General features: G+C 34.7%; 2 non-coding genes across 2 annotated transcripts; one reads left to right on the top strand and one right to left on the bottom strand.

Annotated features, from left to right (window-relative positions):
- Positions 1–50,246: 50,246 nt before the first annotated feature.
- LOC128294578 (small nucleolar RNA R71) lies at positions 50,247–50,353 on the top strand. Its single transcript, XR_008284886.1, has one exon. It is a non-coding gene; the product is annotated as a small nucleolar RNA R71 (small nucleolar RNA).
- Positions 50,354–60,559: 10,206 nt separating this feature from the next.
- Positions 60,560–60,665, bottom strand: LOC128294253 (small nucleolar RNA R71). Its single transcript, XR_008284567.1, has one exon. It is a non-coding gene; the product is annotated as a small nucleolar RNA R71 (small nucleolar RNA).
- Positions 60,666–72,089: the final 11,424 nt, after the last annotated feature.

Below are 72,089 nucleotides of genomic sequence, written 5' to 3'. Positions count from 1 at the left end.
AATGTAGCTAGGTCGCATGCGTGATTCCAAGTGAAGGACACCATGTAGACAAGAGAGCTACAAGACAAATCGGTTGGGTCGCATGAGTGGTACTAAGTGTTCACCATGTGTACAAGAGAGCCGAACTAAGCGAAGTATGATGGTGGAGCTGTGTTCTGAAACCATTAAATATCGAGGATTGATCCGAATTGTTCAACGGGATGGTTTTGTGGTGATATTGTGGTTTGGACATACACTTATGGTGAATGAAATGTGGTGAAAATGATTTGTGGTATATACATATATAAGATAAAATGAGGTTAGCATAAAGAATGTGTGAAAGAGTGAAATTAGCATTAAAACTGTTTTTAGATGGTAGCAGTGACGTGATTTTGAAAAATCACCAAAAATAGGAGGAATATAATTAGAGGTTGAATGAGATGTGAAATTAAAGTTTAATGAGTCTACTTTCATATAAAAGAAACAGAGCAAGCAAAGGAGTTCTATATTTTGAGATATTTACAATTGTATGTGACTTGCTCAGGATGAATACGTGATCCCCTGTTCCAACTTTGAAAAATCATTAAAAATTGTACAAGGAAAATTAAGAAATATAGTTTACATGCCTAAATTCCTTATTGAGACTAGTTTTAAATGAAACAGACCTCAGGGTTGTTTGAATTGTGTACTGAGAGATATTCAATTCGTAGTGAACAGAGGTCAGATCAGTCGAGCTGTGTAACAGGGGAAACTTTAACTAATAAACTGTACTAATCGGCTGAACCAAAATTATAGAAAAAATTAGCAAAAAGCTTTATGAGTCTAGATTCAGGTAAATTTTACGGATTTTAATTTCGAGTTTTGTAACCCGAGTTATGATTTATTTAGTGAATATGATGCAGTAGAGACAGCTAAATCAAAGTGGAATGAATAGTGAAGTTAAAGTAGATAAACTTGAATTGTTGTGTAAACATGTTAGATTCTTTAATTAGTATTTACATACTTACTTACTAAGCTATAAGCTTACTTTGTTTCTCTCTTTTGTCTTATAGTGTTCTTCGGCTTACTCAGGAGTTAAGGATCGTGAAGATCTATCCGCACTATCATACTTTAGGGTATTTGAACTAAACGTTTTGAATTATGGCATGTATAGTAGGCTTAATTATTTTGTTACGTGTCATATTTGTCTAGGTTAAAATATTAGTTACAAGATTTCGACCAGATACTTTGTACAAGCCATTAAAGTGGGCTAATATTGTTCAAGACATATGTTATACGATGCACTATCAAATTGGATGACATATTTACATCTCGATTATGTTTAATGGTATGTGTTATGTTCTGGTAATACCTTATATCCTGTTCCGGCGACGGTAACGGGTAAGGGGTGTTACAGCAGATCTGACCTTTAGATGTTTACACTGAAGCAGATCCAAGGTGATTTAGCATCTCTGTATTATCAGAGAACAAATCGAAGAAACAAATTTGGCATCTCCATATTCGACGGAGAGTAGATCAAAGACATGGCAGATCTAACCTTTGGATGTTTTCACATCAAAGCGGATCCAAGATGATTTGGCATCTTTGTGTTTATAAGGAACAAATCAAAGCCATAACAGATCTGACCTTCAGATGTTTACACTGAAGCAAATTCAAGATGATTTGGCATCTCTGTATTGTCAGAGAACAAATTGAAGAAACAGATTTGGCATCTCCATATTCGACGAAGAGTAGATTGAAGACATAGCAGATCTAACCTTTGGATGTTTTCACATCAAAGTGGATCCAAGATGATTTGGCCTCTTTGTGTTTACAAGGAACAAATTGAAGGCATAGCAGATCTGACCTTTAGATGTTTACACTGAAGTAGATCCAAGATGATTTAACATCTCTGTATTGCCAGAGAACAAATCGAAGAAACAAAATTGGCATCTCCATATTCGACGGAGAGCAGATCAAAGACATGGCAGATCTAACCTTTGGATGTTTTCACATCAAAGCGGATCCAAGATGATTTGGCATCTTTGTGTTTACAAGGAACAAATCAAAGGCATAGCAGATCTGACCTTCAGATGTTTACACTGAAGCAGATCCAAGATGATTTGGCATCTCTGTATTTTCAGAGAACAAATCAAAGAAATAGATTTGGCATCCTCGTGTTTACAAGGAGCAAATCGAAGGCATAGCAGATCTAACCTTCAGATGTTTACGTTGAAGTAGATCCAAGATGATTTGGCATTTCTATATTTGTCAGGGAACAAATTGAAGAAGCAGATTTGTCATCTCTGTGTTCGACGGAGAGCAGATCGAAGATATCAACATGACAGTCTTAAGTCTGCAAAGGGCAGATTAAGGACCATGATTCAAAAAGTCTGGGCAAATTTGGTCTGTGTATAAGTCTTTGCTCGATTCTCGTTACACAACAATGAGCAAAGAGGGGTAGCTGTAATAGCCCAAACCTGCCCGGGCCTTAAAACCAAAAATAATAAATGAATAAATAAATATTTATTTTAAAAGTCCATTAAAAAGTTCTGTATAAAGCCCAAAAAACACTTAAACCCATAACCCATTACAGAGCCCAAATAGTTGCGGCCCAAACATTTAAGCTTCAGACCCGGCAACCCATTACACCCAAGCCTAGATTTAAACACTCAGACCTATCTACACTGGATGATCCAAAATCCTTGACCCAAGGATACACGGGGCACAAAAGACCCAAAGCAGTAAACAAATCAGGAAACCCTAGGGTTTCCTGAGAAGTTAGGCGCCGCGAAGGGGGATTCTAGATGCTTCGAGGTTCCAAATGTCACGACTTTTCAGGTCCAATGGCCCAATCGTCGCCTTCATCAGTGCGCCGTGACTCCTCGACTTTGCCACCATGCATCGCGCCACCATCGGCCCGCGAATCACGCCAGAATTTTCATGCGCTACAATCCAGCACTGGCCCTATCAGCGCGCAGTCATTGGTGCTCGAATGAAATCCTCGCGATTCGTCTGCAAAAAAAGGAAAGAAAATCACAGCAGACATGCGAAGTGAATATGGAAAGAAATTAGAGATTTCTGTCCAAAACTTGTAGTGGTTTATCGAGGCTATAAAGCTTTCTTTTCAATCTGTAGAGGGGGGACACAAGAAAAAACTTACACATGCATAGAGAAAAAAACACCAGAGAGATATACCAAAAATACTGTACACAGAATATTTTTGCAATAATACACCAGAGATTTTTACAGGAAACAGAGGTGATATATCTTTGCTTTTATTTTTTCTCTTCTAAATAACATGCAAACATTATTAAAATAGATCGGGATAGAGTTTACCGTTGAAATCTCTTCGTGAAGTCGAAACATTTTGAATTCTGGCCGCCGTACATGACGACGTTGACGGTGGCGCTTGGGCGCGTGAGCGCGTGGAAACCCCTGGACGAAGGTCCGGTGACACTCCGAGAGCCCCTCCCCAACTCTCTGTCAGAGAGTTTCTTTCCTTTTTTTTTTAAAACAAACTTCAGAAATGATTTTTAAACTTAAAATTTGGCTTATATAGCCTAAACGGAACGGTGTCGTTTTGGTTTAATTCAATAAGCACAAAACGACATCGTTTTTAGACCAGGATCCGCGTGTTGACCCGATTACCCGGGAAGGATCCGCTGTTTTTAAAGATTGGGTTAATTACTCAATTGGTCCTCCCACATTTTTAATATTTATAATTTCATTTTATTTATTTTTTAATCTAGCTCTAATGTTTTAATTTTGTTTCAATTTAGTCCTCACAGTGATTTTAAAACAGTATTTGGGAAACTGTGTCGTTTTGGGATTAGGGCTAAATTGCCCAGTGAGTCCTCTGAATTTAACGCCCATTTCAATCAGGCCCGAAATTTTTGTTATTTTGCAAATTAACCCCCAAATTTCTTAATTAAATTCAATTTTAATCATTTTTATTTTATATTATTTTTAAAAATATTAGTTATATAAAATAGTATATATTATTCATTAGATTATTATTATACATTTTTAAAATTTTTTATTATATATTTTGTTATATATATATTTATTCTATTTTTTATATGTTATATATTATATACTATTTATGTTACTATATTTTTATATGTAGAATACTTACTACATTATTATTATTTTTATATATTATCACATTTGTTTTGTATATATTTATATGTCTAATTGTATATCATGCATCGTTTTATTAATTAGTACTTTGTATGTTCGTATATTTTGCTTATTCATCTTCAATATATGCTATGTTTATCTTAATATGTATGTTGTTATGTAACTAAGATTTGCTATATTTATGTATGTATCTAGTATAGGACTTTTATATTATTGCTATCATATTATTTAAATGCATGTTTTAGTCACCTATTATTGTAATATGCTATCTTACATGTTATAATGTATATATATGGTTCTTCATGCGTTAATTAAAAACGAGATTCAAAAGTTTTCAAAAATAAAAAGGCAATGCTTGGTATTTAGAAACTTCGAGAAAAGTAGTGCCCTAACTTACTAGGTTGCGACTTTTCGCGTTGAGTTCGAATAGTCAAGCACCCTTCTAAGTTTTTAAGGTTTTCAAAATACGAGCAACTGTCTTGGAATTTCAAAGCGTTGTGTCCTAACTTACTAGATATGGCGTTTTGTCGTTTTGAGATAGGAATTTTCAAAAAGGGCTAGCTTAGCTTTGAATGTCTTAAAAATATTGCTTCCTAACTTATTGGATGTAATATTTTGATTCATTTGATACAGGTGAACCCTAATTTTCAAAATTAAAATATTTTAAAGAGGATTGCATCTTAAAAATTTTTAAACTTCCAACATTAAAGACATTTGATAGTCAATTAGGTACCAATTTTTGGGCGTTACGAGGTTGCTAACCCGTCCTCATTCGTAACCGATTCCCGAACCCGTTTTCTTGATTTCATAGTCCAAAACTAATGATTTTAAAACAAAATGTTTTAGAGGTAATCCAATCACACCTAAAAAGATTGGTGGCGACTCTCATTTTCGTTTTTCTTAAAGTCGATTTCCATTTTCCAAAACCCGATTTAAAAATGGCCTCGACAATGACGATTAGGCTCGATTATCATCATTTTGTACCGAGGTAAGTACATATGCAAATAGTGTGGTGTTGTAATATGTTTTTAATGCTTTGATATATTGTGATAAATGTTTTATTGTTATTATGAGCAATGCTATGTTTATTTCATGAATATGAGAATGGTGAATTTGTAAGCATGAATGATGTTATGGTTGTTATCTACGACGTTATGAGCAAGTATGATGGAAATACTATATGCGAGGAAAAACCCCGTTTGAGCTTGAGGAATAGTTTAGGATACAAGTGACATGTCACTAGGAATTAAAAAGGCCGAACTCGTTGTGTAGTCCAGGTTCGTGATATATATGGTATCCGAGCTCGTTGAGATGTCTGAGTTTATTATGGATGCAAGCATCCGAGCTCGTTGAGTGGTTCGATTGCATAATGGATGTGATACATGTAACATCCAAGCTCATTGAGAGGTCCGAGTTCATTATGGATGTGTTGCATGCTATAAGGTAGCTTTGGCTATGTATGTATATGTGGCACTTACGTGCAAGTTTTCGGCGTATCCAATAGTATTTCGAATGTTCAACGGGTAGTGCAATGGATGTGATGAAAGTCTCGAGGAGGGCATGTTAAGGAGGTATGGTTATATGATATATTATAGGTATATATGCTAAACCTATGAATAATGCCTTGGTAAAGAATGATTTGTGATGCGAAAACATATGTATGCATATGATGTGTATGTCAAAAGGTTTAAGTGATGAATAATCTTTATGTATAAGTTACTATGTTCCTGCATGTTGATTTCTTACTACCATTGCATATTATTTGCATGTGGACTTACTAAGCTATAATGCTTACTCCCTTCTCTTTTCCATCTTTTGTAGTTTCACCAAGCTAGCTCGGGGATCGAAAGTTGTTTGAGTATCCGATCACACTACTAAAAGACCATTGGGTATAGTGAAATTATTATTTTGAATATGGCATGTATAGGGGACTTGGTTATTTTGTGATATTTGTCATGCTATTTGGCCAAATTGTGAAGGCCTATGATGATGATGATTCATTTTGTAATGGCCATGAGATATGGCTCATAATTGATCACTTGGGTTGTAATCTAATTACCCATGCATGCATGTTCTAGTGTTTAGATGGTGTGATATGTTATTGCTTGGTGAATGCAAGATAAAGTATGGATTGGATGCTAAAGGATAAGGGATGACTTAATGACTTAAAATGACTATAGACATGAATGCATAATTTGGAGTTATGGTAATAAGTTTAATAATGCATGAAATTGGTGTGGAATGCCTCTAAATGGGGTAACAAAATGAATGTGCAATATGATGACATTATGAAGATGTGAGAGTTCCATGGTGTGGAATATTTGAGTGCCTAAATATGTCATGTTGTATGTTATAAAGTGTGTTTGTTATGTGTGATTGAGGGTGACTATTGGCTTCGAAAATAGCCCTTAAATGGTCTACATGGGTAGACACATGGGCATGTGTCTAGATCATGTGTGACACATGGTCTACCCCATGGGGGTGTCGAATAACTGTGTGTCCCCTGTACCCTAATTTTTGCAAGTCAGTATGCTTAGTAGTAAACACACGGGTTAAGACATAGGCGTTTTTCTTGGTCGTGTGAGAGACACGGCCTACCTACATGGGCGTGTACTTAGGCCGTGTGAAGTCTGCACTATTTTTATGAAAAATCATTTAATTTTAATTGACCACACGGTCTGGCCATACGGCCGTGTGATGCGACTGTGTGGCCCTAAATTGATGCTGATGTCATAGTCAGAGAGCTACACGGTTGGAGGACACGGGCGTGTCCCATGTACCACACGGGTGTGTGGCACTATGTTAGGGGAAAATTTCCCAGACTTTTCTAAAGTCTTCGATTCAGTCCTGAATTTCTTCCGATAGTTTCTTTGGGTTTTGTAGGCCTATGTAAGGGATGATATGCATGTGTTTGAAAAGTTTTAATTTGGATGAAATTTTATAACTCGGTTTTTTTATAGATGATTGTGTATGTATTCGGTAATGCCTCCTATCTTATCCTGGTCTTGGGTACGGGTTAGGGGTGTTACATTTAGTGGTATCAGAGCTATGGTTTTGTTGATTCTCGAACTAACCTAGCGTATTTGAGTTTAGCTATACATGACATACGTATATATATATGTAATGATAGTGTGACGACTACTAACAATATTAAAATGTGTTTTCATATAGCAAATGGATCCCGATAGAGCAGTGGTGGATGACGTAGAAACTTAAGCGTCTGCTCCAGCGAAAGAAGCTGTGCCATCTGAGAGTAAACCTGAAACTGTTAGTAGAGGAGAAGAAGGTAGAAAGGCCTTTCTCCAAATGATGGATGCATGGTATACAGAGTTCGTTCGAACAAACCTGAATGCTCAACCTCCTCTACCTCCCTCAAATCCTCAACCCACACATGTGATGCCTCAACATATGGATTTCATGAGATTTGCTAGAACACCTATTGATAAAATTCGGAAACAAGATGCCGAGGAATTTAAGGCAAATGCCAATGATGATCCTGAAAGAGCAAAGTTCTGGTTAGAGAATTCGATGCGGGTATTTGATGAATTATCATGTACACCCGAGGAGTGCTTGAAATGTGCCATATCCCTATTGGGAGATGCGACGTATCACTAATGGAGAACGCTGATATCTGTAATACCACCAGAGAGAGTTACTTGGGAATTCTTTCAAAAGGAATTTTGAAAGAAATACATTAGTGAAAGATTCATCGACCAGAAGTGCAAGGAATTCCTGAAATTGAAACAGGGTCGTATGACAGTTAGTGAAAATGAGAGAGAAACCGTCAGAATCAGCAAATATGCTCAAGAGTGCGTACCCTTCGAAGCTAAGATATGAAGCTAAGATGTGCAGAAGATTTGAAGATAGACTCAATGAGGATATTAAGAAATTAATGGGTATACTTGAGTTGAAAGAATTTGTGGTACTTGTTGGGCAGGCTTGTAAAGCAGAAGAATTGGTTAAAGAAAAGAAGAAGGCCGAGTCTGAAGCAAGAGATTCAAGAAAGAGGTACATGAGTAAGTCATTGCCATCCCAGTCTAACAAATTTAGAGAGATGTATTCTCGTTACCATGTGTCAGCTGAACATTCATATGGGAATCAGAGAAAGTAGAATTTAGGTTTTAGATCTCAGACTACGTCTGTGGCAAGTGTGGGTAACGCTAAACATTTCAAGACTGAATGTCAGCAATGTGGTAGACATCATTCTGGCAACTGTAGGGTGAGTGAAGGATCTTATTTTAAATGTGGTTCTCTAGACCACTTTATTAAGGGCTGTCCCGAGATGATGGAAAAAGAGAGATTTCAGAGTCCAAGATCGAGTGGCGCAGCTTCTAGGGGAATACCCTCGAGAAATGTCAGGAATGGGTCTGGTAGTAAGAATGTGACACAAGATACAACAGTGAGGTCTGTAGCTGAGGCTTCGGCTAGAGCCTATGCCGTATGTTCATGCGAAGACGGAACTTCTCCTAATGTGATCACTGGTACTAATGTTATTGCTTTAATAGACCTTGGCTCCACTCATTCATATGTGTGTATGAAATTGGCATATAATATGAATATACCTGTCAAGTCTACAGAATTTATAATTAAGGTGTCTAACCCGTTAGGAAAGCATGTGATAGTTGATAAAGTATGTAAGAAATGTCCTTTGAATGTTAAAGATCATTGTTTTTCGACTTACTTGGTGTTATTGCCGTTTGACAAATTTGATGTCATACTGGGTATGGATTGGTTGACACTACATGAGGCTATAGTGAACTGTAGATAGAAAGTTATGGAATTGAAATGTGAAAACAGTAAAATTCTTTAGGTTGAATCAGATGATGCAGATAAGTCACCAATGATGATTTCTTCAATGACTGCTCAGAGATACATGAGAAAAGGGTATGAAGCTTATTTGGCATATATATTGAATACAAAGGAATCCAAATTGAAAATAAAATCAGTGCCGGTTGTATGAGACTATGCAGAGGTATTTCTGGAAGAATTGCCAGGTTTACCTCCAGTTAGAGAAGTTGAATTCAGTATTGAGCTAATGCTAGGGACGGCACCTATGTCTATTGCCCCATATAGGATGGCCATGACTGAACTGAAAGAATTGAAGTCACAGTTGCAAGAGCTGACCGAAAAAGGTTTTGTAAGACCAAACTTTTCGCTGTGGGGTGCTCCCGTGCTATTCGTGAAAAAGAAGGACAGTTCTATAATATTATGCATTGATTACTGGCAGCTCAATAAAGTGACAATAAAAAATAAGTATCTTCTTCCAAGGATTGATGACTTGTTTGATCAACTGAAAGGAGCGACATGGTTCTCTAAGATAGACTTAAGGTCTGGATATTACCAGTTACGAGTTAAAGAGTCTGATGTGCCTAAGACTGCATTTAGAATGAGGTATGGCCACTACGAGTTTCTTGTTATGCCATTTGGATTAACAAATGCTCCTGCCGTGTTAACGGATTTAATTAACTGAATTATTTGGCCATATTTGGATAAGTTTGTTGTGGTGTTTATCGATGATATTCTAATTTATTTTAGAGATGAAGCAGAATATACCGAACATTTGAGAACTTTCTTGCAGACTCTGAAGGATAAACAGTTATATGCCAAGTTTAGTAAAAGTGAGTTTTGGCTTCGAGAGGTTGGGTTCTTAGGCCACATTATTTCAAGAGATGGTATACGAGTTGATCCTAGTAAGATTTCTGCTATTGTCGAGTAGAGGCCACCAAAGAATGCAACTGAAGTTAGGAGCTTTCTGGGTTTAGTCAGTTATTACATATGATTTGTAAAAGGGTTCTCTATGATAATCACTCCAATGACGAGGTTGTTACAAAAAGATGTTAAGTTTGAATGGACAGAGAAGTGCCAACAGACTTTTAAGAAACTGGAAGCATTGTTAATCGAGGCACCAGTGTTAGTACAATCAGAATTAGGGAAAGAATTTTTGATTTACAGTGATGCATCCTTGAGTGGACTAGGTTGTGTGCTTATACAAGAAGGTAAGGTAGTAGCTTATGCTTCGAGGCAACTGAAGCCTCATAAGAAAAACTATCCTACGCATGACCTAGAATTAGCCACCATTGTATTTGTTTTGAAGATTTGGTGACATTACCTATTCGGGGAGAAATGCTATGTCTATTTCGTCCATAAAAGTCTTAAAATATCTGATAACTCAAAAGGACTTCAATTTGAAGAAACGAAGATGGCTTGAATTGTTAAAAGATTATAAGCTTATGATTGATTATCACCCCGATATGGCAAATGTGGTTGCCAATGCCTTAAGCAGAAAGTCTTTATTTGCTTTGAGAGTTATGAACGCACGGCTAACCCTATCCCATGATGGTGCAATTCTAGCAGAGTTAAAAGTTAGACTGACTTTCCTTCAACATATTTGTGATGCTCAGGAAGCTGATAGAGAGTTACAAGCTAAGAAAGCTCCGTGTGAGTCGAGTAGTGAATTAAATTTCCAGAGAGATCCTAATGGTTGTCTGAGGTTCCACGAAAGGATTTTTCCAGAAGAATGCTGAGTTGATTTGAAATATTCTACATGAGGCCCATAACAGAGGTATGTCAGTTCACCCGGGTAGCACGAAAATGTACAATGATCTAAAGAAAATGTATTGGTGGAATGGCATGAAAAGAGATATATCCAAATTTGTATCGAGATGCTTGATTTGCCAACAAGTAAAAGTCGAACACCAAGTACCTTCAGGTCTACTTCAGCCTATTTTAGTTCCCGAACGGAAATGAGACCGAATTACTATGGATTTTGTGACGGGATTACTGTTGACACCAAAAAAGAAAGACGCCGTATGGGTTGTGGTTGGCAGATTGACTAAATTAGCTCATTTTATACCGGTACGTGTTGATTGTTCACTTGATAAATTAGCCGAATTGTATATTTCTGATATTGTGAGACTTCATGGAGTACCTTTATCGATTATTTTGGCTAGAGATCTGAGGTTCACTTTGCAGTTTTGGAAGAAGTTACAAGAAGCTTTTGGTACAAAGCTAAATTTTAGTATCGCTTTTCATCCATAGACTGATGGACAATCCGAGAGAGTAATTCAGACACTCAAAGATATGCTTAGATGTTGTGTTCTTGAATTCCAAGGTAGTTGGGAAAGGTACTTACCTTTGGTTGAATTTGCCCATAACAATAGTTATCAGTTGAGCTTGAAAATGGCACCTTACAAAGCATTGTATGGACGTAAATGTCATACACCATTGTATTGGACTGAGCTCAAGGAGAATAAGATTCATGGAATCAATATAGTTAAGGAATTTGAGGAAAAGGTGAAAGTAATTCGTAATTGTTTGAAAGCGGCATTGGATAGACAAAATTCGTATGTGGATTTAAAGAGGAAATAAATTGAGTATCAAGTCGGTGATAAGGTATTCTTGAAAGTATCTCCATGGAAGAAGATTTTGAGATTCAGTAGAAAAAGCAAGTTGAGTCCTCATTTTATAGGACCATATGAGATCACCGAAAGGATAGGGCCTGTTGCTTATTGATTGGATTTATTGACTAAGCTAGAAAAGATTTACGATGTGTTTCATGTGTCCATGTTGCGCCGATACAGATTGGATCCTTCACAAGTGATTGTACCGATAGAGGTTGAATCAGACCGGATATGACTTATGGTGAGGAACCTGTTAAGGTTTTGGCTCGGGAAGTCAAGTAATTGAGAAACAAAAGGTGTTGCTCTTGTGAAAGTTTTATGGCAAAGACATAGGCTTGAAGAGGCTACATAGGAGCCCGAGGAGGCTATGAGGAAACAATATCCAAACCTTTTGACCGGTAAAATTTTTAGGGACGAAAATCCCTAAAGGGGGGAGAGTTGTAACATCCCAAATTAGAGCCTAGTCAGAACAGTGGTTTTGAGACCACAAATTCGAGATAGAAATAATTATTATATGATTCTTATGAGTTTTATGTTATGAATGTATGCTTATGTGAAAATTTCAAGAAGAAATTCCATGTATAAAATGTCTAATTGCATTTTAAAGACTAAATTGAATAAAGTGCAAAACTTGCATTCTAGAAGCATTAAGCATTAAATTGCTTTAGATTATGAATTAGAGGGTCCTAATTAGCAATTTGACCAATTTCTATAATTTTGGACAAAAATGGACATGCATATGAAAAATGTGAAAGAAAAACCCTAAGGGCATTTTGGTCATTTAGTAATTAAAAGAATAAAAAGAGAAAAATAAGTCAAAACTGGTGTTCATCTTCTTCTCTCATTGCCGAAAATTTCAAGGCCCCACAGCTAAGGTTTGGTCCACATTTCTAAGCTTGATTGTAAGTGATTCTAAGCCCCGTTTTTAACGTTCTTTGCATTTTTAAAATCCTTGTAACATGATCTACTCATTTCTACCCATATTTTAAGCTAGGGTTCATGTTTAAAAATTGACCCATGCATGACATGTTGGTATTTTGAAGATTTATGGAGGAATATGAATGTTTGATGCATGATAAACATCTTTTACTAGGTGATTTTTCATGAATACACTTAAAAAGGAGTAAAATGTAAAATTTGTAAAATGGGTAGTAATTATGTGAATAAAGGAGAAATGTGGGCTGCTATAAGAGCCATAAAGGTTCGGCTAGGCTTAAAGTACAAGAAAACTGAGCACACTTCATCTTACGAGCCTAGAGACCAAAGTGTAAATATGTGAAAGTTTAGGGATTAGAATGTAAATTTGCAAAAGTATGATTTATGGACCCATTTGAATAATGTGAATAATAAATAAGTTAAATTTGACATTATAGATCAAGAAAAACGTGAACCGAGACTTGATCGAGAAAATAATAAAGTATATAACTATTAGGCTTGATTATCATCATTTTGTACCGAGGTAAGTACATACACAAATAGTGTGGTGTTGTAATATGTTTTTAATGCTTTGATATATTGTGATAAATGTTTTATTATTATTATAAGCAATGCTATGTTTATTTCATGAATATGAGAATGGTGAATTTGTAAGCATGAATGATATTATGGTCGTTATCCATGACGTTATGAGCAAGTACGATGGAAATACTATATACAAGTGAGGAAAAACCCTATTTGAACCTTAGGAATAGTTTAGGATACAAGTGACATATCCCTAGGAATTAAGAAGTCCGAGCTCGTTGAGTGGTCTAGGTTCGTGATAAATGTGGCATCCGAGCTCGTTGAGTGGTCCGAGTTCATAATGGATGCGATACATGTAACATCCAAACTCGTTGAGAGGTTCGAGTTCATTATGGATGTGCTGCATGCTATGAGGCAGCTTTGGCTATGTATGTATATGTGGCACTTAGGTGCAAGTTTTCAACATATCCAATAGTATTCCGAGTGTTCAACGGGTAATGCAATGGATATGATGAAAGTCTCGAGGAGGGCATGTTAAGGAGGTATGGTTATATGATATATTATAGGTATATATGCTAAACCTATGAATAATGCCTTGGTAAAGAATGATTTGTGATGCGAAAGCATATGTATGCATATGATGTGTATGTCAAAAGGTTTAAGTGATGAATAATCTTTATGTATAAGTTACTATGTTCCTGCATGTTGATTTCTTACTACCATTGCATATTTTTTGCATGTGGACTTACTATGTTATAATGCTTACTCCCCTCACTTTTCCACCCTTTGCAATTTCGCCAAGCTAGCTCGGGGATCAAAAGCTGTCGGTGTATTCGATCACACTACCAAAGGACCATTAGGTATAGTGAAATTATTATTTTGAGTATGACATGTATAGGGGACTTGGTTATTTTGTGATATGTGTCATGCTATTTGGCCAAATTATGAAGGCCTACGATGATAATGATTCATTTTGTAATGGCCATGAGATATCGCTCATAATTGATCACTTGGGTTGTTATCTAATTACCCATGCATGCATGTCCTAGTGTTTAGATGGTGTGATATGTTATTGCTTTGTGAATGCAAGTTAAATTATGGATTAGATGCTAAAGGATAAGGGATGACTTAATGACTTAAAATGACTATAGACATCAATGCATAATTTGGAGTTATGGTAATAAGTTTAATAATGCATGAAATTGGTGTGGAATGCCTCTAAATGGGGTAACAAAATGAATGTGCAATATGATGACATTATGAAGATGTGAGAGTGCCATGGTGTGGAATATTTGAGTGCCTAAATATGTCATGTTGTATGATATAAAGTGTGTTTGTTATGTGTGATTGAGGGTGACTATTGGCTTGGAAAATAGCCCTTAAATGGTCCACATGGGTAGACACACGAGCATGTGTCTAGATCGTGTGTGACACATGGTCTACCCCATGGGGGTGTCGAATAACCGTGTATCCCTTGTACCCTAATTTTTGCAAGTCAGTATGCTCAGTAGTAAACACATGGGCTAAGACACAAGCGTTTGTCTTGGTCGCGTGAGAGACACGGCCTACCCACATGGGCGTGTACTTAGACCATGTGAAGTCTGCATAATTTTTATGAAAAATCATTTAATTTTAATTGACCACACGGTCTGACCACACGGCCGTGTGATGCGACTGTGTGGCCCTAAATTGATGCTGATGTCATAGTCAGAGAGCTACACGGCTGGAGGACACGGGCGTGTCCTATGTACCACACGGGCGTGTGGCACTGTGTTAGGGGAAAATTTCCCAGACTTTTCTAAAGTCTTTGATTCAGTCCTGAATTTCTTCTGATAATTGCTTTGGGTTTCGTAGGCCTATATTAGGGACGATATGCATGTGTTTGAAAAGTTTTAATTTGGATGATATTTTATAACCCAATTTTTGCATAGATGATTATGTATGTATTCGGTAATGCCTCCTATCCTATCCCGGTCTCAAGTACAGGAAAGGGGTGTTACAGTGGCTCCACTCTTGTTGGCTTGACTGGTGTTTTCAAACGGTTAAGCTTGTCAAGAATTCATTTGAATCTTTTATCATTTTTTTCGCTTGTCGTGTTCATCATTGGAGGCTTAGTTTTGTACATGACCCTTTCATTCAGCCAAATGTACAAATTCGTAACCATGTCTTCTATGATTTTATAAGCCCTTTTGTAAGTATAAAAAATGAAAGATCCACCAGATGCTCCGTCTTAGCTTGATTTGATGTGTCTATCAACATTGTTGTAAAATATTTGGATATGGAGCCATGCTTGTAGTCCATGTTGTAGGCACTTCCTTAGCATTATCTTGAAACACTCCCACGCCTCTTACATGGATTGACCTTTAAATTGTTTAAAATTAGTAATCTTCCGACCAGGGTGAATAGTCCGATGGATTGGGAAAATTTTGTGGAGAAAGTTTTTTGCTAGATCGTTCCATGTGGTGATAGAACCTGGTTCTAAAGAGTCCCGTCGTGTTATCACATAATGAAAATTGGAATAACCAAAGATTTACAACATTGTCGGATACCCTGTTATATTTGAAGGTGTATAGTTGATGGAACTGCTTCAAATGCTAATTCAGATATTTAGTTATGTTCTTTTTAAACTTTAATGTGTTATGGATCATCTGGATAGTGGTTGTCTTTATCTCGAAATTATTTGTCTTAATCGTCGGCCATTCTATGCTTCCTCATACCGCATCCAGTGTAGGTAAGACGTAGTCGTGCAACGTCCTTTAAGCCATTAGGACTTCTTCCCAGGTATTACCTTGTTGTTCTCATGGATCCTCAAATAATAACTGCAGGTGGATCGCTATTCATGGTTGAACGGTTACGTTTGAGTAGTTGCTCTAGATCTGGATGTGGTTCAATCAGAGTGCTTGAGCTTTGGGTCATAAACAACTTGACAGAAAATAAAAATAAAAAATTAAAATAATTAGACAAAGATTAAAATCATATCTATAGGTCTTAATGTTCCCATTTATCTTATTTTTTGTAAATTGTTTTTCAAAATTGACCGCCTTTTAGGGTTGTTGTATTACACCAAAAATATAGGAGTTAAGAATCGTGGTGTTCTCAAGTGCACAACTCAAATTGTAATATAGTTTTGTACAACAAAATACTTTGGAAGTATTCCAAGGATCATACCTAATGGAGGATAGAATAAATAATGAAAATATTTTTACAATAATAAGTCTAAGTAGTACTAAATAGTTCCTATATTATGATGAACCGTAAAATAAGTTAAAGGAATGAAAATAAATAAATAATGAAAAGAAAAAATAAAGAAAAAAATAAACAAATGAAATAAATCGATAAACCAATCAAGAAGATTAACTTGGTTCGACTTATTTCCTGACCTCGTCTTGCCTATGATAACTGCTTACAGTTGTCAATCCTAGTGGTTTAATCACATGTAATTCATACCAACTAATCCGTCTTAGGAAACACTAAATCCTCTGTTAATCACATTCTTATCCACTCGTTAATCTTCTCTGAGGGATTTAACCACTCATGTTATTCATAATCTAAACTCCGATTGAATAAATCATGTAAGGAACATAATCAATTTGGAAGAGAAAAAAGAATTGAATAATTGTGGATATAATATCGAATAGGGAACGGAGTAGTAATTCTCTTAATTGGAATAAATAAATAAAATTAATTCAAAAGAACATAAACTAAAATACTTGAATAGAATAAATAAACTCTTGAACCAAAATTTATTTCAAGAGGAAAACAAGAAAGTATCAAAAAGCTAAACAGAAAATAAAACTAAATCTACTACTAAACTACTAAGGTTTTTGAAGGCATCGAAGCCAACTTGGTTACTTCAACTTCTAATACCCTATTTATAGAAGTTTTGATAGCCTAAATTAGGTCTTCGTCATCTTCTAGGTCTTTGTATAAGTTTGATTGTGTGAATGAAAATCTATGTGTGACGCGCCTCACCCCTTTCGTGGCTCGACATGACACCCAAACTCTGCCTTGTATTGTTCCTTTGATGCTTTGACATACCAAGAAGCTTGTGCATCACTCGACCCTTTCTTCTACATTAATTAAACCGTTATGTCTTTATCTTACATACTCAATTGAACACATTAGCACAACCTTGTCCCGTGTCGATCTATTAGGTCACGACACTTACAAAATGTGTTAAAAACACTTATAACTTTTAATCCTGAGCCAAATTATCAAAAACATAATATAAAATCCTTAAGTTCAACATTGATCCAAATTGACTGCTATATGTGATGACAGGTCAATTAACATATTGGGAAAGCTAATTTCGTAGCGACAAGTTGAGTAGGAAAGTTATGGTTGAATTGCAAGCAATGTTTGCGTAGCTTAGCATTAACAGAGATGGTAGCCTACTAGTTGAGTTGAGAATCAAATAGGTGTTGTGTGATTAGATTAAAGAGGCACAACTTGTAGATACCAAGTTGACTAAGAAAAAGGAAATTGTTCAACAATGCATGGTTGAGAGTTTCAATATAGATGATCATGGTTGTCTAAGATTTCGTACCCAAATCTGTGTTCCAAATGTTTTTGATTTAAAGGAATTAATACTTTACGAAGCCCACAATAGTCTCTTTGCTATGCATCCTAGCAGAATGAAAATGTATCGTGACTTGCGAGAAATGTATTGATGGCCAGGTATGAAAAGAGAGATAGTTGAATTTTTTGCCAAAAGTATGACTTGTCAATGAGTAAAGGGAGAACATCATGTTGCCACTAGATTGCTTCAGCCTATCTCAATTTCTAAATGGAAATAGGAGTGTATTACGATGGATTTTTTAATTGGTTTATCGTTGTCTTCAAGCAAAAGAAAAGTCATTTGGGTGATAATTGATTTATTAACGAAGTTAGCCCATTTTCTAGCAATTAAAATAGATTGGTCACTTCCAAAATTGGTTGAAGTCTACATTCGAGAGATAGTCAAATTGCATAGTGTACCTACGTCTATTATCTCTGAACGAGATCCACACTTTACCTCGAGACTCTGGAAGCATCTACATCAATATTCAAGTATGAGATTAAATTTCAACAAAACTTTTCATTCTCAGACAGATGGCCAATCGGAATGGGTATTCAGATATTAGAATATATGTTGTGATCCTGTGTAATTGATTTTGAATCAGGCTGGGAACGTTATTTACCTCTAGTTGAATAATAACAATTTTTAGTCGAGTATTCCGGTGGCTCTATATGAAGCATTATACGGTTGAAGGTGTAACACCCCTTACCCGTTACCGTCGCCGGAACAGGATACAAGGCATTACCAGAACATAACACATACCATTAAACATAACCGAAATATAAATATGTCATCCAATTTGATAGTGCATCGTATAATATATGTCTTGAACAATATTAGCCAACTTTAATGGCTTGTACAAATTAGCTGGTCGAGTACTGTAACTAATATTTTAAACCTAGACAAATATGACACGTAACAAAATAATTAAGCCTACTATACATGCCATAATTCAAAACGTTTAGTTCAAATACCCTAAAGTACGATAGTGCGGGTAGATCTTCACGATCCTTAACTCCTGAGCAAGCCAAAGAACACTATAAGACAAAAGAGAGAAACAAAGTAAGCTTATAGCTTAGTAAGTAAGTATGTAAATACTAATTAAAAAAATCTAACATGTTTACACAACAATTCAAGTATATCTACTTTAACTTCACTATTCATTCCACTTTGTTTAAACTGTCTCTGCTGCGTCATATTCACTAAATAAATCATAACTCGAGTTACAAAACTTGAAATTAAAATCCGTAAAATTTCCCTGAATCTAGACTCATAAAGCTTTTTTCTAATTTTTTTCTATAATTTTTGGTTCAGCCGATTAGTACAGTTTATTAGTTAAAGTTTCCCCTGTTACACAGCTCGACTGATCTGACCTCTGTTCACTACAAATTGAATTTCTCTCAGTACACAATTCAAACAACCCTGAAGTCTGTTTCATTTAAAACTAGTCTCAATAAGGAATTTAGGCATGTAAACTATATTTCTTAATTTTCTTTGTACAATTTTTAATGATTTTTCAAAGTTGGAACAGGGGATCACGTATTCATCCTGAGCAAGTCACATACAATTGTAAATATCTCAAAATATAAAATTCCTTTGCTTGCTCTGTTTCTTTTATATGAAAGTAGACTCATTAAACTTTAATTTCACATCTCATTCAACCTCTAATTATATTCCTCCTATTTTTGGTGATTTTTCAAAATCACGTCACTGCTACCATCTAAAAACAGTTTTAATGCTAATTTCACTCTTTCACACATTCTTTATGCTAACCTCATTTTATCTTATATATGTATATACCACAAATCATTTTCACCACATTTCATTCACCATAAGTGTAGGTCCAAACCACAATATCACCACAAAACCATCCCATTGAACAATTCGGATCAATCCTCGATATTTAATGGTTTCAGCACACAGCCCCACCATCATACTTCGTTTAGATCTGCAATATAGTTCTCAAGTGTTCGGCATGTTCAGACTCATCTCGAGAATAAATTAAAATGTCATCTATAAACACTACTACAAACTTATCCAAATATGGTCGGAAGATCCGATTCATTAAGTCCATAAATATAGCTGGAGCATTTGTTAAGCCGAAAGGCATCACAAGAAACTCATAATGTCCATACCTTGTCCTAAAGGCGGTTTTCGGCACATCTGACTCCTTAACTCTCAGCTGGTAGTAACCAGACCTCAAATCAATCTTTGAAAACACTGTGGCCCCCTTTAACTGATCGAATAAATCATCAATCCTCGGCAACGGGTACTTGTTCTTTATAGTCACCTTATTAAGCTGACGGTAATCAATGCAAAGTCTCATTGAACCATCCTTCTTCTTCTGAATAATACAGAGCACCCAGGAGAGAAACTCGGTCTCACAAATCCCTTGTCTGTTAACTCCCTGAATCGAGCCTTCAATTCTTTTAATTCATCGGAGCCATTCTATATGGAGCAATCGAGATCGGTGCAAGATCCAGCAACAAATCAATGGCAAAATCTATCTCTCGTCGGAGGCAACCAAGGCAATTCCTCAGAAATACATCCGAAACTCACAGACTATCGGTGATCGATTCAAATTTCAGTTGAGGCAACTCAATAGTCATTACATAAGCCAGATAAGCTTCACACCCTTTTCTCATGTATTTCTGTGCAGACATGTGCGAAATCACCATAGGCAATTTATTTGATTCATCTGTTTCAACCCACAAAATTTCTCCATTTTCACATTTCAACTCTAGTGTCTTTTGTTTACAATCTACCTTAGCATCATACAATGTTAACCAGTCCATTCCCAAGATAACGTCAAACTCACCAAATGGTAACAAAGATCAAGTTGGCCGGAAAACAGTGACCTTGAATCATTAATGGGCAATTCTTGCAAACCTTGTCAACTAGCACATATTGGCCTAAGGGTTCGACACTTTAATCGTAAACTCAAGAAATTCAACAGCAACTTTTTATTGGATACTAAATTCATGCAAATATAGGAATGAGTGGACCCGGATCAATCAATGCAATAACAATAGTATCATAGAGAGAAATGTACCATAATAACATCGGAGATGATGCATCTTCTCGCACGTATAGCATAAGCTCTAGCAGTGCTCTAGCTTCCGATCTTGCCGTTAAATCTTTCATCACAGTTTTACTACTAGTCCCACCTCCAGTATTTCTCGGTGGTCTACCTCTACTAGCGGTGGTATTCATCTAGCACTCAAATCTTTCTTCTTTAACTTTCTCCGGCAATCTCTAATAAAATGCTCATGAGAACAAGACTGAAACAAGCTCGCTCGGTCCCCAACACTCACCATAATGTTGCTCGCCACATTGTCGACACTCGGGCTTTCTAGGTCGCACATTACCCACACTTGCCACCAAGTAGCTTGAGCTTTAGACCCGAATATGCTCTACCACGATCTCTGTGTGAATCCCCAATTGAAACTGTCATTCGAGGGTTTGTCTCTTTGGACCTCTTAGGTTGAGATTGAAATGGCTTGCTTATCTGTCTTTTTCGACATCTCGGGCCTCAATAGCGCTTTTCTTCTTTCTTTGTTCAATTCTTGGCTTTAAGAGCTCGATCAACCAATACTACAAATTCTTTCAACTCCAAAATTCCTACAAGCACTTTAATGTCCTCATTCAGCCCATCTTCAAATCTTCTACACATAATGGCCTCGGTGGACACACATTCTCAGGCATACTTGTTGAGTCTTACAAATTCGCGTTCATACTGCTACGAGACATTTTCCCTGCTTCAATTCAAGGAACTCCTTCCGCTTTTTATCAATAAATCGCTGACTTATGTATTTCTTTCTAAATTCTTCCGGAAGAAATCCCAAGTAACTTTTTCTTTTGGCACCATCGCAACCAAAGTCTTCCACCAAAGGTAAGTCAATCTCTCAAAAGTGATACAAAGACACTTTAAGCATTCCTCGGTGTACATGAGAGCTCATCAAATACACGGTAGAATTTTCAAGCCGAATTCCGCTTTCTCGGGATCATCATCGACCTTTGCTCTAAACTCTTCGCCCCTTATTTTCTAATCTTGTCAACCGGAGGCTTGTTCATTCTTACCAAATCTATATCTTGAGCAGACTCAGAATCGTCTGAGGTATAGGAGGGGTGGAGGAGGTTGAGCATTTGGATTTGCTCGAATAAATTCAAGATACCAATTGTTCATCATTTGGAGAAAGGCATCCCGAGCCTCATCTCCTTGTCTTAATGTCTCGTGTCTACTTTCCACAAAGCGGTCCCTTGTGCGGGAGCCGCACATTACTAGCAAGACATCATCGTAGCAGTTCCTTCAGGATCCATTACTATATTAAAACAAAACACGCTTTAGAATAATCGAGTCACCACACTATCACAATATTTTTATGGCATGTATAGCTAGACTTTTACACACACTTTATTAGTCCGAGAACCGACTAAACCATAGCTCGATACCACTAAATGTAACACCCTTACCTGCTATCGTCAGGAACAGATACAAGGTATTACCGAACATAACACATACCATTAAACATAACCGAAATTTAAATATGTCATCCAATTTGATAGTGCATCGTATAATATATGTCTTGAACAATATTAGCCAACTTTAATGGCTTGTACAAATTAGCTGGTCGAGAATCAGTAACTAATATTTTAAACCTAGACAAATATGACACGTAACAAAATAATTAAGCCTACTATACATGCCATAATTCAAAACGTTTAGTTCAAAAACCCTAAAGTATGATAGTGCGGGTAGATCTTCACGATCCTTAACTCCCGAGCAAGTCAAGAACACTATAAGACAAAAGAGAGAAACAAAGTAAGCTTATAGCTTAGTAAGTAAGTATGTAAATACTAATTAAAAAAATCTAACATGTTTACACAACAATTCAAGTATATCTACTTTAACTTCACTATTCATTCCACTTTGTTTAAACTGTCTCTGCTGCGTCATATTCACTAAATAAATCATAACTCGAGTTACAAAACTCGAAATTCAAATCCGTAAAATTTCCCTGAATCTAGACTCATAAAGCTTTTTGCTAATTTTTTCTATAATTTTTGGTTCAGCCGATTAGTACAGTTTATTAGTTAAAGTTTCCCCTGTTACACAGCTCGACTGATCTGACCTCTGTTCACTACAAATTGAATTTCTCTCAGTACACAATTCAAACAACCCTGAAGTCTGTTTCATTTAAAACTAGTCTCAATAAGGAATTTATGCATGTAAACTATATTTCTTAATTTGCTTTGTACAATTTTTAATGATTTTTCAAAGTTGAAACAGGGGATCACGTATTCATCCTGAGCAAGTCACATACAATTGTAAATATCTCAAAATATAAAATTCCTTTGCTTGCTCTGTTTCTTTTATATGAAAGTAGACTCATTAAACTTTAATTTCACATCTCATTCAACCTCTAATTATATTCCTCCTATTTTTGGTGATTTTTCAAAATCACGTCACTGCTACCATCTAAAAACAGTTTTAATGCTAATTTCACTCTTTCACACATTCTTTATGCTAACCTCATTTTATCTTATATATGTATATACCACAAATCATTTTCACCACATTTCATTCACCATAAGTGTAGGTCCAAACCACAATATCACCACAAAACCATCCCGTTGAACAATTCGGATCAATCCTCGATATTTAATGGTTTCAAAGACACACCCCACCATCATACTTCGCTTAGTTCGGCTCTCTTGTACACATGGTGAACACTTAGTACCACTCATGCGACCCAACCGATTTGTCTCAGAGATCTCTTGTCTACATGGTGTCCTTCACTTGGAATCACGCATGCGACCTAGCTACATTTATCTTTCACGTAGCTCTCTTGTCTACATGGTGTCCTTCACTTGGAATCACGCATGCGACCTAGCTACATTTATCTTTCACGTAGCTCTCTTGTCTACATGGGATACATCTCGTATCACACATGTGACCTAGCTACTACAGGGTGTCTCGTAGCTTTCTTGTACACATGATGTGCACTCAAGATCATACATGTGACCTAGCTACGCCCCTCTATTTCATTCGATCTCTCCAATGTTCAACCGGATCTCTCTATATTTATTTCCATTCTTCCAATAGTCGATTTATATTTTAACATCAGCTAGTATATTTATATAATAGGCTGAAATATAAGAATGTACATGAAATTATTGTAATATTTACATACAAACTTACCTTGGTGCAAAATGTGGAAATTTTGCAATTTAGTCCAAAACTTTTTCCTTCCCTGCTCGAGATCAATTCGCGTCTTTCTTGATCTATAATAACACATTTAGCTCATTTAATACTCATACTATTTATTTCAATCCAAAAATCACATCATGGAAAAATTACATTTTTGCCCCTAACTTTTCAAAATTACAATTTTGCCCCTAGGCTCGGAATTTAATTTCAGCCCTTATTCTTATATTTTATGATATGCTGAACATTTTCTCTTCTACAACAACATCAAATTCTCACTCTATCATATAGTTATGAACAATAGGTATTTTTACCGATTATGCTGCTTTTACTCGTTTTCACTTAAAACCGAGTAGCACAAGTTATTTAACATAATTTAAAACCTCATATTCTATCATAAAACATCAAAATACACAAATTTCACCTATGGGTATTTTTCCAAATGTGAACCCTAGGTTAAATTATTACTAGCATAAGCTTAATCGAGCTTCCGGATTCCAAAAACGTAAAGAACATTAAAAGCGGGCTTGGAATCACTTACTATGGAGCTTGAAAATTGAAGAAACCCTAGCTATGGAGAGAGGGAGAATTCAGCAGCAACTAAGGAGGATGATGATCAATTTTGTGTTATTTTTCCCATTTTATTTCATTTAATATCCAAATGACCAAAATGCCCTCCTTACTAAACTTTCAAAATTCCTTCCATGTCCTAATTTTGTCCATGAACTTAAAATTGGTCAAATTGCTATTTAAGACCTCCTAATTAATATTCCAAAACAATTTCATACTAAAACTTCGGGATGCAAATTTTGCAACTTATTCGATTTAATCCCTACTTTCAATTTAAGCACTTTAGGCATAGAATTTCATCACGAAATTTTCACACAATCATGCAATCATATCATAAACCCCAAAATAATTATAAAACAATTATTTCTATCTCGGATTTGTGGTCACGAAACCACTATTCCGATTAGGCCCTAATTCGGGTTGTCACAATTCTCCCCCCTTTTGAGATTTTCGTCCCCGAAAATCTTACCGGTAAAGAGGTTTGGGTACTGTTTCCTCATAGCTTCCTCGGGTTCCCACGTAGCCTCTTCTATCCCATGTCCGTGCCACAATACTTTCACTAAAGCTATACTTTTATTTCTTAACTGCTTAACCTCTCGAGCCAAAATCTTTATTGGTTTCTCCTCATAGGTCATATCCGATCGAATCTCAATTTCGTTGGGAAATCACATGTGAAGGATCGAACGATAACGTCGCAACATTGATACATGAAACACGTTATGAATTCTTTCTAACTCTGCCGGTAAGGCCAACCAATATGCCATCGGTCCAATTCTCTCAAGAATCTCGACGGCCCAATAAAACGCGGACTCAACTTGCCTTTTCGACTAAATCTCGAATCTTTTTCCATGGTGACACCTTCAAGAACACTTTATCACCCACCGAAATTCAATCTCTTTTCTTTTAAATCGCATATGACTTTTGTCGATTGAAGCGACTTTCAAGCAATCCCAATTACTTTTATTTTCTCTTGGTTTCTTTAACTAGATCAACTCCATGAATCTGCTTTCTCACTAAGCTCGGTCCAATATAAAGGAGTTCGACACTTACGACCATACAAGGCTTCAGACGGTGCCATTTGTATACTTGATTGATAAGCTGTTATTGTAGGCAAACTCAATCAAAGATAGATATTTCTCCCAACTACCTCCAAATTCTAAAACACAAGATCTAAGCATATCTTCGAGTACGGATTACTCTTTCCGTTTGACCATCTGTTTGTGGATGAAATGCGGTACTAAAGTTCAATTTTGTACCCAAAGCTTCTTGTAACTTTTTCCAAAATCTCGAGGTAAATCTTGGATCTCTATCGATATTATAGACATAGGCACTCGTGCAACTTCACAATTTCAGCAATATATAATTCGCTAATTTATCAAGTGAGTAATCAGTGCGTCTTGGTATAAAGTGGGCTGAGTTTGTTACTCTATCAACCACTACCCAAACAAAGATCCTTCTTTTTAGGAGTTAAAGGCAAACCGGTTACAAAATCCATGGTAATCTTGTCCCATTTCCACTCGTGCACCATTACCGGTTGAAGTAATCTCAAGGCACTTGATGTTCAAATTTTTACTTGTTGACAAATCAAACACTTGGTTACAAATTCGAAATGTCCTTTTCATACCGCCACCAATACTGACTTCTTTAAATCATTATACATTTTGTGCTACCAGGATGAACTGATAAACACCATTGTGCGCCTCATGTAATATTTTCGAATCAATTTATCGTTTTTCGGCACATATCCTCGCTCGAAACATCAAATACCATCCGGTCCAACTCGAAAATCGAGTCGTAACTCGATTCGCATTGAGTTCTCTTGATCCGCAACTCACTATCATTCTTTTGAGCATCACAAATCAATCGGAGAAATAACGGTTTAGCTCTCATCTCTGCTAAGATTGACCCATCATCGACAATGCTAACCCGTGTTCATGGCTCTCAAAGTAAAAAGAAATTTTACGCTCAAGGCGCCAAGAACTACATTTGCTTTTCCGGATGATAATCAATCACTAAATCATAATCCTTTAATAATTCAAGCCATCTTGCCGTCAGATTCAGATCCTTTGATTCATCAAGTACTTCAAACTTTTGTGATCAAGTAAAATTCGCATTTTCACCATACAAATAATGTCGCCAAATCTTCAAGGCAAAAACAACAATGCCGCCCAAATCATGTGTAGGATAGTTCTTCTCATGCGGTTTTAACTGTCTCAAGCATAAGCTACCACTTTACCCTCTTGCATCAACACACATCCAAGGCCCATCAATGATGCATCACTATAAATTACTGAACTCCTTTCCGACTCGGGCTGTACTAAAATTAGTGCTTCATCAATCGTGCTTTCAATTTTTCAAAACTTTGTTGACATTTATCATCCATTCAAACTTAACATTCTTTTGCAACAACTTAGTCATAGGAGAGGCAATCATCGAAAATCCTTCAACAAAACGTCTATAATACCCGCTAAGCCTAAAAAGCTTTTAACCTCGGATACATTCTTGGGCGGTTTCAATCAACGATCGCGAAATCTTGCTTGGATCCACCGAATACCATCACCGAGACTATATGCCCCAAAAATCCGACTTCACGAAGCCGAACTCACTTTTACTAAACTTGGCAAACAGTTTCTTTTCTCTCAAGATCTGCAATATAGTTCTCAAGTGTTCGGCATGTTCGGACTCATCTCGAGAATAAATTAAAATGTCATCTATAAACACTACTACAAACTTATCCAAATATGGTCAAGATCCGATTCATTAAGTCCATAAATATAGCTGGAGCATTTGTTGTCGAAAGGCATCACAAGAAACTCATAATGTCCATACCTTGTCCTAAAGGCGGTTTTTTTGTCCGACTCCTTAACTCTCACCGGTAGTAACCGGACCTCAAATCAATCTTTGAAAACACTGTGGCCCCTTTAACGATCGAATAAATCATCAATCCTCGACAGCGGGTACTTGTTCTTTATAGTCACCTTATTAAGTCGACGGTAATCAATGCAAAGTCTCATTGAACCATCCTTCTTCTTTACTGAATAATACAGAGCACCCAGGAGAGAAACTCGGTCTCACAAATCCCTTGTCCGTTAACTCCTGAATCGAGCCTTCAATTCTTTTAATTCAATGAAGCCATTCTATATGGAGCAATCGAGATCGGTGCGATGCAGCAACAAATCAATGGCAAAATCTATCTCTCGTTCGAGGCAACCTGGGCAATTCCTCGGAAATACATCCGAAACTCACAGACTATCGATCTCGATTCAAATTTCAGTTGAGGCAACTCAATATTCATTACATAAGCCGGATAAGCTTCACACCTTTTCTCATGTATTTACGTGCGACATGTGCGAAATCACCATAGGCAATTTATTTGATTCATCTGTTTCAACCCACGTAATTTCTCCATTTTCACATTTCAACTCTAGTGTCTTTTGTTTACAATCTACCTTAGCATCATACAATGTTAACCAGTCCATTCCCAAGATAACGTCAAACTCACCAAATGGTAACAAACATCAAGTTGGCGGAAAACAAAGGACCTTGAATCATTAATGGGCAATTCTTGCAAACCTTGTCAACTAGCACATATTGGCCTAAGGGTTCGACACTTTAATCGTAAACTCAAGAATTCAACAGCAACTTTTTATTGGATACTAAATTCATGCAAATATAGGAATGAGTGGACCCGGATCAATCAATGCAATAACAATAGTATCATAGAGAGAAATGTACCAAGAATAACATCGGAGATGATGCATCTTCTCGCACGTATAGCATAAGCTCTAGCAGTGCTCTAGCTTCGATCTTGCCGTTAAATCTTTCATCACAGTTTTACTACTAGTCCCACCTCCAGATTTCTCGGTGGTCTACCTCTACTAGCGGTGGTATTCATCTAGCACTCAAATCTTTCTTCTTTAACTTTCTCCGGACAATCTCTAATAAAATGCTCATGAGAACCAAGACTGAAACAAGCTCGCTTTCGGTCCCCAACACTCACCATAATGTTGCTCGCCACATTGCGACACTCGGGCTTTCTAGGTCGCACATTACCCACACTTGCCACCAAGTAGCTTGAGCTTTAGACCCGAATATGCTCTACCACGATCTCTGTGAATCTCCAATTGAAACTGTCATTCGAGGGTTTGTCTCTTTGGACCTCTTAGGTTGAGATTGAAATGGCTTGCTTATCTGTCTTTTTCGACATCTCGGGCCTCAATAGCAGCTTTTTCTTCTTTCTTTGTTCAATTCTTCGACTTTAAGAGCTCGATCAACCAATACTACAAATTCTTTCAACTCCAAAATTCCTACAAGCACTTTAATGTCCTCATTCAGCCCATCTTCAAATCTTCTACACATAATGGCCTCGGTGGACACACATTCTCAGGCATACTTGTTTGAGTCTTACAAATTCGCGTTCATACTCGCTACGAGACATTTTCCCTCGCTTCAATTCAAGGAACTCCTTCCGTTTTTATCAATAAATCGCCGACTTATGTATTTCTTTCTAAATTCTTCCCGAAGAAATCCCAAGTAACTTTTCTTTTGGCACCATGCAACCAAAGTCTTCCACCGTGGTAAGCCAAATCTCTCAAAAGTGATACAACACACTTTAAGCATTCCTCGGGTGTACATGAGAGCTCATCAAATACACGGTAGAATTTTCAAGCCGAATTCCGCTTTCTCGGGATCATCATCGACCTTTGCTCTAAACTCTTGGCCCCTTATTTTGAATCTTGTCAACCGGAGGCTTGTTCATTCTTACCAAATCTATACCTTGAGCAGCTACAGAATCGCCCGAGGTATAGGAGGGGTGGAGGAGGTTGAGCATTTGGATTTGCTCGAATAAATTCAAGATACCAATTGTTCATCATTTGGAGAAAGGCATCCCGAGCCTCATCTCCTTGTCTCAATGTCTCAGTCTACTTTCCACAGTAGCGGTCCCTTGTGCGGAGCCGGCACATTACTAGCAAAGATCATCACCGCAGTTCCTTCAGATCCATTACTATATTAAAACAAAACACGCTTTAGAATAATCGAGTCACCACACTATCACAATATTTTTATGGCATGTATAGCTAGACTTTTACACACACTTTATTAGTCCGAGAACCGACTAAACCATAGCTCTAATACCACTAAATGTAACACCCTTACCCGTTATCACACCGGAACAGATACAAGGTATTACGAACATAACACATACCATTAAACATAACCGAAATATAAATATGTCATCCAATTTGATAGTGCATCGATAATATATGTCTTGAACAATATTAGCCAACTTTAATGGCTTGTACAAATTAGCTGGTCGAGTATCAGTAACTAATATTTTAAACCTAGACAAATATGACACGTAACAAAATAATTAAGCCTACTATACATGCCATAATTCAAAACGTTTAGTTCAAAAACCCTAAAGTATGATAGTGCGGGTAGATCTTCACGATCCTTAACTCCCGAGCAAGTCAAGAACACTATAAGACAAAAGAGAGAAACAAAGTAAGCTTATAGCTTAGTAAGTAAGTATGTAAATACTAATTAAAAAATCTAACATGTTTACACAACAATTCAAGTATATCTACTTTAACTTCACTATTCATTCCACTTTGTTTAAACTGTCTCTGCTGCGTCATATTCACTAAATAAATCATAACTCGAGTTACAAAACTCGAAATTCAAATACGTAAAATTTCCTGAATCTAGACTCATAAAGCTTTTTGCTAATTTTTTCTATAATTTTGGTTCAGCCGATTAGTACAGTTTATTAGTTAAAGTTTCCCCTGTTACACAGCTCGACTGATCTGACCTCTGTTCACTACAAATTGAATTTCTCTCAGTACACAATTCAAACAACCCTGAAGTCTGTTTCATTTAAAACTAGTCTCAATAAGGAATTTATGCATGTAAACTATATTTCTTAATTTGCTTTGTACAATTTTTAATGATTTTTCAAAGTTGGAACAGGGGATCACGTATTCATCCTGAGCAAGTCACATACAATTGTAAATATCTCAAAATATAAAATTCCTTTGCTTGCTCTGTTTCTTTTATATGAAAGTAGACTCATTAAACTTTAATTTCACATCTCATTCAACCTCTAATTATATTCCTCCTATTTTTGGTGATTTTTCAAAATCACGTCACTGCTACCATCTAAAAACAGTTTTAATGCTAATTTCACTCTTTCACACATTCTTTATGCTAACCTCATTTTATCTTATATATGTATATACCACAAATCATTTTCACCACATTTCATTCACCATAAGTGTAGGTCCAAACCACAATATCACCACAAAACCATCCCGTTGAACAATTCGGATCAATCCTCGATATTTAATGGTTTCAAAGACACACCCCACCATCATACTTCGTTTAGTTCGGCTCTCTTGTACACATGGTGAACACTTAGTACCACTCATGCGACCCAACCGATTTGTCTTGTAGCTCTCTTGTCTACATGGTGTCCTTCACTTGGAATCACGCATGCGACCTAGCTACATTTATCTTTCACGTAGCTCTCTTGTCTACATGGTGTCCTTCACTTGGAATCACGCATGCGACCTAGCTACATTTATCTTTCACGTAGCTCTCTTGTCTACATGGGATACATCTCGTATCACACATGTGACCTAGCTACTACTGGGTGTCTCAGTAGCTTTCTTGTACACATGATGTGCACTCAGCATCATACATGTGACCTAGCTACGCCCTCTATTTCATTCGATCTCTCAATGTTCGACCGGATCTCTCTATATTTATTTCCATTCTTCCAATAGTCGATTTATATTTTAACATCAGCTAGTATATTTATATAATAGGCTGAAATATAAGAATGTACATGAAATTATTGTAATATTTACATACAAACTTACCTTGGTGCAAAATGTGGAAATTTTGCAATTTAGTCCAAAACTTTTCCTTCCCCTGCTCGAGATCAATTCCGCGTCTTTCTTGATCTATAATAACACATTTAGCTCATTTAATACTCATACTATTTATTTCAATCCAAAAATCACATCATGGAAAAATTACATTTTGCCCCTAACTTTTCAAAATTACAATTTTGCCCCTAGGCTCGGAATTTAATTTCAGCCCTTATTCTTATATTTTATGATATGCTGAACATTTTTCTCTTCTACAACAACATCAAATTCTCACTCTATCATATAGTTATGAACAATAGGTATTTTTACCGATTATCTGCTTTTACTCGTTTTCACTTAAAACCGAGTAGCACAAGTTATTTAACATAATTTAAAACCTCATATTCTATCATAAAACATCAAAATACACAAATTTCACCTATGGGTATTTTTCCAAATGTGAACCCTAGGTTAAATTATTACTAGCATAAGCTTAATCGAGCTTCCGGATTCCAAAACGTAAAGAACATTAAAACGGGCTTGGAATCACTTACTATGGAGCTTGAAAATTGAAGAAACCCTAGCTATGGAGAGAGGAGAATTCGCAGCAACTAAGGAGGATGATGATCAATTTTGTGTTATTTTTCCCATTTTATTTCATTTAATATCCAAATGACCAAAATGCCCTCCTTACTAAACTTTCAAAAATTCCTTCCATGTCCTAATTTTGTCCATGAACTTAAAATTGGTCAAATTGCTATTTAAGACCTCCTAATTAATATTCCAAAACAATTTCATACTAAAAACTTCTGGGATGCAAATTTTGCAACTTATTCGATTTAATCCCTACTTTCAATTTAAGCACTTTAGGCATAGAATTTCATCACGAAATTTTCACACAATCATGCAATCATATCATAAACCCCAAAATAATTATAAAACAATTATTTCTATCTCGGATTTGTGGTCACGAAACCACTATTCCGATTAGGCCCTAATTCGGGTTGTCACAGAAGGTGTAGAATGCCTATTTGCAAGTTGGATTTGAGTGAAAGAAATATTAGTGGGTCGGAATTGATTAAGGAAATTGAAGATATTGTTAAACTGATTAGAGGCATATTAAAAGCGAATTTTGATAGGCAAAAATCATAAGTTGAATGAAATGAAGAGAGAAAGAATATTCGACGTGAGATAAGGTATTTCTAAAATTTCTCCATGGAAAAAAGTTCTTCGGTTTGGTCGTAAAAGGAAGTTGAGCCCCAAATTCATCAAATCGTATGAAATCGTCAAAATGGTTGGACTAGTAACGTATCAACTAGCATTACCAATGAAATTACAAAATATTCATGATGTGTTTCATGTATTGATGCTCAGAAGAGAACGTTTTGATTCTTCTCATCTTATTATGACGAAAGAAATTAAAATTCAACCTAAACTATCCTTTGAAGAAGAACCAGTTGAAATTCTAGCTCGGGAAGTTAAAGAGCTGAGAAACAAACGTGTCTCACTTGTGAAAGTATTGTGGAGAAGTCATAGTGTGGAAGAAGCAACTTGGGAACCTGAGGAATCACTTAGATCTCAAAATTACCACCTCTTTCCAGGTAAATTTCAGGGACGAAATTTCTTAAGAAGGGAAGAATTGTAACGACTCGAAATTCAATGGTGTCAAAAATAACGATTTTGGGGCCCCATTTTCGTAAACTGAGCCCATAAATATTCTTATTAAATATTTACAAAGTTATGTTATTGGTGAATTGAATTTTGAGTAGGTTATTTTGATTGATTAGTGATTTCTTAAGGTACAAGGGCTAAATTGAAAAAGTGATAAATTTCAATTACTTGGGATTTTTATTAATTGGAAATGGGTTAAGGATTAAAGTAGCAATTATACCACTTAGAAAATTTAAGTGGACGATGGCATATAATTTTATAAGTACTAAGTTATAAATTTTTATAATTAAAATTATAATATGGTAATAATATTATAACAAATAACAAAACATGGTGGAAGGAAAGAGAAACATTTCCTCCTTCCATATACAATCGAAATAGGAGACAATAAAAAGAGAAGTTCAACCTTAAGGGTTTAATTTGGAAGTTTTAATAACCAGCGTTGACCCAGATTCCTCAAAAAAAAAAAAGGGAAAAGATAAAGTCGTTGACAAATAGATCAAAGTTTACGGTATGTATTTCTATGCTCAGAACTTATATAATTTTTGCATTTTCATGTTAGTATATATCGTACATTATTAAGTTAAGTCATTAAGAATAATTTGAATTGACCTGATGTAATTGAAATTTGATAACAAAATAAAGACTAAAGTGAATAGAATAGGAAATCTTGATTTTATTGATCTTAAATGAATAGCATGATATTGGATTGTGGTATAAAGGGGAATATAAAAGGTTGACTGTTGATGATCGGAATTTAATAGTTAAAGAAGGTGATGGGACCAACTATAATGAGTCGAGAAAACCATCGTTGCAAGCAATCTGGGGTAGTAGGTCATCATTATCAGCAACTTGAGATGATAGAATTGAATCGAAAAACCATAATTGTTGGGAAATCAAGGGTGGTAAACATTCATTTATGGAAATCTAGGCTGGTAGGTAATCATTAGCGAACAACTCTGTAACACCCCTAACTCGTCTCCATCTCCAATTTAGGGTTATGAAGCATTATCTTACAATAAAAAACATTTAAACATCATAACATTCAACAAGTTAATTATATCATAAACCATTCATTCACACGCATATTGTCCATAAATTGAGCCCTCAAGGCCCTAAAAATAGCTTAGAAATAATTCGAGACTAATTTGAAACAATTTGGAAAGTTTAGGGAAAAGATGCAAAACTTAAAAATAGGGGCCAGGCTGTGTGACATGACCTTAGGCCGTGTAACTTTAAAAATAGGGGCACACGCCGTGTTCCAGCCTGTGTCCTTACCCATGTAACTCATTAAGTAGGTTTACACGGTCACGTCACACGCCATGCTGTGTAACTTTCGAAATAGGAACACACGATTGTATTCCAGCTCATGTCCTCACTCGTGTAACTCACTTAGTAGGGTCACACGACCGTGTCACACGCCCATGCCGTGTGTTAGGGTGTGTAACTCATTGACTTGAACCCTTTGAAATCTTAAGATGACACACAGCCGTGTCGCTAGGTCGTCTGCCTTACACGACTGAGTCACACGCCCGTGTCCCAAGCCATGTGAACTCAAAATTTACCTAAAATCAAACCATTTCAAAACCATTTCATGCATAAACATTCAAACCAAGTGTCCACACCATCAAGGGATCAAAACACAATCTAAAGCATGCATAAACAAACCATTTCAAGCACCCTAGATCACTTAACCAATATGCTTTTCAAAGGCACCCCATTTTTGCATCCAAACATCATTTACCTAATCATGTCTATATGCTACATTTCATGCATACAAACCTAGTCCATATATGTACCACATATCATCATTCCCAAGCCATTCAAACATACAATAAGAGCCTTATTTACAAGCCTTAACAAGTGACCAAAAATGACAACATTTGGTAAACATTAAAGTGCACCAACCAAACATAATTTTTAAGACCTAAACATAAAAAACCACCATTACACAACATCCTATTCATGCCATTATAAACCTTGGCCAAAACATTCAAAAACTACCAAAATGTTCGCTAGATAGTGTGATAAGTCTCCAATGAGCTTCCTACCAAATCGAGCTTCCGATAATCTATAAAACAAAGGGAAAACAACTACGTAAGCAATGAATGCTTAGTAAGCTCGTATAAACCAAAGCATAACTTACCATTTCATTTGTATAATATAAAACATAAGTAAAAAATCAATCAAAACCATAAGCTTAGCATAAGCTTAGACAACATCATCAAAATCACAACTTAGTACTCTTGTACATAGTTCAACTGAATTCATCCATAAACAAGTATATTTGCACATATAAACTCATCATTTAGTTCATAATTCCTTTTCATAAGTTCATGATACATTCCATTTGAACACTTACCATTTCTTTCCTTTTCATACTCATTGAACCATCTAGAATTACATCGAATACATGGGAAAGCTCACACAAAGTGTGCCTTTACATATAAACGTAACCTTTCCTTTGCATCATTGCTCACACGAGCTGTGAAATGGGCTACTCACACGAGCTATGAGTCAGAATGTAAGCTACACGATGCTAATCATGTGAACTATGGAGAATTCAAAATAAAAGCAGGACCTCAGCCATCGATAGAACATTCAAGACCAGCACCCAAAACATGAAATCCCTAATGACATGTCATTTGTATCCTAAGCATTCCTAAGGTTCAACTAGGACCCAATATCCTTCAATAAATTAACTACTTCTAGTATTAACTTTAATCAATATTTCATATTTATAAAAAATTACCAATTTTCCCCTAACATTTTAACTTTTCACAATTTAGTCCTTAAGCTTATAAATTAAAATCTAGCCATTTCAACCTAAATCCATTTTAACCATAGATGCAAATGACTTTGAAACAACCCATATCAACCATCATTTCATAATAAAACCCTAAAATTTACATTTTTAATAATTTAATCTATAACCCCAAAATTCATCAACAATCAATTAAGAAAACTTATTTATTTTTCAACAAAGATTTATAATCTATCAATTAACATCTCAACCTACTAAAAAACATCCATGGCATAACCCTCAGCCTTTAACATTTTTGCAAATTAATCCCCGGGCTAGCTAGATTTAGCTAAAACGATCTAAAAAACATAAAAATCATTAAAAATGGGGCTCGGAATCACATACATGCAAGATGGAAAGCTAGCCAAATGCTCAAACTGTAACCGCCCATTTTAGTGAAATCAGAACAGTGGTGTCGGACCACAAATTTGATCAGTAAATTATTATTTTTAGTATTATTTAATGTTTATGGGATGTTAGTAAGGTCATATTAAAATTTCGTTAAGAAACATTGAAGTTTGCATGATTAATTAAGTGAAAAAGACTAAATCGTAAAAGGTACAAAAGTAGAGTTCTATTAGTTAATTGTGTCAAATAGCTATAAAATTTTAATCTAAGGGACTTGGATGGTAAATAGACCAATTGAGTTAATAGTGGATATTTATGGACTTGGTTTTGTTGAAATTATGAATATTTTTAAAGAGAAAATAAGTAAATGGGTAAATAAAGGTTAAATTAAATAAAACAAAATATTCATCTTCTTCATTTCATTTACCCTAACCACTTTTTAGACATTCAAGAGGGGGAGCATTCAGTTTCTACCTTTACCTTGCATGGTATGATTCTAAGTATCATTTTTAATGATTTTTATGTTTTCAGGATCAATTTGTAAAGCTGTTAAAGATTGAGGGTTATGCCATGAATGTTCTTGCATGATTCTTGATGTTTAATGATAGATTATGAGTCCTTGTTGATAAGTAGACAAGTTTTGTAAAGTGATTTTTGATAAAAATGGCATTTAGGGACTTATTTGTAAAAGTAGTAAAATTTCATTTTAAATTTGTGAAATGATGGTTTGTATGGATTGATTTAAGTCCTTAGGGAATTTAGCTAGCTTGAAAAAAGGACTAAAGTGTTTAAGTTTCAATTTATGGGCTTAAGGACTAAATTGTGAAAATCTAAAATGTTAAGGGCAAAATAGTAATTTTGCAAAAATGTGAATTGTGGACTAAATTGAATGCTAAGGATATTAAATGGATTAAAATTTTCTATTTAGATCAAGATAGACCTGCCCTAGTTGCCGAGTTAAGTTCGTATGTATGGATTACTACATTCATGTTATTTAATTGTATGTTATTATGTATTTATAATGCTATTAATCAATGTATATCCAAGGAAATTCAATGACGGTTATCAAAACCTGGTTGAACCTTAGGAATTCATAGGATAAAAATGACATGCATTAGGGATTTCATGTTTCGGGTACTAGTCTTGAATGTCCTACCGATGGTTAAGGTCCTGCATTTGTTGCGGAGCCTCCATAGCTCGTATGAGTAGCATAATTTAGCTTACATTTCGACCCACAGCTTGTGTGAGCAGGCCCATTTCACAGCTCCTATAAGCTTTCCCGAATATCCGATGATATTCTAGATGGTTCAACAGGCAAGAAAAGGGATTAAAAAGGTAAGTTACCAAATGAAATATTGCATATGCCCATGAAAAGGTGAATGAATCAAATGATATATGTTCATGTGAAAATGGCTTACCTTATGTTTCATTCAAGTAAGTTATGTAATAATGCACTAACTTGTGTATTGTTGATGATGATGCTTAGGCTTGTGCCAAGCTTGTGGTTGGAATACATTATGCTTATACTTAATGTTATTTGGATGAAATGGTAAGTTATGTTTCATGTTCTACGAACTTACTAAGCATTATGTGCTTATGTAGTTTTCTTTCCTCTGTTTTATAGATTATCAAAAGCTTGTCAGAGATCTATCATACTATCCAACATAAATATCGGTAGTTTTTGAGGTTTTGGCCAAGGTTATAATGCCGTGTATAGGTGGACCTATAATGATGTTTAATTGAATGCCTAGATGTTGATTTGGTATGTAAATGTTATCTTGGTTTGGTGCTCTTGATGCCTTGATGGTTGATGTCATTGTGCTATCTCATGTTGCATGTTTTGGAATGGCATATATGGTATGTTTTATGATAGCTTGAATCTGGTAAAATTATGATATGTTTTGAAAGGCATTGAACTAGCATTGGATGATGGAAATGTGACAAAAAATATGCATGTTTAGGTAAGTTTTGAATGTTTGCATTTGAGGTGTCTTGTATGGCATATTGGTTGATTGATTTTGGACTATTGAATTGGCCATTCCATGTAAGTTTTGGTCATGTTCTGATGTCTTGATTAGGTGCACAAAAGGCATATAGGTGTGTGTATGATTTGGTGTTGAAAATGGCTTGATTTTGGGCAAATTCATGTCCACACGGCCTGAGACACGGATGTGTGACTCAGCCGTGTGTGGCATCTGTAGTCAAATTTTTCTATCCTTTTCTTAAACTTTCCAAATGTTTCCAACTTGGTCCTGAATATTTTCTAAGGTATTTCTAGGGCCTCAAGGGCTCGATTAAGGGACGATATGTATGTGAATGAATGTATTATAATATCTTTTCAATGATGGATGAAATGTATGTTTTAATGTTTCGTTTGTACAGTAATGCTCCGTAACCCTAATCCGGCGGTGAATACAGGTAGGGGTGTTACAAAAACCCTATATCAATGGTGGCTTTTCGATGGTAAAATGAAATGGGGAAGAAGATGACCTTAATTCTTTAAGTTATTTTAACTTTATTTAGCAAATTACTATTTGAACCTTTAAAAAACTATTAAAATTTCAATAAAACCTTACCCATATTTATCCATTAACATTTAAATTGGTATATTTACCACTCAAGTCCTTTAGTTTAAGATTTCAAAGCTATTGGATCCTTTTAACTAGTATAACTCAACTTTTACCCTTTTTACGATTTAGTCCTTTTTACTTAATTAATCAAGCAAATATCAAATTTTCTTAACGAAATTTTAATACGACCTTAATATAATCTAAAAGACATTAAAATAATAATAAAATAATAACTCGCTCATCAAAATTGTAGTATCAAAGCCACTATTTTTGATACAATTGAAAACGAGCTATTACAACTCTCCCCCTAAAGAAATTTTCATCCCCGAAAATCTTACCAGAAAATAGGTTCAAGTATTGCACTTTCATAGCTTATTCCGGTTCCCAGGTAGCTTCTTCAATTACATGACGTTTCCAGAGAACTTTAACTAAAGCTATTCTTTTGTTTCTTAACTATTTAACTTCCCGAGCTAAAATTCTAATTGAATATTCACTGTATGACATACCCGGATGAATCTCAACATTTATATGTGAAATCACATGTGAAGGGTCTGACTGGTACCATCATAACACTGACACATGAAACACGTTATGTTCTCTAACTTTGACGGTAATTCCAATCAATATGCCACCGGTCCAATTCTCTCGATGATCTCATATGACCCGATGAATCACAGACTAATCTTTCCTTTTTAGCCAAACGGAGAACTTTTCTCCAAGGTGATACTTTCAAAAATACTCTATCGCCAACTTGAAATTCTATATATTTTCTTTTCAAATCTGCGTAAAATTTCTGACTATCAAAAGTAGCTTTTAAACTATCACGTATTACTTTGACCTTTTCTTCTGTTTCTCAAATTAAATCAACACCGAATAACTTTTTCTCACTCAGCTCAGTCTAGTATAACGGAGTTCTACATTTTTTACCATACAAAGCTTTGTATAATGCCATTTTAATACTCCCATGATAACTGTTATTGTATACAAATTCAACCAACAGAAGAAATTTCTCCTAGTTACCTTTGAAATCTAAAACACAAAACTCGAGTATCCTTGAGTACTTGAATTACTCACTTAGACTGACCATCGGTTTGTGGATGAAACGCTGTACTAAAATGCAGTTGAGTACCCAAAGCTTTGTGTAACTTACTCCAGAATCAAGACGTAAACTGTGGATCCCTATCAGAGTTAATAGAAACCAGCACACTTGCAATCTAACAATCTCATAACCATACAACGCGGCCAATTTCTCAAGTGAATGATCCATACGCACTGGAATGAAATGTACGAATTTCGTCAAACAATCCACAATGACCCATACAACATCTTTCTTTCTCGATGATAAAGGCAATCCCGATACAAAATACTTTGTAACACGTTCCCATTTCCATTTTAGAATCATCATAGGTTGTAACAAACCAGAAGGTACCTGATGCATGACTTTAACTTACTGACAAATCAAATATTTTGATACGAACTCTGAAATCTCTCGCTTCATACCTAGCCACCAGTACAACTGTTTCAAGTCACCATACATTATATTACTATCAGGATGAATCGATAAGTTACTGCTGTAAGCTTCCTGTAAAATCTTCTGAATAACATCATAATTTCTCAGAACACAAATCCTGTTTCTGAAGTACAAACTATTTTCTAAACCAACATAAAAGTCTAAATCAGGTGTCGAGTCAATCTGCTTCTGTCTTGCGATCAATTCAGCGTCACTTTTTTGAGCCTTACAAATCTATTACACAAACGTTGATCTAGCTTTTAATTCAACTATGATGGAACCATCATCAATCAACATCAACCATGTCTTCAAAGCTTGCGAAGAAAATAAAGATTTTCTACTTAAAGCATCAGCAATGACATTAGCTTTTCTTAGGTGATAGTTAGCTTTTCTTGAGTGATAGTCAATGAGCAAAGTGTAATCTTTCAGCAATTCAAGCCATCTACGTTATCTTAAATTCAGATCTTTCTATGACATCAAATACTTCAAACTTTTGTGAGCTATAAAGATGTGAAACTTTTCTTCGTATAAATGGTATCGCCAAATATTTAAAGCAAATACAATAGTTGCAAGCTCTAAATCACGAGTCAGGTAATTTTTCTCGTACGGTTTCAAATACCACTACTTTGCCTTCTTGCATCAAAACACAACCAAACCATTTAATGAAGCATCACTATAAATTATGAATTCCTACCAGACTCTGGCTGAACCAACACAGGGGCTTCTGTCAACAACATTTTTAACTAATCAAAGCTTTGCTGACACTTTTCTGACCATTCAAACTTCGATAATATCCGGCTAAACCTATAAAACTTCTGACTTCTCAAAACATTTCTCGGAGGCTTCCAATACATTATAGCCAATATTTTACTCGAGTCAGCTCTAATATTGTCTGCCAATACTACGTGTCCCAAAAATCCAACTTACATTTTCTAAACTTAGCAAACAACTATTTTTTGCGCAAATTTTGCAAAACAATTATCAAATGCTGGCATGCTCTGTTTCATCTCGAGAGTAAATCAAAATATCATCAATGAACACAACTAAAAATCTATCTAAATACAGCTTGAATATTTTGTTCATCAAATCCATAAACACAGCAGGTGTATTGGTTAAACCAAATGGCATAACAAGAAATTCATAATGTCCGTACTTGGTTCTAAAAGCTATCTTTGGCACATCCGAGTCTTTAACTCGTAACTAATAATATCCAGAATAGAGGTCAATCTTTGAAAATGCTGTCACACCTTTCAACTCATCAAACAAATCATCAATACATAGCAAAGGATATTTGTTCTTGATTATGAATTTATTGAGTTTTCGGTAGTCGATACACAACCACATAGACCTGTCCCTTTTCTTAACAAACAAAATAGGAGCACCCCAAGGAGAAAAGTTGGGCTGAACAAAGCCCCTATCCATCAACTCTTGCAATTATGCTTTTAACTCTTAGGTTCCATTCTATACGAAGCTATCGATATTAGAGATGTCCCTGATATTAAGTCAATAGCAAACTCAACCTCTCTGACTAACGATAACCTTGGTAACTCTTCTGGAAACACATCTGTGAACTCACATACAGTTGGAATTGACACGAGTTTCAATTATGGAACCCTGGATTCAAATATGTAAACTAGATACGCCTCTTAGCCCTTTCTAACATATTTTTGTGCTAACATTGTTGAAATAACATTAGATGTACCATCCGATCTATCTGATTCGCTTCAGATCCTTTCACCGTTCCGACACTTTAACACAATATGCTTTCATCTACGGTTCAAAACAACATCATGTAGAGTTAACCAATCCATACCCAGAATCACATCAAACTAATCAAATGGCAATATTATCAAATTAGCCGGAAAGTTGCAATCCTGTACCATCAAAGGACAGTTTTTACAGACTTTATCAACTAACACATACTAACCTAGATAATTCATTACTTTAACCACAAATTCAATAAACTCAAAAGGTATTTTTTTATCCGACACTAAAGTTGTAACACCCCTTAACCCTTATTCATCGTCGGAACAGGGTTACAGAGCATTACCAGATATTTTAAAACAAATACGAACAATCATATAATAATATAACATACACATCATAACTTAATCACAATGTCCCTTTATTGAGCCCTCGAGGCCTAATTCACGCTTTAGAAACAAATCGAGACTTAATTGGAAACTCAGAGAATTTTTGAAATTTTAAAATTTTTCCTAAGTGCAGGGCACACACTCCCGTGTGACAAGGGACATGCCCGTGTGACCCTATGACATGCCTGTGCTTCAGGCCGTGTCTTAACCCATGTACCCCTTGACTTACCTCACACGGCCAAGCCACATGCCCGTGTGCTAGGCCGTGTGGTCAATTTATTTTTTGAAAATTAAGTGCAGTTTTCACATGGCCAGGGCACATGCTTGTGTGCTAGGCTGTGTTCCTCACATGGCTGAGACACACACCCGTGTCTCTGTCCGTGTAGAGAATCTTGGGCATTATGTTTTGAAATTTTAAGTTGCAGGGGACATACGGCCTATCTACACACCCATGTATAAGCTGTGTGTCTTACACGGTCAGGTCATACGCCCCTGTGCCAGGCCGTGTGGACTCAAAATGAGCCTTATACATCAAGTATACCAACCCTGGAAACCTTAAACATGATAAACCATAATTTATACATATTTTATCCTATGCTTAAGCACATTTTTGGATGAATTATCATTAGATTTGTAGAATTTGATGCTCCTAATCCTTTAATTTCATGTTTTATACTTAGGTGAGCATAGGAGAGTAAAAAGAGCGAGAAACGGGCCAAAAATAGAGAAAATGGGCCAACGTGGGAAAACAACACGGCCTGGACTTCCTCATACGGGCAGACCACACGTCCGTGTTTTTTCAACAGACTCAAAACACGGCCTGGACCACTCCCCACAGGTGTGTCCCACGGCCATGCCAATTTGGCAAGATTGAAGCACGACTTACACGGGAAGACCACACGCCCGTGCCTATTTAACAACCTTGACCACAGCCTAAAGTAATCGCACATGGGCATGTCCCTGCCGAGCCCAAGTTGAGTTCTATTCAGAAAAGGCCAATTTTGAGAGTTCTTAGGCATTCTAAAGCGTATTTAAATACCTAAGGAGGCACTTAGAAGAGACACACGGAGTAGGAGGCAAGGAATTACTCAAGGGAAGCCGATTGATCCATCTCAGAAGCCAGATTCATCGTCAAGACTGAAGATCTCCCTTCAACTTCCAATCACGGGTTTTGGGTTTTCTTTATGTTTTGTTATATTTATTCTTTGAGATGTTTTCTTTCATAATTATGAACTAAACCCCCTAAAATACCTAAGGGGAATGAAACCTAAGACAGATCTTGTTATTATTATCTGAATTGTATGATAAATATTTGACTTGTTCTTAATTATGTGTTATTAATTCTTGTTTTAATATTCCAGTATACTGATTCAAGTTAATGCTCTTGTTCAGAGGAGGAATAGACCCTGTTTAAGAGTAAATTTGTCATAATTAAGCGGAGTTGATTGCACCCCTAGAAATAGGGTGATAAGATTTTGTCAGATTAGGGTGAAACCTAATAAGGGAATCCATAGATCGAGTTAATGCAACACTAGGGCGTTAATTAGAAAGAAGATTTCAATTAATCAACCTAGGGTTAGACGTTGTTAGTCTTGAAAGGGATAATAATATAATTTAGGGATTTCTACGGAGCAAGTTGAATGAATAAATCGTTTGATTCAGAGTCAAATAATAAGTGAAGTCAAGGTGGATTTTTCCTTGGGTATTGTCTTAATCAAGCGAGTTTTTCCAAAAGTTTTTCCCCAATTCTTTCTCTGTGCACTCTTAGTTTAGTAAATTAGATTAGATAAACAAATCCCTTAATTTTTAGGCTAGATAATTAAAATAAGGTAATTACTAGTACTCTTGGTTCCTTTGGGTTCAACAATCCGGTCTTGCTAAAACTATACAACTGTTTGATTGGTACACTTGCCTTCATTGTGATAATAGTTAGTTTCAAGTACGATTAAATATAAATATTAAAACTTATCACGCATACAACCGAACACCAAGTAGTTCAAAAATCAATCATTCAACCAATCCAAAACACATTCAAATACATCTAAAACATGTCAAAATTAGACAATCTAAGTGCCTAATCAATGTGCCTACATAAATACTTCACACATTTCTATCAAACTATTCAAAAATACTTCATTTAAGTAAATTCTAATATCATGCTATTTTAACCCAAATTTTACCTATTCCATATTCATATTTACATAAACTTAAACTTTTTATATTAAAACTCAACTTATAACATGTATTCATTTAATTTCATCTTATAATTTCATTTATATATACTTCTTAAAATGACATACAAAACATCCTAGGTACATGCCATTATCATAAGGAAGTATACTTTACCACTTGAGTTTGGGATAGTCTTTAGATGTTGATTTGGTAATTCGACTTTAACCTAACCTGCGCATGGAAACAAACAGTATACTGAGTATAAAACTCAGTGGTATCTCTATAATCCGAATACTTTAGAAAAATATTATTATAAAGCATACACTTTTAACCATGTATAAACATTAATCAATCAATAATTCAAGTCATCAATAGCTAATTCAAATATATTTTCTCACTTTGATTCACATAACATTTAGCAATAACAATTCTCTTGTCATGAACCCTTGGTTCATGCATTTTATTTGCACAATTCAATTCAATGTCAAATTTCCAATTCACATCCAATATCAATCTTATTGCCAATTCATTTATTTACCCCTATTAACACAACTCAAACTTTGGCAGATACATGGATCCAACCAAAACACCATTATGGCACCCAGTGCCTCATCGGATAATTTGAAGCAATAAATTGACACCCACTGTCTCATCGGCCTTACCGAAGTAAGTTGGTACCTAGTACCTCATCAAATTTATCTGAAGTAATAATATGACACCTAGTGTCTCATCGACTCGTGGTCGAAGTATCCCTGAACACTTCCAATCCTATGGCGTACCAACTATATCTGACATAGCCCGATACTGTTAATAGGGTTTCAATTTAATTTCCAATGCGACAAATATTTCAACATTCAATTATCACATTAAGCATAATTTCACTTAAACTCAATTCAATATTTTTCACATCTCAACAACAATCAATATTTTCACCAATAAAAATTTCTCATAATTCAATTTAATTCAATACCAATACTCACCTCAATTCCATTACTATATATTAACTAATACATACAAAAAATACTAATTAGTTTCAGATTATACAAATACAAACCATAATTCTCGAGCTACTCCTCGTTAACTTTGTCTTTTCCTTTCTTAACCGAGGTCTTCGGCTCAACGTTAGCCACGGAAATTGAAACAATTAAAAATTATCAATACAACATTAATTCACATCAAATATTTAAATTTCTACTTAAGTTTTGCCTAAGTTCCAATTTAATCCCTAACCAAAACTAACTTTATTTTCTTCACAATTTGTTCTATACTTTTATTCAATTAACACTTAAAACTAAATTTAACTCTCTAATTTCAACATAAATCCATAATTTTGAAATTCTTTCAATTTAGTCCCTATTACTCAAACTTATAATTTATTTTACAATTCAATCATTTTCTCAATTCTAACTTAAAATTCTATCAATTTAACCCATAATACTTCAATTTATTCAACATGAACAACATCTAAAAATTCATTAACTTTCAAAATTTCAACTCAAATCAAGTAGTATTTTGTTCTAGGATTCCAAAAACTCAAAAATTACAAGAAAATGGGCTAAATTGACTTACCAATTAAACTTGGAACCTTAAAAACCCTAATTCTCCTTCTTTTCTTTTCTTTCCTTCCTTCTTTTTTCATCTGTTATGTTTCTTTTATTTCATTTTCTTTGTTTATTTATTCTTTTATTTACTTTTAAATTTTAATAATATAATAATATAATAAAATGATATTTTATAACATTTAATTAAATAATAAGTAATAGATAATTAATATTTAAATAAATGTATTTTATTTTACCAAATGTATTTCACTATTACCACACACTTGTCACTTATGGCTTAATTACTAATTTAGTCCTTTCAATTTTCTCTATTCTATAATTAAACTTTCACCCTTTATTCAATTTAGTCCTTACACCTAATTACCTTCAATTCAAACTAATTCACCTAGCCAAAACCTAATTAACCACACAACTAACTTCATAAATATTTAGGAATTTGTTTCACGAAAACGGAAACCCAAAAATGAACTTTTCTCATACGCGTAAATTTTGGGTCATTACAAAAGTTGTGCATACATATGAGTGTGTTGACGTTGGGTAATCAAAGCATTAACATCAATATCAAAGATAGAAAATGTACCAGTGATTACACTAGGTGTTGAAGCTTCCTCTCGAGTAGAAAATGTACCAGTGATTACACTAGGTGTTGAAGCTTCCTCTCGAGCCTGAATTGTATAAGCCCTAGCTGGTGCTCGTGCCTCAGATCTAACAGTAGAATCTTCTGCTCCACTTTGACTGTTACCCATATTTCCAGTATTTCGGGGTAGTCTCCCTCTCACAGCCGTATTACTCGAACGAGTATTCTGAACCTTCTCTTTATTAGACCTTTCAAGGCAGTCTCTAAGAAAATGATCATAAGAACCACATTTGAAGCATGATCCGTCTTTCAATCTACATTCTCCAAAGTGCCGTCTATTGTATTACTGACATTTGAGTTTGTTGTTTCTGACACTACCCACACTCGCTACAGATGTAGCCTGAGGTCTCAAACTTGAATGTTGCTTTTCTTTATCTCTTATCGAGAATCCTACTAAAGCTGATAAATGACTGTGAAATTCCTTTGATTTCTTCGCTGGAGATGAGAATGACTTTCCCATAGGTCATTTTTCCAATCACGAGCCTCAGAATCAGCTTTTATTTTTGCTTTACTGAGTTCTTCGACCTTATGTGCTCTATCAACTAGAACTATGAATCCTTTCAGCTCAAGAATCCCAACTAGCAACTTAATATCTTCATTTAGACCGCCCTCAAACTAGGTACACATAACAGCCTCTGATAGTATACACTCTTGAGCATATTTACTAAGTTACTTGAATTCTCTCTCATACTCAACTACTGACATACGACCCTATTTCAATTCCAAAAATTTATGTTTCTTATCAAGAAATCGTCGGCTAATATATTTCTTTCTAAACTCTGTCTGAAAGAATTCCTAATTCACACGGTCTTTTGGTATTACTGCAATCAATATATTCCACCACTGATGTGTTGAGTTTTTCAGTAATGATACAACATACTTTAAACATTCTGCAAGTGTACAAGATAATTCATCGAAAACCCTCACTGTGTTTTCTAACTAGAACTCGGCCTTTTTTGGATCATCTTCGGTTGTACCATAGAAATATTCAACCTCAAATTTTTGGATTTTATCAACTAGAGGCTTGGTTGCACATATTGGTTCCAAACCTTAAGGAACAACGGGGATAGGTTAGGGTACAGGTGGGGGTGGAGGTCGTTGAGCCAACGAGTTCGCTCTTACAAACTTTGTGAACCATTTAGACATCACCTTAGGATGAGCAATGAATTAAGTTTGGGGGTGTGGAAACACGAAAATATACACACTTTTTCATGCCCTTTTTAAACTCAAATTCATATAGTTTTGGTAAAATTCTTGTCGAAAAATAAATAATTGTTATAAAATAATTATATTGAACTCAAATTATTAACATTTTGAATTTTAATTAATTTTATATCAAATTTTGATTAATTTTAATTATTTTCGACAAATTTGCATAAAAGGGCGAAAAACGGCTCGGCAGACACTGCTAGAAGCACAAAATCGAGAAACTGACGAGATCCACACATGAACTGCCTACAATTGGATTACTAACACGTTAATCTAACTATTCAAATACAAACTACGTATTAACCCCTTACGATATTCGGCCAACCACACCTACAGATCATAGTAAGCTTATAAGAAATCAATAAGCAACTCATTAACAAATTTTTGTCAATGTTTACCACATAATCATAATTTCACTGCAAGCTATCTTCCTGAGCAACAGTCACTAAATCATTTATAACTGGAGCTACGAAACTCCAAATCAAGTGCCGTTAATTTTCCCTGAAAATAGACTCATATATCTTCTATCCATAAAATTTTCAGAATTTTTGGTATGTCCAATCAATACCAGATTTTTCTTAAAGTTTCCTATGTTTCACTGTTTGACTAATCAGACCACTCTTCATTACAAATGAAATTTCTCATTGTACAGAATTCAAAATATGTTCTCGTTTATTTCATTTGAAACTAGAATCATTAAGATTTAATTACATAATTTATTCAGCTTCTAATTCATCTCCCACAATTTATGGTGATTTTCCAAAGTCACGTTACTGCTGCTGTCCCAAGCAGATTTATTACCAAATCACTCTTTCATACACCTATCTTGCATGCATGTTATTTAAACATGTATATCACCAATCAATCATCACATATCTATGATTTTTACTTAAGCATAATCTCCATTTCATCATTTTAAAGCACAACATGTTAGCCGATTTTTCCCTTTAGCATCTAAGGCACATGCATGATCATTTGTTTGGCTCAACTTCACCTATCTTCCATTTTTCATCAAAAGAACATGAAACAACAACCAAAAACCAAAATATGCTTCATGAGTTAGGGTAGAATCAAGAAGAACTCATGAACATCAAGATAGAAGCAAAGTACCAAGAACTTACCTTCAATTTTCCCCTCTAGTGACCGAATATTCAAGGGTTTCCTCCCTATTTGCTCTCTCTCAAATTTGGCTATGAAGAACAAAGAATGAACAAAACCTTCCTTTACTTCCTTTTGTTATTCTTATCACTCAACATTTTATGACACATAAATGATATACTAATATTTGTGCCATACTCATGCCATAATTCCAATAAAAATATGCCCATAATGCTTATCATGCCCATCATCCATTAACTATTAAAATGCTAATGCCCATCATCCATTAACTAGTAAAATGCTAAAATGCATACATTATCAACTATCCATCACCTTGGCCGGCCACTACATTAAAAGTGGGGAATTTGACATGCAAATCCTCCTATTTTGCACTACTATTTATTTGGCCACTACAAATTAGCCTATAGCATTTTCAAACATTTTCACATAGGTCCTATTTCATAATTTCACTCCCTTTTTCTTATGGAACAAAAATTAACTAAAATTACCGGGTTTTATCTTAAGCTTGGGCCTTCTAGAGGCCCACTAACATAATTAAACCTATGCCAACATTCACAGAATTCGCGAAAATTGGGGTGTTACACATATCTTGAACCTCAACCACCTCCAATGTCTTCCCACTTGGAAAAGTGACTGCTTTGTAATGTTATTTGCCTGAAATTCTTGGATTTTTAGTATCATTGGGCAAAGCTCATTGGGTTTTATTTCGAAGTTCATTGGTTGGCTGACTTATTTGATTCTCCAAATTTCTTAAAGTGGCATCATTCTTTGTTATGTATGCCTTCAGCAGATTCTCAAGATCACTTAAAGATTCAGTTGGTGGGGGTTGTTACACTTGTTGAGAATATTCTAGTGGATAATTTGGTTGAAATGACATAGAAAAGTCGCTATGGTCCGCCCATTGTTTACTCCATGGAAAAATTGGATGATTCTGCCATGAAGAGTTGTAGGAATTTGACTGTAGACCATTCCAATTTTGATTTCCCATGTAATATTTTGACTCTTGATTCGATGGGCAATTTTTAAAGAAATGGCCATCTCTACAGTATTCACAAGAAATATTCTCAAATTGGTTCGGCTGCTGACCTATCAGATTACCATTGAAACCATTAACAGTTATGTTCTTAAGCATAGAAGACATAGAGGATACCTGGGCTGCCAAAGAAGTAAGCACATCAACTTCATGTATTCTTGCTACTCATCTTCATAAGGCTACTCAGTTGGCTGGCTACGGATAGTTATTACTGGCAATTCTTTCAATAATCTCATAAGCATCGTTATAAAACTTAGAAAGAACAGCTCCATTTGTCGAAGCATCTACCATCATTCTAGTATGAATACTGAGACAAATATAGAAAGCCTCAATTTGAACACAATGAGGAATACCGTGATGAGGGTGCTTTCGTAATAACTCCTTGAATCACTTTTATGCCTCGTATAAAGATTATTCATCAAGTTGCTAAGATGAAGTGATTTCATTTTGGATCGTGGCGGCTAAAGATGGAGGGAAATATTTCATTAAGAAACATTCAACCAACTTTTTCCATGTAGTTATAGAACCGAACGGTAGGGAGTTCAACCACGCTCGCACTCTATCTCTTAAGGAGTATGGAAATAATCTCATTCTCAAGGCGTCCTCGATCACCCTGACTAGTTTAAATGAGACACTTCCATGAATAGTCGAAGATGAAGATGTGGATCTTCAATAGGAATCCCACTAAATTGATCGATATTTTGCAACACTTGGAACATGTCGAAACCATTTTTTTATCGAGTTTTGGAAAATGGGAATCGACTTTAAGAAAAACGAAAACGGGAGTCACCACCAATCTTTTTAGGTGTGATTGGATCACCTTATAAAATTTTTTGTTTTAAAACATTAATTTTGGTCTACGAAAGTCGAGAAAACGGATTCGGAAGTCGGTTACGTACGAGGAAAGGTTAGCACCCTCGTAACGCCCAAAAATTGGTACCTAATTGATTATCAAGTGTCTTTCGAAAATTTGAAAGTTTTAAGATGCAAACCTCTTTTAATTAGAATGTCTCAATTTTGAAAATTAAGGCTCACTTATTTTAAACGAGTCAAAACATCACATCCAGTAAGTTAGGACGCAACATTTTAAAACCTTCGAAACTAAGCTCGTCTTTCGAAAATTTCTATTTCGAAACAACAAAACGCCATATCCAATAAGTTAGGACACTATGTTTTGAAATCTCGAAATAATTGTTTAAGTTTTGAAAACTCAAAATCACTTAGAAGGGTGCTTGACTATTCGAATTCAACGAGAAAAGTCGCAACCCAGTAAGTTAGGGCACTACCTTTCTCGAAGTTTCCAAACATCAAGCATTGCCTTTTATTTTTTTTTAAAAAAAAACCTTGGAATATTATTTTAAATGACGTTTTAGGATGACATGTTAATGCATCATGAAGCATAGATGTACAAAATATTCTAACATTTCCATATAAACATAAATAATATCATTAAGACAAAACTAAATAACATGAACATACGTTTAATGAAAAAAATCATACTAGGGTAAATATAAGATAATAAACAAATAAAAATATGAGTAAACTAAAAGAAAAACATAATACATGCAAAAATTATACAACAATATATATCATAAAATAGCATATAAAAGAAATAATTAAACATAGCATATAAAAAATGAAACTATGCACAAATAAGATAAATGACATACACTAAAAAATGAATAAATAGAACATTTACAAATTATAAAAATATAATGCAATAGTTCAAAATACATGAAATGATAATATAATATATATACATGCATAGAAAATATATATTTGAAAATAAACTATATAAAAGGTTAAATATTATAATATATAAAATACATAATCAAATGTATAAAAGATAGGAATAAATATACATATTTGAAAAATGAAGAAATTAAAATAAAAAAGGGTTGAAAAACTAAGAAAGACGAAGAGTAAAATAAGAACAAACCACAAGGAGTAAGAACGCAAGAGGGAGAGAAATTTGAATGAATGCTCTCAAGAATTCTTATTGCTTCCCAAAACTCAAGTGATTTACAATGAAGGGAGAGGCCTCTATTTATAGTTGAGCCTCCCCAAATCCAACGGTACAGATCAATTACATCAACGGTTAATATTAAAGGATATCTACAAATTAAATCTCCAAGATTACAAGATCATATCTTCAAGATTGCATATCATATCTAAGATTGTATCATATCTAAGATTGCATATCATATCTAAGATTGCATATCCTTAAAGATTATATTTCCATATGAGTCAAGCTCATAGATGGACCTTCAATCTTTTCCAGTAATAGGCCGTTTCGATTGGGCCAAATTATATGTTTGTAATTTTGTACTGGACTTGGACTTTATTTTTTTTTTTTTGAACTTATTTCTGGGCCCGGGCAAAATTGAGTGTCTACAGAACATAACCGGCTTCAGCTCGAATTGTTGTACCTCGATTTTGGGTCTCCTAATACTCTAATTGAGCTTGTTGAATAGAGGGATGGCATATTGACGAATGGCATAGTTTCTGTCATTGGCAACAATGATTGGATTTCTGTAACACCCCGTACCCGATTCCGTTACCGGAGTCGAACACAAGGTGCACACAGACTTAACTTAATTATTTTCACAGTCCATTTAAAATTTTCCAGACAAGCTGGTTACTGCATCACTGTCGCCTTAAAAATCATATCTTGAGTTTCAAAGCTCGAAAATCAGTTTCGTAATTTTTCCCTGAAATTAGACTCATATGTTCATCTACATATTTTTTTCTAGAATTTTTGGTTGGGCCAATTAGTACAGTTTATTAGTTAATGTCTCCCCTTTTACAGGGATCGACTACACTGACCTTCGCGCATTACGACTTGGATATCTCCCTGTACAGGGCTTCAATACTGATGCCGTTTGTTTCTATAGAAACTAGACTCAAAGAGGAATCTATACATATATGGTATGACTCCTAATTATCTCTGGTTAATTTACAATGAATTTCCAAAGTCGGAACAGGGATTCCAGAAACCGTTCTGGACCTGTTCCACGAAAACCTAAATATCTCTTAACATACAACTCATATGACCGTTTAGTTTCTTCCATATGAAAGTAGATTCATCAAGGTTCATTTACATAATTTATTCACTATTTAATTCCATTCCTAAAAATTTTAGTGATTTTTCAAATCCACACCACTGCTGCTGTCAGCATCTGTTTTCAGGTAAACTTTACCTATTTCGTGGTTTCCATGGACCAACTAGAGTTTTGTCATACATAGGCCCACCTATGATCATATTTAGCCATTCCAAGGGCTGATCATTGCCCAACACTTCCATTCCAGTCCATAGTCACATCATGAAACCATATATACATACATAAACACAAATGGTCTAATGCCATACTCCACTTCTACGAGCCATTTTCGCATGGCCGTACAGACATACATCACAAAAAGTACTTGAAAAACAACAAAGGGTAGTCCTATACATGCCATATCCAGAGTTCAACTAAAAGAGTACCAAAAGGGCTTTGATAGTGTGGATGACTTCGACTTTGATGATCCCGAATCCGATGGCTAACGAGCAAAATCTATAAAACAGAGAACAAAGAAACGGAGTAAGCAATTTATGCTTAGTAAGTTTTGAGCAAGGGATTCCAGCACAACAAAAGCATAGCATTCATATAGCTAAATGGATAATTTCATATGCACACATTCTCAATATCATACTTACTTCACATTACCAACCCTTATGTTCATACACAAAAGATCAACTTAGCCAAAGGCCGGTAGCTCGTTTATCAACTGAGCGAATACTTACTTGTAAGGGCTCAACTAATTCAAGCACATACGAACATACCTCATTGCTGGAATTTTTGCAAGCGTATTAACTGAAATTTTTACAGCAAGATTGCTCATTCCCGAATCACGTACCTCCGGAATTTAACCGGATATAGCGACTCGCTCGATTGTCTTCGGGACATAGCCCGGTTATAGTGATTCGCACAATTGCCTTCGGGAATTAGCCCGGATTTAGTAACTGCACGAATGCCTTCGGGACTTAACCCGGTTTTGGTAAATCACACAAATGCCTTCGGGACTTAACCCGATTTTGGTAACTCGCACAAATGCCTTCGGGAGTTGACCCGGATTTAGTCACTTAGCACAAAAGCCTTCGGGACTTAGCCTGGATACCATTCGAATAACCAAGCACATATATCAACAAATCATAACACATTCTTATTACATTCTCATTACCAAAGCTCCAACACAAGTTACTTATCATATTTACAATTTCGGCTCAATAGCCACACACAAAGAGCATGATTTCAATTTGCTTAACACATGATCTAATCAAATCATAATCTAAGTTCCATTACTCGAAAACTTACCTCGGATGTTGTCGAATGATTCCGATGGCTATTCGACCACTTTTTCCTTCCCTTTATCGGATTTAGCTCCCCTTTGCTCTTGAGCTTAATTTAACAAATAAATTGATTTAATCATTTGAGCATCGAAAGAGGAATTCAAGGTACTTAGCCCACATATTTTCATTAGACATTAAAGTCACATATGTACGAAATCATGAATCAAACTCAACACATTAGTTAGTACTCTCCTTAGCGAATTTTCCAGGCCAAGAATAGGCATCAATATGCTTGCCTCTAACCGAATGCATGCACACCAATCCCCTCATGTGGCGAATATGCATGTCCATGTTGAGGCCAATTATACACTTAATACCACACATAAACGTCATACATTTTACTAACTAACGCATTCCATATTGTAACTCAATACGCATCAATCATTTACTTCATAACCGAAACATCATCATATGAAAATATATACCTTGAGATAGTATATATGTCAACCAATACATCATGTGCAAACATATATATATATATGCTAGAGCCGAACCTCAAAGTTGATTATAACTAAACATGAACATAAATCCAAAACACAAATCTTACCTACCATGCAATAAGCATAAATTATACTTATGGATGTACCATGGCTGAATACATCACAACACCATACCATTTCAATTTTGGTCATGGTTAAACAAAGAACTTAATGTCTCACTCAAAAATGCTAAAAAGAAAGTCCAAGAGCCATCAATCCACCATCACATGTATCATTAGCAAGCTTCATATTTAACATGCAATGGCATTAACACAAAATCCACCTTGGCCGAATACCACCCCTATGACATAGCAAGGATTTGAACCATGGGCTAATTAGACCTCAAGCTAGCAACTAAAAACATGCATGAATCTCATGGCACAACCTCAACATACCTTAATCTAGATACAAGTATGGCCAAACCTCCTCCTAATCCTCTTCCAAACCAAGCATGAAGCAAAAACCCCTTCCTTCTTCCTTAGAATTTTCAGCTAAAAGAAATGAAAAAAAAGGATGAACAACAATTTTTTTTTCTCTCTTTTCTTCAACTCACGGCAAAAGGGGGGGGGACACTCACCATTCTCTTTTTTTTTTTCTTCCCTTTCATTATTCAATTCCCATGCTCATTATTTTATTTTTTTCTTACATACACCATTGTCACAACATGTTTTATGACATGTTTTTGCCCATAATCCCTTGTCATGTCCGGCCACTACCAATTAGGGGGGAAATTTGACATGCAAGTCCCCCCTTTTTATTACATGCACTATTAGGTCCTTATAGATTAGCCTATCACATTTCAAAAGTGTCACACAAGTCCTACTAACTGAATTCACATGCAATCGACTAAATCGAAGCTTGAAATTTTCACACATTCATAATTACATATTATAGACAATAAATATTACGTTCAAACATTTTGGTGACTCAGTTTAGCAGTCCCGAAACCACTTCCCGACTAGGGTCAATTTTGGGCTGTCACAACTCTCCCCCACTTAAGAAATTTTCGTCCCTGAAAATCTTACCGGTAAATAGGTTTGGGTAACGCTCTTTCATAGAGTTCTCGGGTTCCCAAGTAGCTTCTTCCATCCCGTGCTTGAGCCATAACACTTTCACTAGCGGAACCCTTTTGTTTCGCAACTCTTTCACTTCACGTGCTAGGATACGAATCGGTTCTTCTTCATAACTCATATCGGCTTAAATTTCGACCTCTATTGGACTAATTATGTGCGATGGATCAGATCTATAGCGTCAAAGCATCGAAACATGAAAGACGTCGTGAATCTTTTCAAGTTCAGGGGGCAAAATCAATCGATACGCAACTAGACCGACTCGTTCGGATATTTCATATGGCCCAATGAACCTCGGACTCAATTTGCCCTTGCGCCCAAATCTGAGTATCTTTTTCCAAGGCGAAACTTTAAGAAACACTTTATCTCCCACCTGATACTCAATGTCTTTTCATTTCAGATCTGCGTACGACTTCTTACGATCGGAGGCTATCTTGATTTTCACGGATTACTTTTACTTTCATTCAGCATCTTTAATCAAATCCACTCGAAAATTTTGCTTTCACCGAGCTCGGTCCAAAACAATGGTGTACGGCATTTACGCCGCATACAAGGCCTCGTAAGCGCCATCTTAATACTTGATTGAAAACTATTGTTGTGCGAATTCAATCAAAGGTAAATACCGTTCCCATGAACCACCGAACTCGAGGATGCAACATCTCAACATATCCTCAAGTATCTGAATTATCCGCTCGGATTGACCATCGGTTTGGGGGTGAAAGGCGGTCTTGAAATGCAACTTGGTACCCAAAGCTTCTTGCAATTTCTTCCAAAATCGCGAGGTGAATCTCGGATCTCTATCCGACACAACAGAAATCGGTACCCATGTAATCTCACAATCTGAGAAACGTACAATACAGCTAGTTTATCCAATGAAAAATCCGTACGCACGGGGATAAAGTGAGCCGACTTGGTCAGTCTATCAACAACAACCCAAATCGCATCCTTCTTACTTGCTGACAATGGCAGTCCGGACACAAAGTCCATTATGACTCGATCCCATTTCCACTCAGGTATCATGATCGGCTAAAGTAACCCTGAAGGCACTTGATGTTCCGCTTTCACTTGTTGACATATTAAACATCTCGAAACAAAGTCGGAGATGTCTCGTTTCATACCATGCCACCAAAATCGACGTTTCAAATCGTTGTACATCTTCGTACTCCCCGGGTGAATTGACATTCGGCTACAATGGGCTTCGTTCAGAATCATCGAAATGAGTTCCGAATTCCTTGGAACACACAGACGACTTCTGAACCTCAAACAATCAGATCATCATGCTTTTCAGTCAAAATTAACCCTAGGGGTATAACGGTAATTTTGCACTTAGGGGTATAATAGTAATTTTCCATACATAGGGGTATTATAGTAATTTAGCTACTTTTAGGGTTTTCATGCATATCCTAACTATTTACCTACTATCAGAACACTTACCGCGCATCTTTACCCAATTGGGCCCGTTGGCCCATGAACCCGATCTTTGGCCCATTAAGCCCAAATTATCAAAATGTACGAAATCGCGTTTACTGCAGTTTATTACTTTAGATTACCAAATATACAAACCCAACTATCTTACGAGCATTCGCACACTCGCAAATTCCCAAAATACCGACTTTTAGGCATTTCGGCTTTTCGGCTTTTGCCAATCTAGTCTATGAGAGGTGTCGATTACACACATTTGCGACGATATCTTGTGAGATCCTCACACGAACCGCCTACAATTGGATTACTAACACGTTAATCTAACTATTTGAATACAAACTACGTATTAACCCCTTACAATATTCGGCCAACCATACCTACAGATCATAGTAAGCTTATAAGAAATCAATAAGCAACTCATTAACAAATTTTTGTCAATGTTTACCACATAATCATAATTTCACTGCAAGCTGTCTTCCTGAGCAACAGTCACTAAATTATTTATAACTGGAGCTACGAAACTCCAAATCAAGTGCCTTTAATTTTCCATGAAAATAGACTCATATATCTTCTATCCATAAAATTTTTAGAATTTTTGGTTTAGCCAATCAATACCAGATTTTTCTCAAAGTTTCCCATGTTTCACTGTTTGACTAATCTGACCACCCTTCATTACAAATCAAATTTCTCATTGTACAGAATTCAAAATATGTTCTTGTTTATTTCATTAGAAACTAGACTCAATAATATTTAATTACATAATTTATTCAGCTTCTAATTCTTCTCCCACAATTTATGGTGATTTTCCAAAGTCACGTTACTGCTGCTGTCCCAAGCAGATTTATTACCAAATCACTCTTTCACACATACCTTGCATGCATGTTATTTAAACATGTATATCACCAATCAATCATCACATATCTATGATTTTACTTAAGTATAATCTCCATTTCATCATTTTAAAGCACAACATGTTAGTCGATTTTTCCCTTTAGCATCTAAGGCACATGCATGCTCATTTGTTTGGCTCAACTTCACCTATCTTCCATTTTTCATCAAAAGAACATGAAACAACAATCATTTCCTTCATTTTAATTCATGACTAAAAGCTCACAACACAACTAAAAATCAAAATATACTTCAAGAGTTAAGGTAGAATCAAGAAGAACTCATGAACCTCAAAATAGAAGCAAGGTACCAAGAACTTACCTTCAATTTTCCTCCTCCTAATGACCGAATACTCAAGAGCTTTCTCCTCTCCTTTCTCTTCTCTAACTTTCAACTATGATGAAAAAAGATGGACAAAACTTTGTTCTTTTCACCCCTTTTTCTTTTAATAAAACTTCATATTTCATCCATTTAATTCTTTAATACAAAAGACATGAAATTCTTATCATGAAACATTTACCTAACCCATTATCATGAAACATTTACCTAACCCATCATGGAACATTTACCTAACCTATTATCAATTTGTATCAATTTGTACCATAAATTATGGATATCAAGTGTACATTTTGTCTACAACAACATGATGGCTGGCCATTTCATGTAAAATGGGAGGTTTGTCATGCAAATCCTCTTATTTTGCACTCCTATTTATTTGGCCACTTCAATTTAGCCTATAGCATTTTCAAACATTTTCACATAGGTTCTATTTCATAATTTCACCCCCTTTTTGTTATGGAACAAAAATTAACTAAAATTGTCGGGTTCTATCTTAAGTTTGGGCTTTCTAGAGGCCCACTAACATAATTAAGCCTATGCCAACATTCACAGGATTCCCGAAAATTGGGGCGTTACAATTGATTTACTACTCTGTTCTCCATTCGGCATCAAATAAAGAATTATTCTTTTTTCTTTTCTCGTCTAATTTATTTGTGCTCTTTACATGTTTATTTAAATTGAGATTGAGATTATGAATAACATGAGTGGCTAAATCTCTTAGGGGAGATCAATAAGTGTATGAGAATGCTATTAATGGAGGATTTAGGGTTTCTCGAGAGGATTAATTAGTATAAATTACACATTCATAAACTCTAGGCTTGACAACTGTATGAAGTTATCATAGGTTAGACAAGATTGGGAGGTAAGTCAAGCTGAGTAAATCATAGTTTCTCCTGGTTGAGAAAGTGAGGTTGGGAGATAAGCAAGTATCAACCAATGGATTAATTAGTTTAAGGTTGAGTGATAATAATTGATTAATCGGTAGCTAATCTACCCTAAACCCTAATCTGAAGTTAATTACAAACCTTGAAGTGAGTTAATCTTCTTGATTGGTTTTATTGATTTAATTCGTTTGTTTATTTTCTCATGTTTTTATTTCTTTTAATTGTTTAATTTTTCTCATTAATCTATTTTATAATTTTTCATAATATAGGAAATAACTATTACTATTACTTATTATTGTAAAAATGTTTTTATAGATTTATTCCATCCTCCATTGGGTACGATCCTTGAAATACTTCCAAGTGTTTCATTGTAAACTATACTATATTACAATTTGACCCATGTACTTACAAACACCGGTGATTTAATTTATTATATTTTTGGTGTGTTATTTCTACTATAAATGATAACTTGTTTATAAGCGGTCAAGTTGTTGATGTCGTTGTCGGGGAGGTTTCGACATTAAATCTTGAAAATAAGTTTTTCAATTAATAAGATAAGTAGGAACATTAAAACCTATGTATACAAATTTTGTTTTTATTTTTTATTTTTTATTTAATTTTTTTAATATCTTTTCAGGTTTTTTATGAACTAAAGCTCTAGCACCCCAATTGAACCATACTTAGATCCGGAGCAAATCATCACGCGCAACTGTCAAGTGATAAACATGGATCTACCCAAGGTAATTAACCTACCCCTTGAAAATCCATTATTTAAAGATCCATGAGAGTGAAAAGGAAATAATTAGGAAGAAGTTTCAATGGATCAAAGGATGTTATGCAAGTACGCTTTACCTACATTAGATATGGTGCGTGGAAGCATCGAAAGGCCGACAATCAATGCCAATAATTTTGTGCGGCCATAATTTAGATGATCCAAAATATGTTGTAATTCAAGTGAAACATGGTGGAAGCTCCTAATAAACACTTGAAGCTGCTCCTACAACTATATAACACCTTCAAGTACAATGGGGTATCCAATGATGTTGTTCGTCTCTAGTAATTCTCGTTCTCTTTGTGAGACAATGTGGTCAATAGGTTAAACTTATTAGAATCGGGTTCCATTACAACATAGAACGATCTAGTGGAAAAATTTCTCTACAATTTTTTCTTGATTAATCAAACCATTCAGCTTAGGTGAGAAATCGCCAACTTTAAACAATACGAAGGTGAGTCCATGTACAAAGCATGGGAATGCTTCAAGACGATGTTAAGAAAGTTCCCACATCATGGAATGCAAGCTTGACTCAAAATTCAAATATTTTATAACGGTTTTGACAAACATATCAGATCCAGCCTAGATGGAGCAGTCGGAGAATCTCTCATGTTCCATATGTACGAACAAGCTTAAAAAATCATAGAAGACATGGCAATGAACTCGTACATGTAGCCCAATGAGAGATTTATGTACAAATCGAAGCCTCCAATGGTGAAAGTGGTTACAAAGATAACGAAAATGATCGATTCCAACGAATCTTAGAAAATCTTAACCATTTGGAGACATCTATCAAGCCTACGAAAATAGAGTTATATTCTGAAAACCAATCGGAGTAAGCGAGCTATGTAAGTAATAGGGGTCGAGATCTCTATTCAAATACTTATAATCCCAGTTGGAGAGATCACCCGAACCTTTAAAGGAGAGGTAACCAAGAAGGCGTGAATCAAATAGAAACTTGATGAAACCTTCTTTTTCAACCTTCACCATTACAACAAAAAGCCATGGGAAATGACCATGCTGCATGTGGCCAAAGATTTGATCGACTAGAGGGGGAGATGCAAACAATAAATATGGATATTTGACAAGTCCAAGCTATATGTAGACAACTTAAATCCTAAACGGATAGCCTCTGGAACCAAATGAGCCAATTAATGACAATGTTTCAAAAAAATGGCCAAACTCTCCCCAACAATACGGAGAATAATCCTCGGAGAGATGGGAAAGAGCATGTAAAGGTGATTACTTTATGATTAGGAAAACAACTGAAGTCGTCAAGTATGCCTATCCATGAAGAGGAGGAGGTTCTCGAAGAGGTCAATGAACCCACTGAAGAGGAGGAATTCAAGCACCATGAGATGATCGAGCAGGTAGCTGAACCGGTGCATGATCCAATAATCTCAATTCTAAGCACAACAAAGGTACCATTCCTGATGAGACTAGAGGACAAGCAAAAGAGGGACGAGGTAGATTTTTTAATTTTTCTGAATTTATTTAAATCCCTTAATGTCAATATGCCACTCTTAAAGCTAACCGGTAAAATTCTAAAATATGCCAAGTACCTAAAAGAAATAATGGCACACATAAGAAAATGAAAAAGAGTGAGAAAATTGATATTAATGCCTCGTGTAGTGCTTTAATTGCTAAAAAGATAACCCTGAAGTTGAAATATTAAGGTAGCTTTATGATTTGACATTTTAGCAAAGCCTTTGTCAATTTAGAGGCTAGCATAAATTTAACGCCCCTATTAGTCTATCAGAAACTCAGACTCAAAGATCATTAAAACATCTTGATAACGCTACAGCTAGTCGATAGAACCTTGGTACACTCGAAAGGAATACTTGAGGATGTACTGCTTAAGGTACGAGGATTTATACTCCCCTTTGGCTTTTTAGTAGGCCATTTCTGTTGGGTAGGCCATTTCTAGCCACTTCTAAATCAACAATCGATCTCGAGTGAAACAAGCTTATTATAAAAATCGATAACGAAATAGAAGTGTTCAAAGGCCGAGATCCCAAAAGTGAGGGATTGCTTAGGTAGGAATGTTACATTCTATTCAATTTAATTCCTAACAACCTTGATCGAAGGTATTTCCTAAGTTGTGTAAGTGTAGGTACTCATAAGATGAGATAATGGGATAAATGGTGAGATTCCAGTGGAAGAAAGGGTAATTGGGAGAACTGATATGAGCGAGACTGGCGAATGAAGTTGATGGTGAAGTCCAAGGAATTTCCGGACAAGTCCGGTAGCACAACTTAGATTTTAAACCATTAAACTTAATTAATTTGTAAATATTTTATATTATTATGTTTTTGATTTGTTAGAATTAGGAATGAAATTTTTAAATTGATGTTAGAATTAGAAGGAAATAGGTTTTCAATAGCAGCAAAGAAGCTAGACTAGCAGGGTGCATGTAAAGGCATCAAAGGACCCTCTACAATTCCCAGAGAAGCCAAATTGAAGCCATGTTGTCATATAACAAACCCATGGTGTGAAATAACCCTTGCAAGCCTAAGAATGTAGAATTTTGTCATTGTTTCGTGCCACATCCTACCTATGGAGCGGCATACCCTATAATTCAACAAAAAAGAGGGGAAAGCTACTATCTTGTCTCGTCATGCAACACCAATGGAACGACATGCTGACTATTTTTTGCAACTTTCCATTCTTGGTTTGATGTGATCTTCAAAGATATTCACTAAGTTTGCATAACAAGTAAATCCTTAGATGGCTTTTATATATTGCCCTTACTGGCTGCTACACCCTTCCAGCCATCATAACCAACCAAATCTCCATTCGTAACCCTTTCTTTTAGATTCTACAAATTCCCTATATTTCTATTTTTTTAACCCCAAAACTATGCATACCTTTTCGAAATAGAATCTGTAGCGGATAACCATGCCACAATTTAAGAAAGGGAGCTCGATAATAATCTTTGAGCGGTCCAATAAAAACCCCTTTGCAAGAACAAGGTTTTGACTCACTAGGTGCATTGAAAAGTAAGACACGAGAGTTGATTCAATTCTATCAATTTGGGAAGTTCTGCACAACCCCGACCAATTCGGCGTACTTTCCAATCGTACATGAATTTTACTCTCATTGAATGAGGCAGATGCGAATAAATCATAAAGGTACCATGGATGTGGTTTTCAATCCGAGGGATGGATATTTCTATCTTGCCTCCCGAGATAGCAAGATATTACGATATTCTATTATCTCTCTTTGATTTTGTACAACGTATGGATTTAATGTACTTTCCGAGAGAAAATACGGAAGGCATAATTAATTTTCTGACGGATGGAAATGGTGAATGGAAATGTCACTTGGGAACAGACTATCCCATATCATTGTCCCAAACAAAGTTAACTTCAAAGGCTTGAATGTGGTTGAAATTTATCAGCACTCGAATTTGCCCTGCTAAGGACATGTCCAATGTCCATACATTCCAAGAAAATTTGTTTATGCGATTTTCACAAGTGGGCGAGTTTGTGTGGAATCAGAGCATGCTCCAATACACAAGGAAAAATGAGGTGGAATTACTTTTCCCGCAGTTAGTGACAACTTTATGCCGACAAGCGAAGGTGTTGATTGGATGATTACGCCATGTCTTACAACCAACCAACCTTCTGATCTTGGAATCGAGTGTGGAATATCTTATAGGAAATCAGAAACAAAAGAGAGTGATAAAGACAAAACCACATCTAGGCGATAATGCACTGCTTGATTCAAAATGAATAGTTCGATGGATGCAAGAAGTTAGACCAATTTTTGAAGATTATGCAAGGAAAAGCGGGTTGAAACTGCCACAATTCCCAACAACTAAATGCAACATGAAGAAAAAAAAGAGTAAGACAAATAAAGAGAATGAATTAGAAGAGGAGGAAGATCCAAAAAAGGAGTTAAAAGGCAACCAAGCAAAGTGGATGAAGCGTCGAATCCTGATTCTAACTAATTTTGAATAATTTCATTTAATTTTCAATTTTTCTTTTAATTTGAACTTAGCATTTTATTTTTATTCAGAATGTTTTTAATTTTAGTCTTTAATTATTTAAGACTTTAATATTTTATATATATAGTGGTGTTTAGTTTTTCTTACCAAATTTTTTAAGGCACAACAATATAGAGAAAAACTGATAAGGGGAGTAGTCCCACCAATTGTATTGTGAGAATCATGGCAATCAGTAATCTCTTTCTTTTATATTTTTATTGCACATTAGGGATAATGTGTAGAATAAAGTGTAGGGGTGACTTAGGAAAAATTTTAATTTTTCTGTTATTTTGCTTTTCTAATTTTTAATAGTTGTTAGATTTTTATTTTTGCATGTTTTCTATGTGCTTGAGCTTGTAGAAATACAAGTGATTGGTTAGGAGCATGTTAATAGGGTATTTTGAATAAATTATAAATTTAGTTTGATAATAATTTATTCTAAATTCTTAATTTTAGACTACTTAGTTCAATTTATTACATTGTGAATAGATTTAAAATATTAAGTATACCACATGATAAATAGGTATATAAATAGCATGCATGTTTAGTTGAATTATAGGTTGTAGAAATTGATAGACTTGGCCTATTTAATCCATGTATAGAATTACCAAGGGACAACCTAAGGCATTGTTTGGTAGACAATTTTTTGAGCTAAAAAGCTATCTCATAAATATTTTTCCCTAGTACCTATTTTAAGCCTGAATCAATTTTCTTGATGAACCGAAAATGAAACATTAACTCTAATAAATAATCTATTTTGATCCTTAATTTCTTGGATGGATTTAAACGTCCGACCATTAATGTTGAGGAATTAAGTAGATACATCTCAATGGTTTCAAAAGAGAAAAAATTGAGTGACTAAGAAGTTGTATGGTATAGTGAGCATAAGATTTTGAGCTTGTAGAAAAATAAGACAAAATGTCAATTGAGAAAATCTTGATGAAAAAATAATAAAAGCAAAGTGAGTTGGAAAAAAAGTACCCTCGCCTTTGCTTGAAAAAAAATATTACAAGCTTAGACGATTGTACTCATGAGTACTATATTGTACCTTAGTAAATGGGAAGATAAGAAAGGTGAGAGAAGTGGATATAAGGTGATAAGTTATATGTATACTCAGGGGAGTATTGAGGACAATACCATGTGTCAAACTACTTTCGTACTTAACCATTTTGTCGAGCATGTTCTTTAAAGTCCGAACAACCTAAGCCACAAAACGTTACAAGCCAAAAAGTCCTATGTAAGTTAGTAGTACTTTATATAAATGAAATTGTGCTGAGTTTATATGTTTTTACCACTTATATTCATTTGAACATGCGTGTATATTTGTATATTTGTTTTGATGGTAACCTGTACTTACATTGTTATATTTGTTTACTTTGTAATTTATTGAACTAACCTATACAATTTTAGAAATTGTGTGTCAATTATATATCATGCTAGAGTTATATGTTTATTTACACTATCTTGTTAAAATAATTCTATGCAATTTCTTGCATCAAGCTAGCTCAAGGGCTTTACTTTTCTTTGCATGTTTATTCCTCTTTTTCAATTTAGTTTATTTTTTGTTTTTGTTTTGTTTGCTTGAGGAAAAGCAAAGACTTAAGTGTGTGGGTGTTTGACTTGCCATCAAATGTAATAGTTAATTTGGGTTATTTCTGCATTTAAGGAGCTTGTTTTCTAGGCAATTTAGTATTTTATATTATGTTTTCGGTATTTAGTAGTGAGAATTAAATATGAGTAAAATAAGTATTTTTTAACACATTTTATGAGTGTTGTGACCTATTAGGCCAACACAGGCCTTAGGTGGTACTAATATGTGTAATTGAGTGTGTAGGATGATGATTTATAGGCCCAATTGACATGAAAGTAAAGGACGAGTGATGCACTAGCTTCTTGAGTCATCAAAGTATGAAATGAACTATACAAGGCGAAATTCACTTGTCATGCCATGCCATGCAAGGGCTATGACATGACATAAGACGACTTACTGCCCCAAGTATGTTGGGTTATTTTTTTCTGCATAACCAACTTTGTACGAAGACCTAGAACGTGTCAAAGACCTAATTTGGGTTTCCAAAACTCCTATAAATAAGACATTAAGGATTTGATGTAACTAAGTCATCTTAGACGCATTCAAAAACTCTATTAGTTTAGGAGCAAGATCAGACTTAGTTTTCTTTCCACTTTTCTAAACTCTTTCTTTTTCCTCTTGGAATCAATTTTGATCCAAGAGTTCTTTCATTTAATTAAAGTATTTAGTTTATTTCTTGTTTTCAATCAACATATTTTGTTATTTCAATCAATCAATTTACTAATTTGTTCTCCATTCGACATTAAATCCAGGATTATTCTAATCTCTTTTCTCTTCCTATTTTCTAGTGTTCTTTACATGTTTATTTCAATTGAGATTGAGATTATGAATAACATAAGTGGCTAACTCCCTTAGGGGGTATTAACGAATGGATGGGATTGAGATTGAGATTGAGATTATGAATAACATAAGTGGCTAACTCTCTTAGGGGATATTAACGAATGGATGGGAACGTGATTAACAGAGGATTTAGGATTTCTCGAGAAGATTAATTGGTATAGATTACACGTTCTTAAACCCTAGTCTTGACAACCCTAGGAAGTTATCATAGGTTAGACGAGATCAGGAGATAATTCCAGCTGAGTAAATCGTAGTTTATCTTGGTTGAGAAAGTGAGGTCGAGAGATCAGTGAGTATCAACCAATTGATTAATTAGTTTAAGGTCGGGAGGTAATAATTGGTTAATCAGTAGCTAATCCACCCTAAACCCTAATCCGAAGTTAATTACAAACCTTGAAGTGAGTTAATCTTTAATCTTCCAGATTGGTTTTATTGATTTAAGCCGTTTGTTTATTTTCTCGTTTATTTATTTATTTTAATTATTTACTTTCTCTCATTAATTTGTTTTATGATTTTTCATAATATAGGAATTAATTATTACTATTTAGACTTATTATTGTAAAAAGGTTTTTATAAATTTATTTCATCCTCCCTTGGGTACGATCCTCAGAATACTTCCAACTGTTTCGTTGTAAACTATGCTATATTACTATTTGACTCGTACACTTGCGGACACTGCTGATTTAGTTTCTTATATCTTTGGTGTATTATTTGTACTATAAATGATAACTCATTTATAGGCAGTCAATGACCAAGTCTCAAATGCCAAAGGTACGTGTTATTGTAGTGAGAAGTTTTAAGTCTTTTATTCGATATTTCAGTCTCAAGCAATGTAACACCCCTATACCATGTTCGACTCAAGGAACCTGATATATGAATATTACATTTGGTGTCAAAGTAATTCTTGGCTAATTACTATAATATTTGAATATAAAAACAAACAAATAATAAATTTAAATAATTTATATTTAAATCCATTACTACTACTTGGGACATACTAAATTTTTCCTAAGTACATGTCATTCTATTCAAAATTTTAAAATGTACCCTCCTGTTGCTTGAAGATGTGATGAGATGAAGGCTCGTAATCTCAAATACAACTCTTCAAAATTTTTGTACCTAATCTACACACGGAAACAAACCGTACGCTAAGTATACACCTAGTGGTATTATTATAATTCAAATACTTAAGGTAAAAACAATATATATACATATTAAATCTTACCACTATTTTACCTTCAATAAATAATTCATGCATTTGAACTTTAAATTTATTCTAATAATATGTATCTTAAATAACTTTTCTTTATTTTAATTTATATATCTTCTTATTATATCAATATCCATTTCATGCATTTCATCAATAAGCATTTCATAAAATCATTATTTCATGTATTTCATTTCTATATCCTAATTCAATAACTTATTCTATTCCATATCTAAAACCTTACAACATTAGTCTTTCAATAATTATTTAAACCAACATTTTCAATAAAAATATAATTAATTCATAAGATTATATTCAACTAACTCATACACTATTTCATTATTTCCAATTCATTCTATTTTCACTTCTTATTTCGATATCTCAATTTCAATTCACATTTCAATTCATAATTTCACTTTCTTATACTTTCAATAGTTCAAACGATCAATTCATTTGATTTTCTCATTTCATTTATTCAACTGATTTCAATATTAATAATTCGATATTTTAGCAAATTCATGAACTTTAAGTTCATGCTTCAAATCTCACATCTTAATTTCATTCACAATTCAACTCGTAATTTCTTTCTCATATTTTTTAATAGTACAATAAATCAAATTTATTTAATTTTCTCATTTCAGTTATTCACCCTATTAACAAACATGGACTTTGACGGATACCCGGATTCCAACCCAAACACACTAGTACGGCACATTATGCCTAAAATGGTACATAGTACCTGAGCAGTATACGACAGATAAGTGCCTAAAACGACACACAAGGTGCCTGATACGACACATGAGGTGCCTAAAATACGACACATAAAGTGTCTGATATATGACACATAAAGTGCCTGATCGGCAAAGCAGATATATCCCATACTCTTCCAAATCCTATGGCATGCCAATTATATCCAACTCAGCCCAACTAGTTAATAGGGTATTTTAATTCTCAATTCACTTTCATTTCCAATTCAAGATCGCTTTTCAATTACAATTTCACATTCAAATCAATATACAGTTCAATTATACATACACATTCACCATTCAATTCAATTCTCATTCAATTCAAATTCACTTTTCCACTTTCTACTCAATAAACAATTCAATAGCAATACATATTTCAGATAATCAAATATAATCATATTTCGGTTCAATTCAAACCACTTTTTAATCAATACACAATTCAAATATTCACACATATTCATAAATTAATTCACTTGTATTTAATTCATATTTTTAATTCATTTTCCAATCAAATTCAAATCACTAATTACTTTTCAATCAATATACATTTCAAATACTCACATATTTTCTTCATTCAATTCAATTTGATTCAATTCAAATCACTTTTAGTTTCCAATCAATATACTTTCAAATATTCACATAATTCATAATTCAATTCACTTTTAATTCCCAATTTGTTCACGTTCAATTTCAATAGCCATAAACATTTTTGAATCAATTTCATTGAAATCAATATCATCATTTCAATTGCTTACCTAATTTTACTTGCCATGCATTTTAATTAAAATATAACAATTAATAATAAATAGATTTGAATTATAGTAAGACAAACCCGGATTTGTTCGATTACTCCTTGATAACTTTTCCTTTCCTTTCAGTGCTGATGCCTCGGGTTCTGTGCTAACTACGAAATAATAATAATAATTTACACTTATTAATTACAGCACTAATTTATAATAAATGACTGAATTTCAATTCAATTTATACCCTAATTCCAATTTAATCCTAATTAACTCATTTACTTTATAATTCAATTCATACTTCATTTCTATTCAATTTCCTTTCATATTTCACTTAACTGTCTAATGTTCATAATAAAATTATAATTTAAAATTTCTTTCAATTTAGTCCTTTAAACACAAAACTCATAACTTCTTTTACAACTCAATCACTTACCAAATCTAACTTGAAATTCATTCAATTAAATCCCTAATTTATCTTTTTGCTCAACATGAACTATACTTATAAACCTATGAACTTTCAAAGTATCAACTTAATTACATCAAAACCTTGTTCTAAAGCTTCTAAAACATCAAAATTAAGTAAAAAGGACTTAATTGACTTACCTATTAAAGTTTCAAACCTTCAAACCCTAGTTTTCCCCCTTTTTCTTTTCTTTCCCTTTTCTTTCTTCTTGTTTTCGAATGGCTTCGGCTATTCTTTCTTTTGCTTTCTTTCTTTATTTCATTTCTTTTATATCTTATATATATATATATATATATATATATATATAAATTAGTTAATAATGATAATAATGATAATAATAATTATAATAAATATCTTTTAATAACACATATTTACATTACATTGGTCACCACTTAATTTGTTTATCATAGACAAAAATATCATAATATAATTATTTAATTAATAACTATCTTTTACTTAATTTTCAAGTAAATAAATAAATATAATACAATTATATATATTTACATTATTTCAATTGTCACTATCCAATTTGTTTATTATACAAAATCTCACAATTTAATATTTATCTAATAAATATCTTTTACTTAGTAATAATAAATAATAAATATATATTTACTAATTAAATATAAGTATTACAAATGTTCATATATATTTTTTACAATTGTACAATATCATCACCATCCATTTGGCAAATTTTTATTTATTCATATAATATAATATTTTTAATTTATAACTAATATAAATTACCATATAATAAAATAATTATATACATCATAATTTAATAATAATTAAACAATAAAAATCTTAGATTTTTATCAACATTTGTCGCCTCATTTATGGTGAATGGTATATTTTCCATTTTGGTCCCTCTTTCTTTTATTAATCTATAATTCTACTTTTACCCGTTATTCAATTTAGCCCTTTTTCCTAATTTCTCTTAAATAAGTTAAATTTACTTAATTAAAACCTAATTAAACACACAACTAGCCTCACAAATATTCCTAATAAATATTTATGAACTCGGTTCACTAAGACGGATTCCTTATAACTCGCTTTTCCGGTGCCCGTGAAGTTTGGGTCATTACAAGCAATGCATACATCTTTAGTTTGATAAAATAAATATTATTTGACATCCATCCAGTAAAGATAAGATTGTGTTTTCTAAGTATTGCAATTCCATTATTAAAATTCATGGTCAAGTCGTCTTTTTGTAAACATACAAAAGAAACTAAGTTTCTTTTGAAACTTTGTACATAGAAAACGTCTCTTAAAATAATCTCCCTAAAATTATCAAAATAATGATGTAAATCTCTCACTGATTTAATTGCCACACTTGTCCCGTTCCTGGTTCATAATGATAAGTTCTTATCTCTAAGATCTCTCGTCTCCTCGAACGCCTATATAGAAACATAAACATGATTAGTGGCTCTCGAATCAATGGCCCAATGGTCTATTGAATCCTCTATTAAACAAGTTTCTAAGAGTTTCATACATTTTCCTTTGGTAGCTAAGTATTCCTTCCACTCTTTACAGTTCACCTTGAAGTGCCATTTCTTGCTGTAAAAGAAGCATTTCGACTTATATAAGTCTTTAGGCTTCCTAGTTCTCTTCCTTTCAACCTGTGGTGACCTAGAAACCTTACCCTTGTCTTTCTTATCACACTTTCCCTTCCCTTTTGAGGAAGAAATGACAACTATGTTTGCTTCTGCTATTCAAACTGGCTTGCCGCCATTCAACATCAACTCAAAAGACTTTAGTTCCTTTATGAGTTGTGTAAGCATCGGGTTCTTGTTTCCAAGGTTATAAGCAGCTCGAAAGCCAGCAAAATCCTTGGATATCTTTTGATCATCATTTCAATTTGGGTGTTCTAGTGCAAATTGGTCTCATTGTTTGCGGCCTCGGCAAAGTAACCCATAAGAGTGATCATATGGTCTTTGACCTGAGTACTGAGCTTTTGTTGGGCATTCATCAAGCTAGTTATAGCAGACTATGGAGCCAAGGTAGCTTGGCCTACTAACATGTCTTTTAACGTATCTAGAATCGCTTTAGTAGTCTTACAAGTCTCTAGTTGCTTATACAATGTGTTGGTCACGCTTGCTAGCAGATAGCAACGAGATATCTCATCAGACTCTTCCCAACGTTTTGTAGGCTCAACTTGAGTGGTTGGAGGGCACTTATTATAAAAAATTATATTAAGTTTTTCATAGCTTAATACAATTGTCAAGTTCTTTTTCCATTCTTTATAGTTATTTTTGTTCAGTTTGTGATTAATGAGTATGTTAAATAAGGGATTGGGTGTCATTTTCAAACTAAAATAAAACATTCATTTATTGATATCTTTGTATAAGAAAATGTTTGAAATTTTTT

Source organism: Gossypium arboreum, chromosome 6, assembly GCF_025698485.1.
Source record: "Gossypium arboreum isolate Shixiya-1 chromosome 6, ASM2569848v2, whole genome shotgun sequence".
In the NCBI taxonomy this organism is placed as follows: Eukaryota; Viridiplantae; Streptophyta; class Magnoliopsida; order Malvales; family Malvaceae; genus Gossypium; species Gossypium arboreum.
Note: the sequence above shows the minus strand (reverse complement) of the source record. Positions and strands in the feature narration are given on the sequence as shown.